Raw genomic sequence first — 72,089 nt, forward strand, 5'->3', positions numbered from 1 at the left:
ACACACCGCTATGCGCAGTTATGTGAAGGAGTCCCTGGAGAAGGGACATATTCGCCCATCGTCGTCACCATTGGGAGCAGGTTTCTTTTTTGTAGCCAAGAAGGATGGTTCGCTAAGACCGTGTATTGATTACCGCCTTCTTAATAAGATCACTGTTAAGTTTCAGTATCCCTTGCCATTGATTTCTGACTTGTTTGCTCGGATTAAGGGGGCTAGTTGGTTTACTAAGATTGATCTTCGTGGTACGTATAATCTGGTGAGAATCAGGCAAGGAGATGAATGGAAAACGGCATTTAATACGCCCAAGGGTCATTTTGAGTATCTGGTGATGCCGTTCGGACTTGCCAATGCTCCATCTGTTTTTCAGTCTTTTATGCATGACATTTTCCGTGAGTATCTGGATAAATTCTTGATTGTTTACTTGGATGACATTTTGATCTTCTCAGATGATTGGGAGTCTCATGTGAAGCAAGTCAGAATGGTTTTCCAGGTACTGCGTGCTAATTCCTTGTTCGTGAAGGGATCAAAGTGTCTCTTCGGTGTGCAGAAAGTTTCATTTTTGGGGTTCATCTTTTCCCCTTCTACTATCGAGATGGATCCGGTTAAGGTTCAGGCCATCCAGGATTGGACTCAACCGACATCTCTAAAAAGTCTGCAGAAATTCCTGGGCTTTGCTAATTTTTATCGTCGCTTCATCTGTAATTTTTCTAGCATTGCCAGACCATTGACCGATTTGACCAAGAAGGGTGCTGATTTGGTTAATTGGTCTTCTGCTGCCGTGGAAGCTTTTCAGGAGTTGAAGCGTCGTTTTTGCTGTGCCCCTGTGTTGTGTCAACCTGATGTTTCTCTTCCGTTCCAGGTCGAGGTTGATGCTTCTGAGATTGGTGCAGGGGCGGTTTTGTCACAGAGAGGTTCTGGTTGCTCAGTGTTCAAACCATGTGCTTTCTTTTCCAGGAAATTTTCTGCTACTGAGCGTAATTATGATGTGGGCAACCGAGAGTTGCTGGCCATGAAGTGGGCATTCGAGGAGTGGCGTCATTGGCTTGAGGGTGCTAAGCATCGTGTGGTGGTTTTGACTGATCATAAGAACCTTACTTATCTTGAGTCTGCCAATCGCTTGAATCCTAGACAGGCCCGTTGGTCGTTATTTTTTGCTCGTTTTGATTTTGTGATTTCATACCTTCCGGGCTCTAAAAATGTGAAGGCGGATGCTCTGTCTAGGAGTTTTGTGCCCGACTCTCCGGGGTTATCTGAGCCGGCGAGTATCCTCAAGGAAGGAGTCATTGTGTCTGCCATCTCCCCTGATTTGCGGAGAGTGTTGCAGAAATTTCAGGCTAATAAACCTGATCGTTGTCCGGCCGAGAAACTGTTCGTCCCTGATAGGTGGACTAGTAAAGTTATCTCTGAACTTCATTGTTCGGTGCTGGCCGGTCATCCAGGAATCTTTGGTACCAGGGAGTTGGTTGCTAGATCCTTCTGGTGGCCATCTCTGTCACGGGATGTGCGTGCTTTTGTGCAGTCCTGTGGAATTTGTGCTAGGGCTAAGCCCTGCTGTTCACGTGCCAGTGGGTTGCTTTTGCCCTTGCCGGTCCCGAAGAGGCCTTGGACACATATTTCGATGGATTTCATTTCTGACCTTCCCGTTTCTCAAAAAATGTCGGTCATTTGGGTGGTCTGTGATCGCTTTTCTAAAATGGTCCATCTGGTGCCCTTGGTTAAATTGCCTTCCTCCTCTGATTTGGTGCCTTTGTTCTTCCAGCATGTGGTTCGTTTACATGGCATTCCTGAGAATATTGTTTCTGACAGAGGTTCCCAGTTTGTCTCGAGGTTCTGGCGAGCTTTTTGTGGTAGGATGGGCATTGACCTATCTTTCTCCTCGGCCTTCCATCCTCAGACTAATGGCCAGACCGAACGAACCAATCAGACCTTGGAAACATATCTGAGATGTTTTGTTTCCGCTGACCAGGATGATTGGGTGTCATTTTTGCCGTTGGCTGAGTTCGCCCTTAATAATCGGGCCAGCTCGGCTACCTTGGTCTCTCCATTTTTCTGCAATTCTGGGTTCCATCCTCGTTTCTCTTCAGGACAGGTTGAGTCTTCGGACTGTCCTGGTGTGGATTCTGTGGTGGACAGGTTGCAGCAGATCTGGACTCAGGTAGTGGACAATTTGACCTTGTCCCAGGAGAAGGCTCAGCTTTTCGCTAATCGCAGACGCCGTGTGGGACCCCGACTTCGTGTTGGGGATCTGGTTTGGTTATCTTCTCGTCATATTCCTATGAAGGTTTCCTCTCCTAAATTTAAACCTCGTTTTATTGGTCCGTATAGGATTTCTGAGATTCTCAATCCGGTGTCTTTTCGTCTGATCCTCCCAGACTCCTTTTCCATACATAATGTATTCCATAGGTCGTTGTTGAGGAGATACGTGGCACCTATGGTTCCATCTGTGGAGCCTCCTGCCCCTGTTTTGGTGGAGGGGGAATTGGAGTATATTGTGGAGAAGATTTTGGATTCTCGTGTCTCTAGACGGAAACTCCAGTATCTGGTCAAATGGAAGGGTTATGCTCAGGAAGATAATTCCTGGGTTTTTGCCTCTGATGTCCATGCCCCAGATCTTGTTCGTGCCTTTCATGTGGCTCATCCTGGTCGGCCTGGGGGTTCTGGTGAGGGTTCGGTGACCCCTCCTCAAGGGGGGGTACTGTTGTGAATTCTGTGGCTGAGTTCACTTCTGTGGTCACAAGTGGTATTGCAGTCTCTGGGCTTCCTCCCTCAGGTGTTTTGGTGAGCTCGTTGGCTGCCTTGCTATTTAGCTCCACCTGAGTCTGTCTTCCTTGCTCCTTGTCAATGTTCCAGTGTTGGATCTGAGCTACTGCATCTTTCCTTGGGCCTGCTGCTCTGCTAGATAAGTGCTTCTAGTTTGTTTTCTGTTTTTTCTGTCCAGCTTGCTATTAACTTTTGCTGGAAGCTCTGAGAAGCAAAGGGGTGCACCGCCGTGCTGTTAGTTCGGCACGGTGGGTCTTTTTGCCCCTTTGCGTGGTTTTCGTTTAGGGTTTTTTGTAGACTGCATAGTTCTCTTTGCTATCCTCGCTCTGTCTAGAATATCGGGCCTCACTTTGCTGAATCTATTTCATTCCTACGTTTGTCTTTTCATCTTGCTAACAGTCATTATATGTGGGGGGCTGCCTATTCCTTTGGGGTATTTCTCTGAGGCAAGTCAGGCTTGTATTTCTATCTTCAGGCTAGTCAGCTCCTCAGGCAGTGCCGAGTTGCATAGGTAGTGATAGGCGCAATCCACTGCTGCTTATAGTTGTGTGAGGATAGATCAGGTACTGCAGTCTACAGAGATTCCACGTCTCAGAGCTCGTCCTATTGTTTTTGGTTATTGCCAGATCTCTGTATGTGCGCTGATTACTGCACGCTGTGTTGCCTGATTGCCAGCCATAACAGGTAAGCCCACCGGCATCAGGGGCTTATCTACAGCATTCCGTAATGCTGTAGATAAGCCCCCGATGTATCCTGAAAGAGGAGAAAAGGACGTTAGATTATACTCACCCAGGGGCGGTCCCGCTGCTGGTCCGGTCGGATGGGTGTCTCTGGTCCGCTGCGGTGCCTCCCATCTTCATTCCAAGACGTCCTCTTCTGATCTTCAGCCACGGCTCCGGCTCAGGCGTACTTTGTCTGCCCTGTTGAGGGCAGAGCAAAGTACTGCAGTGAGCAGGCGCCGGGCCTCTCTGGCCTTTCCGGCGCCTGCGCACATTCCACAGTCATTGATGATATGGGGCTGCATGTCAGGTAAAGGCATTGTGGAGATGGCTATCATTACATCTTCAATAAATGCACAAGTTTATATTTTGGACACTTTTCTTATCCCATCAATTGAAAGGATGTTTTGGGATGATGAAATCATTTTTCAAGATGATAATGCATCCTGCCGTAGAGCAAAAACTGTGCAAACATTCCTTGAAAAAAGACACATAAGGTCAATGTCATGGCCTGCAAATAGTCCGGATCTCAATCCAATTGAAAATCTTTGGTGGAAGTTGAAGAAAATGGTCCATGACAAGGCTCCAACCTGCAAAACTGATCTGGCAACAGCAATCAGAGAAAGTTGGAGCCAGATTGATGAAGAGTACTGATTGACGCTCATTAAGTCCATGCCTCAGAGACTGCAAGCTGTTATAAAACCCAGAGGTGGTGCAACAAAATACTAGTGATGTTAGAGTGTTTTTTTGTTTGTTTTTCATAATTCCATATTTTTTCCCCTATGCTTGGTTAAAAAAGGTAAACATTACTGACTACCAGATTTTTTGTTCTTGATTTCTTTTAGTGTTTCTTAAATGCAGAAAGTTGCCATTTGAAATTACTTTACTTTTGTGCCATGTCTGTGATCTGCTATTTTTCTACAAAATTAGACAACTGAATGAACATCCTCCAAGGCCGGTGATTACATAATTGTTGCCAGGGGTTGTATAATGCACAGCCCAGTCATACATGCAGTATAATGCACAGCCCATAGCCTTGCCCTTACATGTAGTATAATGCACAGCTCATAGTCATACATGTAGTATAATGCACAGCCCATAGCCATACATGCAGTATAATGCACAGCCCATAGCCTTACATGTAGTATAATGCACAGCTCATAGTCATACATGTAGTATAATGCACAGCTCATAGTCATACATGTAGTATAATGCATAGCCATACAGTAGTATAATACACAGCACAGTCATACATATATATATATATATATATATAATTGTCTAAGGATTTGTTTGTCTGTAGCCAAAATCCCGGCCGACCTCGACCAATCAGTGTTCATAAATAAACTACATACATATACTAGAATGAGAATAACATGGAGGACAGTCTGTGAGGGAGAGAATAACCTGAAGGACAGTCTGGGAGGGAGAGAATAACATGGAGGACAGTCTGTGAGGGAGAGAATAACATGGAGGACAGTCTGTGAGGGAGAGAATAACATGGAGGACAGTGTGTGAGGGAGAGAATAACATGAAGGACAGTCTGGGAGGGAGAGAATAACATGGAGGACAGTCTGTGAGGGCGAGAATAACATGGAGGACAGTCTGTGAGGGCGAGAATAACATGAAGGACAGTCTGTGAGGGAGAGAATAACATGGAGGACAGTCTGTGAGGGAGAGAATAACATGGAGGACAGTCTGTGAGGGAGAAAATAACATGGAGGTCAGTGTGTGAGGGAGAGAATAACAGAGGTCAGTCTGTGAGGGAGGGAATAACATGGAGGACAGTGTGTGAGGGAGAGAATTACAGAGGTCAGTCTGTAAGGGAGAGAATAACATGGAGGACAGTCTGTGAGGGAGAGAATAACATGGAGGACAGTGTGTAAGGGAGCGAATAAAAATTTTCCCCGTTTTGAAGTTTATCATATGGTAAAATAAATGGTGTCTTTGAAAACTATAAGTCATCCTGTAGAAAACAAGCTGTCATACAGCGATAGATGACTAATAAAATTTTTAACTCTTAAAATAAAGACAGGAGAAAAACCATGGCAGTGTGTCCAATGGGTTAAAACATAAATATAAGCACCAGTGCTTATATGAATACTAGATGTTGGCCCGATTCTAACGCTTTGGGTATCTACTATATAATCGTCTAATTCTGTCTGTTCGATTTAAATCCCGTGCCAATGACGCTGATTGGGCACGACCAATCAGCGAAGCAGGATTTAAATCCCGCACCAATGTTGCTGATTGGTCGTGCTGGCTGGGCGCGAGCAATCAGCGAAGCGGGATTTAAATCCCACGGCAATGTCGCTGATTGGTCGCACCGGCTGGACGCAAGCAATCAGCGAAGCGGTGGGACCTGAGCATCGCGAGCTGCAGAAAAATCTGCTGCGGAGGCGACGGAAGGTGAGAATATCACGATTTTTAATTTTTAAATTATTTTTAACATTATATCTTTTTACTATTGATGCTGCATAGGCAGCATCAATAGTAAAAAGTTCGTCACATAGGGTTAATATCAGCGTTAACAGACTGCACAGCCCATAGCCATACATGTTATATAATGCACAGCCCATAGCCATACATGTAGTATAATACACAGCCCACAGTCATACATGATGTATAATGCACAGCCCATAGCCAAACATGTAGTATAATGCACAGCCCACAGCCATACATGATGTATAATGCACAGCCCATAGCCATATAGTGGTATAATGCACAACCCATAGCCATACATGTAGTATAATACACAGCCCACAGTCATACAGTCTCTCATTTGGAGAGCCCCTGATGTGCCTAAACAGTGATAACCCACCATAAGTGACCCCATGTTGGAAACCACACCCCTCAAGAATTTTATCCAGTGAGAATTTTGTGAGCATTTTGAACCAACAGGTACGAATTTGATAAACATTAGGTCTGCATATTGAACATTTCGTCATGTGTTGAGGACAAGTGCTTGCTATTCGAGTTTGCATCGGGCGCTCGGTATGCACCAAATATCGCGGGTGCTCGAGTGACATGCTTGAGTGACATGCTCGAGTCCCTGTCCCACATGTTTCACAGTTGTTAAGACACCCAAAACAGATCAGCAATACTCCGTGCATACCCGAGCATCCGAAGCACTCAAGTAGCGAGCACTCAACACTAGCCGTCATATCGTCACTTTTTTTTACTTTTGAAAAAACCCTATTTCTAACTCCAACCCTAACACTAACACAACCCTAACCCAAACCATAACTACAAAGAATGGCAAAAATGTATGTAACTAAGGGGGTGACAAAGGGGGGGGTTTGATTTACTATTTTTAGTGGGTTTTGATCCCTGTGATAGACCCTATCACAGAGATCAAAATTAACCAATAGGAAAAATGTACTATTGGTTCCAGGTACCGTCTGGCAGATCTCAGCGGGCGCACTGCGCATTCACTAGCCATTTTCTTCCAGGAAGATGATGCGGAGGGCCAGGGAACAGAGCAGGAGGGCCAGGGGATGGCGGAAGTATCGGGGAGGCACAGGGGACCCAATATCTCTCTTTTCCAATATGCTAGATCATATCAGAGGAGAGAGATGAATTGTAAAATCAGGGTTTTTTTTTTTGGATCGCCGTTATTCGGCGAATAACGCCAATCATGTGACAGGGTACCGTAAAAACCGGCCACCCTCAATCAAATTTTATAGGCACCAACTGTCATCTGTCTTCTCTGAATACAGGTTTTACACACTAACTGAATGAAAGTAGTAGATAGAATGAAAGGAGAAGAAAAAAGAAATCAGATTTCTCTGATAAGATATATTGCAAAGTTGCTTAGCTTCATGTGCACTATTGATTTATGAACTAAAAAAAAAAAAAGTTCATATTGACGACAGGGAGATACAACAGCCACCCAAAACATTGCACCTCTGGGATCCAGCACCATAAATAACGCCACAGATTAGTAACATAGTAACATAGTTAGTAAGGCCGAAAAAAGACATTTGTCCATCCAGTTCAGCCTATTTTCCATCATAATAAATCCCCAGATCTACGTCCTTCTACAGAACCTAATAATTGTATGATACAATATTGTTCTGCTCCAGGAAGACATCCAGGCCTCTCTTGAACCCCTCGACTGAGTTCGCCATCACCACCTCCTCAGGCAAGCAGTTCCAGATTCTCACTGCCCTAACAGTAAAGAATCCTCTTCTATGTTGGTGGAAAAACCTTCTCTCCTCCAGACGCAAAGAATGCCCCCTTGTGCCCGTCACCTTCATTGGTATAAACAGATCCTCAGCGAGATATTTGTATTGTCCCCTTATATACTTATACATGGTTATTAGATCGCCCCTCAGTCGTCTTTTTTCTAGACTAAATAATCCTAATTTCGCTAATCTATCTGGGTATTGTAGTTCTCCCATCCCCTTTATTAATTTTGTTGCCCTCCTTTGTACTCTCTCTAGTTCCATTATATCCTTCCTGAGCACCGGTGCCCAAAACTGGACACAGTACTCCATGTGCGGTCTAACTAGGGATTTGTACAGAGGCAGTATAATGCTCTCATCATGTGTATCCAGACCTCTTTTAATGCACCCCATGATCCTGTTTGCCTTGGCAGCTGCTGCCTGGCACTGGCTGCTCCAGGTAAGTTTATCATTAACTAGGATCCCCAAGTCCTTCTCCCTGTCAGATTTACCCAGTGGTTTCCCGTTCAGTGTGTAATGGTGATATTGATTCCTTCTTCCCATGTGTATAACCTTACATTTATCATTGTTAAACCTCATCTGCCACCTTTCAGCCCAAGTTTCCAACTTATCCAGATCCATCTGTAGCAGAATACTATCTTCCCTTGTATTAACTGCTTTACATAGTTTTGTATCATCTGCAAATATCGATATTTTACTGTGTAAACCTTCTACCAGATCATTAATGAATATGTTGAAGAGAACAGGTCCCAATACCGACCCCTGCGGTACCCCACTGGTGACAGCGACCCAGTTAGAGGCTATACCATTTATAACCACCCTCTGCTTTCTATCACTAAGCCAGTTACTAACCCATTTACACACATTTTCCCCCAGACCAAGCATTCTCATTTTGTGTACCAACCTCTTGTGCGGCACGGTATCAAACGCTTTGGAAAAAATCGAGATATACCACGTCCAATGACTCACCGTGGTCCAGCCTATAGCTTACCTCTTCATAAAAACTGATTAGATAGGTTTGACAGGAGCGATTTCTCATAAACCCATGCTGATATGGAGTTAAACAGTTATTCTCATTGAGATAATCCAGAATAACATCCCTCAGAAACCCTTCAAATATTTTACCAACAATAGAGGTCAGACTTACTGGCCTATAATTTCCAGGTTCACTTTTAGAGCCCTTTTTGAATATTGGCACCACATTTGCTATGCGCCAGTCCTGCGGAACAGACTCCATCGCTATAGAATCCCTAAAAATAAGAAATAATGGTTTATCTATTACATTACTTAGTAGAGTTGAGCGACCTTGACCTTTTTAGAGTCGAGCCGGGTTTTGCGAAACCCGACTATGTCCAAAGTCGGGTCGAGTGAAATCGGCCGATTATGACGTAAAGTCGGGATCGACCGAAACACGAAACCCAATGCAAGTCAATGGGGCAGCATAGTCGGCAGTGAGTGGGGGCCAGGAAAACACCTAGAGTGCCCATTTTAATGTCAAAACCATCCATTCTTCTTAATGAAGCTTGTCAAGCGTAATTTACCTTAAAATAATTGGAAGGCATTTGAAATTGGGGGTCATTTGGCTAAAGTTGTGGGGGGTAGGGCTGGTTCAAGTAATTAGTGGGCCCAGTAAATCTGGACCACGTCACGGCAGTGGAGCAGGGAGAGGTAAGTATTTCAATTTTGCAAGTGCTGTGATCCTGAGCAAGCAGGGGGGGGCCCACTCGTTGGCATTGGCACTGGCACAGGGCCCCTCAAAGTACAGCGGTGTGTTTGCACGGCGGGGGCGCCTCCCACCGGCAGCAACACTTTTGCGTACTATGAGAGGCCCTGTGCCAGTGACGTCGCCAACTAGTATTCCTCCCCCCACCTGATGAAGGAACCTGCACTTTCATCTGCACCTTCCTCTTTGTCCCCGTGTAAGGTGGTATGGTATGCGGGAAGAGCAACCTGACTTTCAGCAGGGTCACAATGTTGTTGTGTAGCGTGCACGGGGAATGTTGCGTTATGGGTCAATGTACCAGCAGACTCATCTATCACTGGCTGGGCAATGGGCACGATGAAGTGGAAACACAGATATAGGCCCAAAGAAGAAAGTGGGCTAAATGCAGTTCAAAATTGGTAACACAGGAATAACCAGGGGGCATTGCAGTGGAGGACAACTGGAATGAGAGGCTGACACAGAGAGTAGGGCCAAATCAGTAAGTAGTCGAAATGCAGTTCAAAATTGGCAACCGTAGTAAACAGGCGGCACAGCTTTGTTCAGTGGAGGAGAACAGCAAGGAGTGGCAGACACCGATAGTAGGCCCCAACCCAACTAGTAGGCCAAATGCAGTCTAACATTAACAACTACTTAACGAGAGGCTGAAAATGGAATTTCAGGACAGGAAACCAGGAGAACAGCAAGGAGTGGCAGACACCGATAGTAGGCCCCAAACCAACTAGTACGCCAAATGCAGTTGTTCCATTTAACCACAATTTAATGAGAGCCTGAAGATAGAAGCTCAGGAAAGGCAACCTGGGGAACACCTTGGAGTGTAACACACCATCTCTCTCCACCCCATACCCATTTTGTAGGCCTAATGCTGTGTACTTTTCTACAACTACTAAACGAGAGTCGGAAGACCGAAGCAATGGCAAGGAAACCTGGGGAACACCTTGGAGTGTAACACACCATCTCTCTCCACCCCATACCCAATTTGTAGGCCTAATGCAGCCTACTTTCCGACACCTACTAAACGAGAGCATGAAGATCGAAGCTCAGGAAAGGCAACCTGGGGAACACCTTGGAGTGTAACACACCATCTCTCTCCACCCCATACCCATTTTTTAGGCCTAATGCAGTGTACTTTTCTACAACTACTAAACGAGAGTCGGAAGACCGAAGCAATGGCAAGGAAACCTGGGGAACACCTTGGAGTGTAACACACCATCTCTCTCCACCCCATTCCCCATTTTTTAGGCCTAATGCAGCCTACTTTCCGACACCTACTAAACGAGAGCATGAAGATCGAAGCTCAGGAAAGGCAACCTGGGGAACACCTTGGAGTGTAACACACCATCTCTCTCCACCCCATACCCATTTTGTAGGCCTAATGCTGTGTACTTTTCTACAACTACTAAACGAGAGTCGGAAGACCGAAGCAATGGCAAGGAAACCTGGGGAACACCTTGGAGTGTAACACACCATCTCTCTCCACCCCATACCCAATTTGTAGGCCTAATGCAGCCTACTTTCCGACACCTACTAAACGAGAGCATGAAGATCGAAGCTCAGGAAAGGCAACCTGGTGAAAACCTTGGAGTGTAACACAACCTGTCTCTACACCCCATACACAATTAGTAGGCCTAATGCAGCGTAGTTTCCAACAGCTACTAAACGAGAGCCGGAAGATCGAAGCTCAGGAAAGGCAACCTGGGGAACACCTTGGAGTGTAACACAACCTCTCTCTACACCACGGAAGGGCTGATTCTTAGGAAGGAAGGCTGTTGTAAATAAGCATTGCGCGTCCGAGGGTGATTATATTCTTATTCGGTATCTACTCACCCTCGGACGCGCCATGCTTCTTGATTTGTAATTAATGTTTATTTGCAATGTGCTTTTGACTTACTCAATTATTTTTTTAATTATTGATTTTATTAAATTAATAGTTTAACATCTTATTGGAAATAATTTAAAGGAGACGCGACAGGACAACACTCGGTGGATGCCATATCTGTGTTAACAACTCCAAAAAACTTTCAGTTAACTTCTTGCAGGAGAAAGAAATTGTAGCTGTTGGACCTTTGTAGTACAGTTCCAGATATTTGTTGTGTGTTTGTTTTGATTGTTAAAATGTCTGCATTTGAGATCTCAACACGATCTTATTTTTTATAATCAAATTAATTTTTTAAATATTTTATTAGGTTGGTTCAAGGGGTACACGGGCCGCAGTAGACAGGTCAGTGGAGGCCTAGTGGAAGGAGGGACCACAGACAGGCATCGAAGGCCTAAAATAATAACACATGGCTGTAGGCAATTTTAAATTGGTTCCAGGGGTACACGGGCAGCAGTGCCCTGGTCAGTGTAGTAGTAGTTGAAAGAATGGACCGCAGACAGGCATCGAAGGCCTAAAATAAAAAAATTGGGCTGGCTGTAGGCAATTTTAAATTGGTTCCAGGGGTACACGGGCAGCAGTGGTGTGGTCAGTGGAGGCCTAGTGGAAGGAGTGACCGCAGACAGGCATCGAAGGCCTAAAATATTAACACATGGCTGTAGTCAATTTTAAATTGGTTCCAGGGGTACTTGGGCAGCAGTGCCCTGGTCAGTGTAGTAGTAGTTGAACGAATGGACCGCAGACAGGCATCGAAGGCCTAAAATAAAAAAATTGGGCTGGCTGTAGGCAATTTTAAATTGGTTCCAGGGGTACACGGGCAGCAGTGGTGTGGTCAGTGGAGGCCTAGTGGAAGGAGTGACCGCAGACAGGCATCGAAGGCCTAAAATAATCACACATGGCTGTAGGCAATTTTAAATTGGTTCCAGGGGTACACGGGCAGCAGTGGTGTGGTCAGTGGAGGCCTAGTGGAAGGAGTGACCGCAGACAGGCATCGAAGGCCTAAAATAATAACACATGGCTGTAGGCAATTTTAAATTGGTTCCAGGGGTACACGGGCAGCAGTGGTGTGGTCAGTGGAGGCCTAGTGGAAGGAGTGACCGCAGACAGGCATCGAAGGCCTAAAATAATAACACATGGCTGTAGGCAATTTTAAATTGGTTCCAGGGGTACACGGGCAGCAGTGCCCTGGTCAGTGTAATAGTAGTTGAAAGAATGGACCGCAGACAGGCATCGAAGGCCTAAAATAAAAAAATTGGGCTGGCTGTAGGCAATTTTAAATTGGTTCCAGGGGTACACGGGCAGCAGTGGTGTGGTCAGTGGAGGCCTAGTGGAAGGAGTGACCGCAGACAGGCATCGAAGGCCTAAAATAATAACACATGGCTGTAGGCAATTTTAAATTGGTTCCAGGGTTACACGGGCAGCAGTGGTGTGGTCAGTGGAGGCCTAGTGGAAGGAGTGACCGCAGACAGGCATCGAAGGCCTAAAATAATCACACATGGCTGTAGGCACTTTTAAATTGGTTCCAGGGGTACACGGGCAGCAGTGGTCTGGTCAGTGGAAGTCTAGTGGAAGGAGTGACCGCAGACAGGCTTCCAAGGCCTAACATAACAAACTTGGGCTGGCTGTAGGCACTTTTAAATTGGTTCCAGGGGTACACGGGCAGCAGTGGTCTGGTCAGTGGAAGTCTAGTGGAAGGAGTGACGGCAGACAGTCTTCGAAGGCCTAACATAACAAAATTGGGCTGACTATAGGCACTTTTAAATTGGTTCCAGGGTAACACGGCCAGCAGTGGCCTGGTCAGTGTAGTAGTTGTAGAAAGAAGGGACCGCAGACAGGCTTCGAAGGCCTAACATAACAAAAATGTCAAAACAATGGTATTGTCAGTGCCAGGCATTGAAGGATGTCAGCGCCTAGACTACACATTGGTGAAGCTGTGAGAGATAATTTTGCTAGTGGTAGAGCACTGTTTGAGCTGGGGGGGGAACTGGCTTGTGGCCGGCGGTACAGGCACAGGGCCCCTCATATTACAACGGTGTGTCTGACGTTGGGTGCGCACCACCACCGCCAGAGACACTTTATTGTACTATGAGGGACCCAGTGGCAGTGCCGTCGACCAAAAGCGGCCACACCCACCTCTTCAGACAAACAGCACTCTCAAGGGTCCAAGCGCAAAGTGGCGATAGCACGGCCCCGTGTGGGGAGTTTGGCCATTTCGTGAGGTGGAAACATGTCGTATGCTGGACAATCAGGTGAAGAAAATTACGAGATTGGAAAAGTCATTCAGAATAGTCCACAGGCAAGACCTTTTCATAGGAAAGCTAGGTGTCAGCCGGGCAGGGTGGGGCAAAAGATTTTGAAATCCAGTTGTGGTTCATTTTAATGAAGGTTAGATCATCTACATTTTGGGTAGCCAGACGAGTCCTTTTTTCTGTTAGTATTGAACCTGCAGCACTGAATACTCTTTCTGATAGGACACTAGCTGCCGGGCAAGCAAGCTCCTGCAATGCATATTCTGCCAATTCTGGCCAGGTGTCTAATTTGGATGCCCAGTAATCAAATGGGAATGACGGTTGAGGGAGAACGTCGATAAGGGATGAAAAATAGTTTGTAACCATACTGGACAAATGTTGTCTCCTGTCACTTTGAATTGATGCTGCAGTACCTGTCCTGTCTGCGGTCATAGAAAAATCACTCCACAACCTGGTCAGAAAACCCCTCTGGCCAACGCCACCTCTGATTTCTGCCCCTCTAACACCTCTGGTCTGCTGGCCCCTGGAGCTCGTGTGAGAACGATCACGGGCGCTGTGTGCAGGGAATGCCAGAAGCAAACGGTCAACAAGAGTTGATTGTTTTGTTGCTAATATTAGTTCCAAGTTCTCATGTGGCATAATATTTTGCAATTTGCCTTTATAGCGAGGATCAAGGAGGCAGGCCAACCAGTAATCGTCATCGTTCATCATTTTTGTAATGCGTGTGTCCCTTTTGAGGATACGCAAGGCATAATCCGCCATGTGGGCCAAAGTTCCCGTTGTCAAATCTGCGGTTGTGCTTGGTTGAGGGGCAGTTGCAGGCAAATCTACGTCACTTGTGTCCCTCAAAAAACCAGAACCCGGCCTTGCCACGCCACCAATTTCCCGTGCCCCCGGGAAAGCTTCCTCATTAAAAATATACTCATCCCCATCATCCTCCTCATCCTCCACCTCCTCTTCGCCCGGTACCTCGTCATGTACACTGCCCTGACCAGACAATCGCTGACTGTCATCAAGGCTTTCCTCTTCCTCTGGTGCAGACGCCTGATCCTTTATGTGCGTCAAACTTTGCATCAGCAGACGCATTAGGGGGATGCTCATGCTTATTATGGCGTTGTCTGCACTAACCAGCCGTGTGCATTCCTCAAAACACTGAAGGACTTGACACATGTCTTGAATCTTCGACCACTGCACACCTGACAACTCCATGTCTGCCATCCTACTGCCTGCCCGTGTATGTGTATCCTCCCACAAAAACATAACAGCCCGCCTCTGTTCGCACAGTCTCTGAAGCATGTGCAGTGTTGAGTTCCACCTTGTTGCAACGTCTATGATTAGGCGATGCTGGGGAAGGTTCAAAGAACGCTGATAGGTCTGCATACGGCTGGAGTGTACAGGCGAACGGCGGATATGTGCGCAAAGTCCACGCACTTTGAGGAGCAGGTCGGATAACCCCGGATAACTTTTCAGGAAGCACTGCACCACCAGGTTTAAGGTGTGAGCCAGGCAAGGAATGTGTTTCAGTTGGGAAAGGGAGATGGCAGCCATGAAATTCCTTCCGTTATCACTCACTACCTTGCCTGCCTCAAGATCTACAGTGCCCAGCCACGACTGCGTTTCTTGCTGCAAGAACTCGGACAGAACTTCCGCGGTGTGTCTATTGTCGCCCAAACACTTCATAGCCAATACAGCCTGCTGACGTATGCCAGTAGCTGCCCCATAATGGGAGACCTGGTGTGCAACTGTGGCAGGTGCGGATGGAGTGTTTGTGCGACTGCGGTCTGTGGACGAGCTCTTGCTTCTGCAGGAGGACGAGGAGGAGGAGGAGGAGGAGGGGGTGCGAACGGCTACAGACAACTGTTTACTAGACCGTGGGCTAGGCAGAACTGTCCCAAACTTGCTGTCCCCTGTGGACCCTGAATCCACCACATTTACCCAGTGTGCCGTGATGGACACGTAACGTCCCTGGCCATGCCTACTGGTCCATGCATCTGTTGTCAGGTGCACCTTTGTGCTCACAGATTGCCTGAGTGCATGGACGATGCGCTCTTTAACATGCTGGTGGAGGGCTGGGATGGCTTTTCTGGAAAAAAAGTGTCGACTGGGTAGCTCGTAGCGTGGTACAGCGTAGTCCATCAGGTCTTTGAAAGCTTCGCTTTCAACTAACCGGTAGGGCATCATCTCTAACGAGATTAGTCTAGCTATGTGGGCGTTCAAACCCTGTGTACGCGGATGCGAGGCTAAGTACTTCCTTTTTCTAACCATAGTCTCATGTAGGGTGAGCTGGACTGGAGAGATGGAGATCGTGGAACTAGCGGGGGTGCCGGTGGACATGGCAGACTGAGAGACGGTGGGAGATGGTATTGTTGCCGCCAGTGCCCTAGATGCAGTGTTTCCTACTACGAAACTGGTGATTCCCTGACCCTGACTGCTTTGGCCTGGCAAAGATACCTGCACAGATACAGCAGGTGGTGCGCTAAATGGTGGTCCTACACTGCCGGAAGGGATGTTGCGTTGATGACTAGCTTCATTGGCCGAGGGTGCAACAACCTTAAGGGACGTTTGGTAGTTAGTCCAAGCTTTCAAATGCATGGTGGTTAAATGTCTATGCATGCAACTAGTATTGAGACTTTTCAGATTCTGACCTCTGCTTAAGGAAGTAGAACATTTTTGACAGATGACTTTGCGCTGATCAATTGGATGTTGTTTAAAAAAATGCCAGACTGCACTCTTTCTAGCATCGGATACCTTTTCAGGCATTGCAGACTGAGCTTTAACCGGATGGCCACGCTGTCCTCCACCAGGTTTTGGCTTTGCCACGCGTTTTGGGCAAGATACGGGCCCGGCAGATGGAACCTGTGGCGATGTTGATGCCTGCTGCGGCCCCTCCTCCTCCTCTGCTTCAGAACTGCTGCCGCCTGCACCCTGTTCCCCCAATGGCTGCCAATCGGGGTCAAGAACTGGGTCATCTAATAACTCTTCTTGTACCTCCTGCGCAACTTCATCTGTGTCACCGTGTCGTTCGGTGGTATAGCGTTCGTGATGGGGCAACATAGTCTCATCAGGGTCTGATTCTTGATCAGCACCCTGCGAGGGCAATGTTGTGGTCTGAGTCAAAGGACCAGCATAGTAGTCTGGCTGTGGCTGTGCGTCAGTGCACTCCATGTCAGATTCAATTTGTAATGGGCATGGACTGTTAACTGCTTCACTTTCTAAGCCAGGGACGGTATGTGTAAAGAGCTCCATGGAGTAACCCGTTGTGTCGCCTGCTGCATTCTTCTCTGTTGTTGTTTTTGCTGAAGAGGACAAGGAAGTGACTTGTCCCTGACCGTGAACATCCACTAACGACGCGCTGCTTTTACTTTTACCAGTTTCACGAGAGGAGGCAAAAGAGCTAGAGGCTGAGTCAGCAAGATAAGCCAAAACTTGCTCTTGCTGCTCTGGCTTTAAAAGCGGTTTTCCTAATCCCAGAAAAGGGAGCGTTCGAGGCCTTGTGTAGCCGGACGACGAACCTGGCTCCACAGCTCCAGACTTAGGTGCAATATTTTTTTCCCCACGACCACCTGATGCTCCACCACTACCACTACCCTCATTACCAGCTGACAATGAACGCCCCCGGCCACGACCTCTTCCACTAGACTTCCTCATTGTTTTAAAAACGTAACCAAACTAACGTTATTTGTTGCAGTCACACAACTTACACGGTGAGCTATAACTTCAGTATGATTTAGCTACCCCTTTACAGGTTGGTGAGACCACAGCGAAAATCAGGCCCAATGTTACACACTCTTTTTTTGGTGGCTGCAAATTAGAGAGATGCCCCACACGCAGGACTGTCACTGAAGCACAAATGTTAATATTAATGTCACACTATTATTTTTTTTTTATTTTTATTTTTTTCAGGAACACTTTAGAAACCCCCCCCAAAAAAAAACATTGATTTTTGCAGGGAGAATTTAGAAAACAAATGTAACAAACTATATGCTTTCTATGGGCCACTGAGTGAGAGATGACGCACACAGGAATCAGGAGTGGCACACAAGCCCAGAGGCCAATATTTTTCTACCAATGATTGATGGAGTTATTTTCTCTGGTAGATTTTGGAACACAAATCAAGGAAAAAAAATATAGGCTTTCTATGGACCACAATTGGAGAGAGAGAGAGAGAGAGAGAGAGATGGCACACCCAGGAGTCAAGACTGGCACACAAGCAGAAAGGCCAATATTAATCTCCCACTGTTTTTTTTTTTTTTTTTTTTTTTCAGGGAGACTTTAGAAAAAAAAATAATAAAAAAAATATGATTTTATCAGGAAGAATTTAGAAACCAAATAAAATAAAATGATTTTTTCAGGGAGAATTTATAAAACAAATAAAACCAAAAATAGGCGTTCTATGGCCCACTGACTGAGAGATGACGCACCCAGGAGTCAAGACTGGCACACAAGCAGAAAGGCCAATATTAATCTCCCACTGTTTTTTTTTTTTTTTTCAGGGAGACTTTAGAAAAAAAAATAATAAAAAAAATATGATTTTGTCAGGAAGAATTTAGAAACCAAATAAAATAAAATGATTTTTTCAGGGAGAATTTAGAAAACAAATAAAACCAAAAATAGGCGTTCTATGGCCCACTGACTAAGAGAGAGAGAGAGAGATGGAACGCTTAGTACTGGCACACAAGCCCAAAGGGCAATATTAATCTCCCTTTTTTTTTCCAGGGAGAATTTCTAAAACCCCCCCAAAAAAAAAAATAGGCTTTCTATGGCCCACTATTTGTGAGAGAGATGGGACGCTCAGGACTGGCACAGATGGCACGCTCAGGACTGGCACAGAAGCCCAGAGGCCAATATTAATCTCCCTTTTTTTCTGGGAGAATTTATAAAACCAAAAAAATATTTAAATAGGCTTTCTATGGCCCACTATTTGTGAGAGAGATGGCACGCTCAGGACTGGCACAGATGGCACGCTCACAACTGGCACACAAGCCCAGAGGCCAATATTAATCTCCCTTTTTTCAGGGAAAATTTATAAAACCAAAAAAAAAATGAAATAGGCTTTCTATGGCCCACTATTTGTGAGAGAGATGGCACGCTCAGGACTGGCACAGATGGCACGCTCACAACTGGCACACAAGCCCAGAGGCCAATATTAATCTCCCTTTTTTCAGGGAAAATTTATAAAACAAAAAAAAAAAATTAAATAGGCTTTCTATGGCCCACTATTTGTGAGAGAGATGGCACGCTCAGGACTGGCACAGATGGCACGCTCACAACTGGCACACAAGCCCAGAGGCCAATATTAATCTCCCTTTTTTTCAGGGAGAATTTATAAAACCAAAAAAAAAATTAAATAGGCTTTCTATGGCCCACTATTTGTGAGAGAGATGGCACGCTCAGGGCTGGCACAGATGGCACGCTCAGGACTGGCACACAAGCCCAGAGGCCAATATTAATCTCCCTTTTTTTCAGGGAGAATTTATAAAACCCCAAAAAAAATAAAATAGGCTTTCTATGGCCCACTATTTGTGAGAGAGATGGCACACTCAGGACTGGCACACAAGCCCAAAGGCCAATATTAATCTCCCACTGTATTTTTATCAGGGAGAATTTATACACCCCACAAAAAAAAATACAGAAAAATGAAAAGGCTTTCTATGGCCCACTATGTGAGAGAGATGGCACACACAGGGATGGCACTCTAGCAGAAATGCCAAATTGCCAATCTTAATCTCCCACCAAAAAAAAAAAAAAAAAAAACACAGGGAATGTCCTACAATTACTATCTCCCTGCCTGCAGTAATCTCAGCCAGGTATGGCAGGCAGCTACTATCTCCCTGCCTGCAGTAATCTCAGCCAGGTATGGCAGGCAGCTACTATCTCCCTGCCTGCAGTAATCTCAGCCAGGTATGGCAGGCAGCAATAAGGAGTGGACTGATGCACAAATGAAATAAAAAGTGTGGACAAACAAAAAAGATAGCTGTGCAGAAAGGAAGGAACAAGAGGATTTGTGCTTTGAAAAAAGCAGTTGGTTTGCACAGCGGCGTACACACAGCAATGCAGCTATCAGGGAGCCTTCTAGGGCAGCCCAATGAGCTACAGCGCTGAGGGGAAAAAAAAAAAAAAAAAACTTCCACTGTCCCTGCACACCGAGGGTGGTGTTGGACAGTGCAAATCGCTGCAGCACAAGCGGTTTTGTGGTTAATGGACCCTGCCTAACGCTATCCCTGCTTCTGACAAAGCGGCAGCAACCTCTCCCTAAGCTCAGATCAGCAGCAGTAAGATGGCGGTCGGCGGGAACGCCTCTTTATAGCCCCTGTGACGTCGCAGACAGCAAGCCAATCACTGCAATGCCCTTCTCTAAGATGGTGGGGACCAGGACCTATGTCATCACGCTGCCCACACTCTGCGTTTACCTTCATTGGCTGAGAAATGGCGCTTTTCGCGTCATTGAAACGCGACTTTGGCGCGAAAGTCGCGTACCGCATGGCCGACCCCGCACAGGGGTCGGATCGGGTTTCATGAAACCCCGACTTAGCCAAAAGTCGGCGACTTTTGAAAATGTTCGACCCGTTTCGCTCAACCCTATTACTTAGTTCTCTTAGTACTCGTGGGTGTATGCCATCCAGACCCGGAGATTTATCTATTTTAATCTTATTTAGCCGGTTTCGCACCTCTTCTTGGGTTAGATTGGTGACCCTTAGGCTGCGTGTCCACGTTCAGGATGGCCGGCGGTATCGCCGGAGCGGCTTAGCCGCTCTGCGTTAAGCCCCGCCCTCTTTCTGGGACGCGATGATGCCGGATGTGTTCATAGCACACATCCGGCATCATCGCTCCCCACTATAGCGCCCTGTGCTATATCTTGCGGCGACGCAGCGTCGCCGCAAGATATACGGACATGCTGCGATCTGAAAAGACGCGCAGCATGTCCGGAGTCGCAGGGCCGCTGCGTGCGTGTTACCACGCATAGTGGAGACGGGATTTCATTAAATCCCCTCCACTATGCTGTAACATCTGGACGCTGCGTGTCTGACGCTGCGGCTCTATGCAGCGTCAGACACGCAGCGTTTCGTGCACGTGGACACATACCCCTAGGGTATGTGTCCACGTTCAGGATTGCATCAGGATTTGGTCAGGATTTTTCATCAATATTTGTAAGCCAAAACCAGGAGTGGGAGATAAATACAGAAGTGGTGCATATGTTTCTATTATACTTTTCCTCTAATTGTTCCACTCCTGGTTTTGGCTTACAAATACTGATGAAAAATCCTGACCAAATCCTGATGCAATCCTGAACGTGGACACATACCCTTAATATAGGGTTTTCATTGTTTCTTGGGATTTCACCTAGCATTTCATTTTCCACCGTGAATACCGTGGAGAAGAAGGTGTTTAATATGTTAGCTTTTTCCTCGTCATCTACAACCATTCTTTCCTCACTTTTTTTTAATGGCCTACATTTTCAGTTTTTATTCTTTTACTATTGATATAGTTGAAGAACAGTTTGGGATTAGTTTTACCCTCCTTAGCAATGTGCTTCTCTGTTTCCTTTTTGGCAGCTTTAATTAGTTTTTTAGATAAAGTATTTTTCTCCCTATAGTTTTTTAGAGCTTCAATGGTGCCATCCTGCTTTAGTAGTGCAAATGCTTTCTTTTTACTGTTAATTGCCTGTCTTACTTCTTTGTTTAGCCACATTGGGTTTTTCCTATTTCTAGTCCTTTTATTCCCACAAGGTATAAACCGCTTACACTGCCTATTTAGGATGTTGTTAAACATTTTCCATTTATTATCTGTATTCTTATTTCTGAGGATATTGTCCCAGTCTACCAGATTAAGGGCATCTCTAAGCTGGTCAAACTTTGCCTTCCTAAAGTTCAGTGTTTTTGTGACTCCCTGACAAGTCCCCCTAGTGAAAGACAGGTGAAACTGCACAATATTGTGGTCGCTATTTCCTAAATGCCAAACCACCTGCAGATTTGTTATTCTGTCAGGTCTATTAGATAGTATTAGGTCTAAAAGTGCTGCTCCTCTGGTTGGATTCTGCACCAATTGTGAAAGATAATTTTTCTTGGTTATTAGCAGAAACCTGTTGCCTTTATGGGTTTCACAGGTTTCTGTTTCCCAGTTAATATCCGGGTAGTTAAAGTCCCCCATAACCAGGACCTCATTATGGGTTGCAGCTTCATCTATCTGCTTTAGAAGACTTTCCATGGTTTCCGTTATATTTGGGGGTTTGTAACAGACCCCAATGAGAATTTTGTTACCATTTTTCCCTCCATGAATTTCGACCCATATGGACTCGACATCCTCATTCCCTTCGCTAATATCCTCCCTTAAAGTGGACTTTAGACAAGACTTTACATAGAGACAAACGCCTCCTCCTCTCCGATTTTTACGATCCTTTCTAAACAGACTGTAACCCTGTAAGTTAACTGCCCAGTCATAGCTTTCATCTAACCATGTCTCGGTTATTCCCACTATGTCAAAGTTACCTGTAGATATTTCTGCTTCTAGTTCTTCCATCTTGTTTGTCAGGCTTCTGGCATTTGCAAGCATGCAGTTTAGAGGATTTTGTTTTGTTCCAATCTCCTCGCTGTGGATTGTTTTAGAAATGTTCTTACCTCCCTTCTGAGTATGTTTTCCTGGGTCTTCTTTGTTCAAGTCTAATGTTTTTCTTCCCGTCCCCTCTTCTTCTAGTTTAACGCCCTCCTGATGAGTGTAGCGAGTCTTCTGGCGAATGTGTGTTTCCCAGGTTTGTTGAGGTGTAGTCCGTCTCTGGCAAGGAGTCCATCGTACAAGTAATTCACACCGTGGTCCAGACATAAAGCTTAAAAGTAAAAAAAACAAACATTTCATACTTACCTTCCGCTGTCTGTCCTCCGGCGCTGTGCTTTCCTGCACTCACTGTGAGTACAGCGGCCGGAAAGCAGAGCGGTGACGTCACCGCTGTGCTTTCCGGCCGCTGTGCTCACAGCCAGTACAGAGAAGCACAGCGCCGGGGGACAGACACCGGAAGGTAAGTATGAAGCGTTTGTTTTTTTTACTTTTAGGATGGTAACCAGGGTAAACATCGGGTTACTAAGCGCGGCCCTGCGCTTAGTAACCCGGTTTACTCTGGTTACCGGCATCGTTGGTCGCTGGAGAGCTGTCTGACAGCTCTCCAGCGACCAAACAACAACGCTGCAGCGATCCGGATCGTTGTCTGGATCGCTGCAGCGTCGTTTAGTGTGAAGGTACCTTTACCCCTTTCTGACATTGGGCGTCCTTTTGATGTGGGCTCTGGCGCTGAGCCCACGTCTTTCCCGAAACATGTCATATGTTCAAAACAGATGACAAGCGCCTCTAACAGCCACGGGTGCAATTGTGATCCACCCGCAGAGGTTAACCTGTTAAAGGTCGCTGTCAATCTCTGACAGCGGCATTTTACACACACTTCCGGTAAGTGCGCCGGAAATCCCACCAATCGGTGACCCAGTCACGTGATCGCGGGTCACCGATGGGTTGGCGTGACAACCAGAGGTCTCTAGCAGACCTCTATGGTTATATAACGCCTATAAATATGAAACACCAACCAAAGATTTTTTGACTAAAATATAAATTTTATTATAAACAAACATAATCACAATATTAAAATCAAGGAAAGGACCACCAGGTGGCTAGAGTGCGGGTTATCATCAAAGAGTATGTCTAATGAATAATTAGATCAATGATTTAATAAAGGTTAAAGTATATTTTCTTACATTACACTGTTCACATTTAATACTATATATCACAAAGTGGAAGATAAAGTGAACGTTGTGCATATATCAAAATCAATATTAAGGTAAGTACCCAAATCAATAATACAGTGTCAATCAAAATAAAGTTAATCCAAATTAATCTGAATAGATCACTTAGAATCACATAGGAAACAGGGGAGTAGATTCAGACGAATAATAAGGTGCCTCTAAAGTGCCTCAAAAGTGTACCAAATAGATTATATTGCACTGTGTGTTCATAATTAAATGTAAAGTACATATATCGGGTAAGTACCCAGTTTAAAGTGAACGCTGTGCATGGGTAAGGAAATATATAAATAATGTACCCTCAAAAAAAATATATAGCAAAGTGCCATTAACAATGCATATAAATATAAAGGAAGGGAACAAAGACGAATGAATTCTAATGATTATAAAGTGCATCAAACATGATCGTGTGAAATGTTTCCATGAGCAAACATACCCAGATGGTAAGCCCGCACGGCCCAACGCGCGTTTCGCTTCAGCTTTGACGAGGGAGACTCCCTCGCCCGGTGGTCGGCGCTCATAGCAAGTGAGCATTTCTACTATATACAGGCGATCTGATAGTCTCCCATGGAGACTATTGAAGCATGCAAAAAGTAAACCAAAATAAAATTAATATAAGTTCAAGTCAGCCCCATTAAAAAAAAACCTTAAAATTAAACATACACATACTTGGTATCGCCGAGTTCAGAATCTTATCAAGATAAGAAAAAATGAACCCAATCGGTAAACGTCGTAACAACGTTACGCCAGAATTACGTTTTTCTGGTCACAGCTACATTGCAATAAAATGCAATAATGGGTGATCAAAAGATCATATCTACACCAAAATGGTATCAATAAAAACGACAGCTCAGCACGCAAAAAAATAAGCCCTCACCCAGCCCCATATCACAAAAAATTATCTTGGAAAATGGCGTTTTTTTTCTTCTTTCTTCCAAAGTTTGGATTTTTTTCTCTATTGCTTCATTGGGGGACACAGACCATGGGTGTATGCTGCTGCGACTAGGAGGCCGACGCTGTGCACAAAAAAGTTAGCTCCTCCCCTGCAGTGTACACCCCACCGACTGGCACTAGGATATTCAGTTTTAGCTTAGTGTCGGTAGGAGGTGGACACGGGTTTTTTTTTTTCACCACCTAAATAAAAAAAGAACCTAGACATGTTTGGTGTCTATGAACTCGTAGTGACCTGGAGAATCATATTGGCAGGTCAGTTTTAGCATTCAGTGATCATGGTGTATATAAAAAAAAAAAACAAACAAAAAAAACAAAACTGGAATTGCACTTTTTTTTGCAAATTTACCGAAATTAGAACTTTTTTCCACCATTTTCCAGTACACGATATGTTAAAACCAATGGTGTTGTTCAAAAGTACAACTTGTCCTGCAAAAAACAAGCCATCACATGGCCATTTTGACTGAAAAAAAAGTTACGGCTCTGGGAAGAAGGGGAGAAAAAAAAAACGAAAAACGCATAAATGAAAATCGCTCCTGTCATGAAGGGGTTAAACAGCAGTGATCAGAGCTCAGCTCCTGAGTCTGCTGTATACATGCACAGAACATGGTGTGTGCCTGTCGGGAAGGAGGTTAAAGGGGTGGCACAGGTTAGCTTTGTAAATGTAGTGGGTACATCACGGACACTTCCCCATACACTAGGTAAGGTTCTGTGTCTGAGCACTTACCTGTTATCTTACAATTCAATTAGTAAAATGTGCTTTCATTTCCAGAGATTGACGACACTTTTTTTTTCCGTTTTTTTCAAGATTTTTATTTCACACACACAGTAGCATTACTATTGCATTATGAAAACATTGGAAATACACCAGTTGCTGACTATAAAGCAGCATCATTGCTTGAACAGATCTGTACATTGACACTGTATACTCCAATACCAATCATGCACAGTACAATGCAGAATTAACACTCCCCCACCCTCATAAAAAAATATATAAAATTAAAAAAAAAGTTTGTGGAACAACAACTGTACAGCAGTTGCAACTCACCAAAACGATCTTCGCAAACAAACATTTACAGGACAAGCCTTCATTGAAAAACAACACTTTTATATACAGACATATTGGCACAATGTTACAGCCACCTTCATACGTACAGGTTATATTCATATAAAAAAAACAAACAAAAACAACACATTTTGGCACCACTAGCAGAAAAAGCTAATGTGATTAAGTGACGATTGCATTCATAAAGCAGCAGCACATTAACGCAGCCATGGCACGGTATGGTTTGTGTACCCGGTGAGGAGCTGGCTCACCAGATAAATGCACAATTAATGCAATAAGGCACTGCAGAGGTTAACCCTGGAGACACACTAGCCTAGGGTTGGCTTTACTAAAGGTTAGGAAGGTCCAGATTACACAACCCTAGATTTGTGGCCAATATCTCACTCTTATTTTTGCAAAGTGGGTAAGAAAAAAATATCTAAAAAGGGAAAAAATATTTGATTCTTGTTTTGAGAAAGGGAACACAAAAAAAACAAACAAAACAGAAATACGGCAGGGTACAGGGTTAACAGTCCCTAAAAGATCTGTTCACCTTCGGCAACTTGTAGGGAGGGTAAAAAAAATAAAATAAAATCATCCTGGACCTGCACACTCACTTTGTTTAAAAAAAAAATGGTTCCAAGAAAGAAAAAGAAAGTTCCCCCATCCCTTACCCTCATAGGAAAAGTAAGGGTCTGACTGCTGACTACCTCATGCAAAACTTTGTGGCCCCATGAGGCATCTTGTGTGCATGCCAGTGATAATTTGGTCCCATACCATTAGTGCTTTCTGGGATTATTGGGGAATACCTCATTAATAGGGCATTTAATGGCACAATACTATTTATTTCTTTTTACCTCGCTCAGATTTTTGCAAAAATCCATAAAGGAAATCCCTCCATAAATGACCTCATTCACATGATGGCATTTTCCACTATTGACTTACAAATACAAAATGAAGCCTACTGCCATATAACATAATAGTACATGGCAGATACAACCATACAGCAGACGCATTATTTAATCAGTATTACAGACCCACGTCCTCGCCTGCCCATTATACCTTATGCTGCGGATAGCTGGGAGGGTGAGGGGTCACGGAGACCACCAGGCAGGTCAGAAATGGCATCTGTAATAGCAATAAAAAAAAAAAAAATGTCTGCACTAGAATCGCTATTTCTAACAGGCAACATATTAGAGATCTATCCTACTGTATGTTCCGTCATTTGGCCGTGTCCAGGAACTATTCTGATGCTTATGAGTCGATGACACACACAAAAGAATATACAGAACCTTTACTTTTGTAAAAAGACTATGCACATGACCAAATGTAATATATATAGATTTATATTATTTTTTTGCCAGACTAACATACGGATTGTGCAGGTTAAAAAAAACAAACAAACAAACAAAAAAAAAAACGAAACCCTCAAATATTCGACTTTGCAACGTGCCACGATACTGACAGTCATTGTGACGTTTGAACAAAGTACAGGCCGTCTCTCACCATTGTGCAGTTCCTATGTATGGAGCAGCCTTCATAATACCAAACCTCTTAGAAAGACACAAGTTCTACAGATTTCTTTCATGCAAAGTAAAATTTACTTCAAGAAAAAAAAAAAAAAATACCAAAAAAATATAAATATAATGTTGAAGAAAAAATATCATCACACTTTGTAGCAAATTTTATTTAAGGTGACTGTAGAAAACAAATGTTGCATATATAATATATATATACACATATATAATATATATATATACACATATACACATATATATATATATATATATATATATATATATATATATATATATATATATATATCACACACACACAATCACATATACAAAAGGTCATTGTACCATAAGCCTTATTACACCCACACTGGACAGTGACGGTCATCACAAGTCCAGGATTAACGTACAGCCCAGCATTTTATATACAGCGGTACCGACAGATGGCAAAATCCTAAACAAAAAAAACAAACAACTATATAAAACTTGGGGTGGGGAGATTAGCAGCTTTTACTACTGAATCATTAGAGCAGCTTTATCTAATAATGTGTTTTTACCCCATATAATGGCCATTTTATTACGCATGCCATATGAAAGGGCAGGAACCCAAACATAGGGTACTTTTACAGGTCTTAAAGGTCTAAGGGAGTAGAAAAACATGGCTGCCTTCTTCCAGAAACCGCACCACACCGATCCATGGGCAGTATCTGGAACAGCAGCTGGCATTGCAGAACAGGGCCCGACCAGCAGGTTTCCTGACCGGAGCGTAGGGCTGCATAGGCATAGGTGTGGCAATTAGTTTGCCACTGGTCGGCCTGGGTTTCTCACAGTCGTGTGAACCTTGGCCCAAGTCTGATGATATTCGCCATAAAACATCTAAACCTGTAAGTTTAAGAACTTGCCAAAGCTACCGTTTGTTTTATTACACTTGAAGTGGGGCTAAATAAATAGGCTTCCCTAATGATTAGATGAAGGGTGCGGGTATATATCTGCACCCTGCCTAATTTCTGTTATTTAGGGCCTATAGTAAACTGTTGGTTCTCCAGAAGAAGGGGTGATGCTTCCCTATAACCCATTATTCTGGAGAATGAACAGTTTCCTTTCCATATTGTATCATATGTCCTACATCTATATTATATTTACTAGGCCTCATTTATAAAATGACAAAAAGAAAAGCTGGTCTTTAGCAACCCGTCCAAGGCCATCTTGCATTTCTATGGATAAACTAAAGCCGTCCTGTGACCGGTTGCTTTGTGCATTAAGAACAGTTTTCCCCTTACATCCTTTTGATAAATGAGGCCCCTCTGTAAGTAGTGGTCAGTATTTTTATTGCACAGGTCTTGTACGATAATATTCGGCCTCAAAGAGACAGTCGCAATAGTCAAAGCATTAGTGCTCAGTACAAGAAATCCCAATCAATAGAAGCGTGAGACAAGCGACTTATACGGAGAGAAAAGCGAAGTGATGGATTGCATAAATGCCCGATGAGTAGATAGAAAAAGGGTTGCTGTTAAATTCCCGCCACCTTTACTGTAAATTAAATAACATTCTTAGTCTGAAAATTGTACAATTTTGTCAAACAATAAATAAAAGATCCAGATCCAAACAAACAAAAAAATACTTCAAAAATCTGGTTTTGGATAAATACCTGGAACAAGCAGGCAAAAACGACATTATACTGTACACACATTACAACCCTCCACGCCATGGTGCAAGAGTCCTGTAACAAACCATCAGGCTGGAGGCAGGAAGTATATACATACAAATAGGAAATGTAAAAAAGAAATATGACACAGGTTTTAAAGAGAGGGAGACCAGAGTTTTTCCTCCATAGTCTTTCAATAATGGTGGTTGGGGACAGTTGTGTCCGGTGCCGCTCACTTGGGAGACAGGTCATCCAGTGATATGAATGAAGAGCAGGAGTTGGAGCAGGCGGCGGGAGAGTCGCTCACACAGCCTTCCTTAGCTGCAGAGTCAGACGAAGAACCGATACTGCTGCTGCTGTCAAGGTCCAAGGAAAGGCTGCAAGAGTCACAAACACATACTGTAAGTCTAAAAGCCTGCAGTCAGCACCCCCAGTGTACACCACACATCAGACCCTCACGGGACAAGACAACACCCTTTCGGCCTCAGTAGAGAAGATATAACCTTTTATTTTAGCTGTATGGAATAGTGCATTCCCCATTACATACAAGGGCATCCCTTTAATAAAGTATATGGTGCGTTATAGGGAGCCTATGGGTTTATGATGCTGTCACATGCACTGGGAGAAGCTGGTCCATAGCCTCTTCAGAGATCTGTGGCCGCTGGATGGGAACTCTTGAGAACCACCTCTCCTACCATCAACATCCGATGCTTTTTTTTTTCTGCTGAGCCATAGATGCTGGCGGGTAAGAGGTCGTTCTCAGAGCTGCTGCTCAGCGGCCAATGATGACTGAAAAAGCCAATGCATCGGGTCCTGCGGATCGATCAGCACCATTACTAGACACAATAAGTCGACATTGTCGACCAGAAGTTGTGCCGTTAAATGAATGAAGATGTATGTAATGCAAGTTAGTTCCAGAGGTACAAGCTGGGAACCCTTCTTTTTTTACATCCATAATTCCTTAATTGGAAATATGAACAAAAGGTTGTCCTTACAAAGCAACTAGGCTAATAATGCATCTATACAAGCCACTGAAAATGAAAAAAGGTAGAATTTTTTTTTAAAAAAGTGCTAGGAATGGTCATCTTTGGTGCAAGTAAGCCATCAGTCTATATGAGTGTTTTATGTCCTGCAGGGACAAAGGGCGATCTCTGCACAGTCTGCTCATTCTTCTAAATCTAGCTGTATGCCATAGTTCCCTCTACACTCCAAAACACAAGCTTCCATTTGATCAGACCTAGACTTTGGGTGGTTTTGAGCTGAGAACTTAAAATGTGTAAAAAGCAAAAGCTGTCTATGTAATTGTTATAATATCACTCTGCAGAATGGTTAAAAAATGTCTGTACTTACCAACTATAATCTGACAGATGGGTGAGGTCTGGAGAAAGCATGTTGGTTGTTCCTTGAAACAGTCTCTTTGGTTGATTTTCTATTTCCATTTCAACTGGTAGAAAGAAGAACAAACAACAGTAAGAAAAACGTTTAAAAAATGGAATTTCAGTCACGTAAGTTTCATCAACAAATCTGCCTTGTATGAATATACGCTTGGTATATAGTGCGGCGTAGTAAGAGGAAACCGTATAGATTTATTGTACAGAAGTGTCCCCCCAATAACACAAATGACAGCAGTGTAGGAGTAATATACTACCACTCAGTCTGCACTGCACAACTGGCAGCCCTGATAACTCCTGATGTACTTTCTCTAGCATGCCTCGGATACACCGATGTACTACACAGCACACAGTAACCTCCGTCATGCACGTATGGCCAGTGTTCTCCAAGCTGCAGATGTCAGGGGATGATGGGAGTTGTAGTACTGCAACAGCTGGACAGCCACAGATTGGGGAACACAGATACAGTCTACCATGCACCCAAACACAATATAATACCTTTCCTCTTTATAGGGCCGAGGACACTGGGACGTATACAGTTAGGACTCTGACTTCTCCTGCTGGAGAGAAGAACATACAAAACTATTAAGGGAAAAAAAAAAAAAAAAAAAAAAAAAAAACACACAACAGATCTATGATTATAAGGATAAACCTAGGCTAGAATACACTATATATACACTATAGCATTAGCACGGAGACCAAGAACAGATATATATTCAGTTAGAGATCAGAGATGGTGTATGATGACTGTCCTTTAACCCCTTAGTGACACAGCCAATTTTGTACATAATTTAATTTTTACAATTCTGACCACTGTCACTTTATGAAGTCATAGCGCTGGAATGCTTCAACGTATCCCACTGATTCTGAGACTGATTTTTTTCATAACATATTCTACTTCATGTTAGTGATAAAATTTCTTTGATATGACAAAAAAACAAAACGGAAATTTGGCAAAAATTTTGAAACTTAATTTTTGTGCCCTTAGATCAGAGTCAAGTCACCCAAAATAGTTAATAAATAATATTTCCCACATGTCTGCTTTACATCAGCACAATTTTGGAAACAATTTTTTTGTTAGGATGCTATAAGGGTTAAAAGTTGACCAGCAATTTCTCATTTTTCCAACAACATTTACAAAACCTTTTTTTTGTTTTAGGGACCACCTCACATATTTGAAGCGAGTTTGGGGGGGGGGGTGTCAATGTGATAGAAAATACCCAAAAGTGGCACCATTCTAAAAACTGCACTCCCCAAGGTGCTCAAAATCACATTCAAGAAGTTTATTAACCCTTCAGGTGCTTCACGAGAACTAAAGCAATGTGGAAGGAAAAAAAAAAAAAAAAATGAACATTTTACCTTTTTCACAAAAAATTTACTTTAGACCCACACTTTTTTATTTTCACAAGGGTAATAGGAGAAAATGGACCACAAAATTTGTTGTGCAATTTATCCTGAGTACGCTGATACCCCGAATGTGGGGGAAAGCCACTGCTTGGGTGCATGGCAGGGCTCAAAAGGGAGTGAGCACCATTTGAGTTTTTGGACATAAAATTGTCTGGAATCATCAGTGGGCACCATATCGCGTTTGGAGACCCCCTGATGTACCTTAACAGTGGACACCCCCCCCCTCCCTCCAATTCTAACTCCAACCCTGGCCCCCAACCCCAGTATGCTAGATCATATCAGAGGAGATAGAAATAAAAGGGAAATCTGACCTTTTTTCGGTCGTTAAAAGGAATATCGGCGATCGTTAATGAGTTAAAACGGACAGATTTTATGCTAGCAGAAATATCATTATAGGCAGCCCCATGTAAACAGGGAATGAGCCGCTGACAATATAACACTGTACAGGGACAGAGCGATATTATTATTATAGTCTGTTCTAGTACCAGCAGTTTTTGGCACATAAAGCAAAAAGGCAAACACGAGTGTAATCGACTTATTAACAAGTCTTGGTCGCTAGGTGTCAGCCATACTTCTGACTTCCCCCATACACAGGAACACGTGGGTGTGGGATCGGCCGCTGAAATTACAGCAGAACCCTTCTGCCTCATTCTCTGGAAAAGTCACAGACAGAAAACCCTGCTGGCAACTTATCTTCAAAGTGATTAAAAGACGATAAAGACTGAACACAAACAGCAAGTCGTTTTGACATTGCAGTGCATATGTTAATTCTTTTACGCTTCTTCAGGTAAAATCTGCCATAAAATAAGACCATGTGCACATACATATCCTTAGGCTGCTTTAATTTCAAACAATCAGTTTCTTCTCAAGAGACAATCTGCTGCCAGAGCTGCCTGGCAGCTGCTTTATTATATTGGCACTCAGACCATCCTCATGGAGTCTGCTTCTAACCATTTGTGCATCTTTTTGCCAAGCATGTGTAGGATTGTGTATGGGGCATTCTCTAAACTCAAGTAACAATTTCCCAGTTTCTGTACTTTTAATAACGCACAAGATTTATGCTACTTACGTGGTGGTAAAGCGCCTTGTTGGGCTGGGGATTGGGCTCGGAGGTAAGCCATTACTGCTCACAAACATTCGCAGAGATGGAGAAAAACATTGCTGTTGGTGGAAAGGAACAATCATTTTAGGACTAATAGGTAGATATTATCAGACGTACAGGCTACATGTTGTACATAGGAAGATTTAGGCATTTTTAAAAATGTCCTGTCAGCCAGCGTTGGTATTTTAAGCAGGGCTGTGGAGTCGGATTCGTGGAGTCGAGTCGGAGCCCATTTTGGTGGAGTCGGTGTAAAATAGACCGACTCAGACTCCTAAAATATACAGTGATCAAATAAATAAAGGGAACACTAAAATCCCACATCCTAGATATCGCTGAATGAAATATTCCAGTTGTAAATATTTATTCATTACATAGTGGAATGTGTTGAGAACAATAAAACCTAAAAATGATCAACGTAAAGCACAACTAATATCCCACGGAGGTATGGAGATGGAATGATGCTCAAAATCAAAGTAGAAAAGGAAGTTACAGGCTGATCCAACTTCAGTGGAAATGCCTCAAGACAAGGAAATGATGCTCAGTAGTGTGTGTGGCCTCCACGTGCCTGTATGATCTCCCTACAATGCCTGGGCATGCTCCTGATGAGGCAGCAGATGGTCTCCTAAAGGGATCTCCTCCCAGACCTGAACTAAAGCATCTGCCAACTCCTGGACAGTTTGTTGTGCAACGTGACGTTGGTTGATGCTGCGAGACATGATGTCCCAGATGTGCTCAACCGGATTAAGGTTTGGGGCATAGCTTCAATGCCTTCATCTTGCAGGAACTGATAACACACTCCAGCCACATGAGGGCTGGCACTGTCCTACATTATGAGGAACCCTGGGCCAACCGCACCAGCATATGGCCTCACAAGGGGTCTGAGGATCTCATCTCAGTACCTAATGGCAGTCAGGCTACCTCTGGCAAGCACATGGAGGGCTGTGCGGCCCTCCAAAGAAATGCCACCCCACACCATTACTGACCCACTGCCAAACCGCTCATGCTGAAGGATGTTGCAGGCATCAGATCGCTCTCCATAGCATCTCCAGACTCTGTCACGTTAGTCACATGTGCTCAGTGTGAACCTGCTTTCATCTGTGAAGAGCACAGGGTGCCAGTGGCGAATTTGCCAATCGTAGTGTTCTGTGGCAAATGCCAAGCGTCCTGCATGGTGATGGGCTGTGAGCACAACCCCCATCTGTGAACGTTGGGCACTCAGACCATCCTCATGGAGTCTGCTTCTAACCATTTGTGCAGACACATGCAGATTTGGGCCTGCTGGAGGTCATTTTGCAGGGCTCTGGCAGTGCTCCTCCTGTTCCTCCTTGCACAAAGGCTGAGATAGCAGTCCTGCTGCTGGGTTGTTGCCCTCCTACGGCCCCCTCCACGTCTCCTGGTGTACTGGCCTGTCTCCTGGTAGCGCCTCCAGCCTCTGGACACTACGCTGACAGACACAGCAAACCTTCTTGCCACAGCTCGCATTGATGTGCCATCCTGGATGAGCTGCATTACCTGAGCCACTTGTGTGGGTTGTAGAGTCCGTCTCATGCTACCACGAGTGTGAAAGCACAACCAACATTCAAAAGTGACCAAAACATCAGCCAGAAAGCATTGGTACTGAGATGTGGTCTGTGGTCCCCACCTGCAGAACCACTCCTTTACTGATTGTGCCTTGATCATTTCCAATAATTTCCATCTGTTGTCTATTCCATTTGCACAACAGCATGTGAAATTGATTGTCAATCAGTGTTGCTTCCTAAGTGGACAGTTTGATTTCACAGAAGTTTATTTGGAGTTATATTCTGTTGGTTAAGTGTTCCCTTTATTTTTTTGAGAAGTGTATAATAAATTGGGCACAGTAGTTCAATGCAGTTTGTGGGGAATATTTTTTTCAGAATAATTTGGGAAAGTTATGAAATGTCCTATAAATGTCTGTCCTATTCCTGATCTTAGGTCTAGACTTTTAGCTGAGATGAATCTGTGCTGCAGTTTATGTCCATGATAAGTAGTGAAGCTCCTCCTCTACAGATAAGGGGAAAAAAATAAACACACAGGGACTGTTCTCTAGCCTTAAAATAATTAGGTCAGATTTGAGGTCATCTATAAAGGAAGATCTGATGGCGGCGATACTATTTTTCAGAACAAATTCATAGACTGCACAAATGCTATTCAGTACGTTTTTGTTGAAAACTGTTTTTTCCCCACTTACTGCAGAGTGTATAATAAATTGTAAATATGCAAAAAAAAAAAATAAATTTTATTCTAACGTTGTATTCCAATAAATATATTTTATGTTCTATCTCAATGGCTTGATTATTGTATCATAATAAAGATTAAAAGTCTGATGTTACCATTTTACTACAGTAAACTTATCTCAAACTTAAACATGAGCCATGTATGAGGGAGTCGGTGTCATGGGAATTGAGGAGTTGGAGTCGGAGGTTTGACTTACTGATGCCACAGCCCTGATTTTAAGTGCATAAAGCAAATGTTTAAAGGAAGCACAGAGAAACCAGCAGTCCTGATTGCTCCTTAGCGATAGAGTGCATGAATGGAGAAGGTTTCTCATTTCTTCAAATGACACTAAACAGTCCTCAACATGCACAAAGCCAAACGAAAATTACACAGCAACAGCACTACCCATCACAAATGTATGGACAACATAAGAAGTCACAAGCATTTAACTATCTACAATAAAAACACAAAATATCTAAAATACCTTTCCGATTCCTCTGGTAGGTGAGGGGGCCGGTGACACTGGTACAAAGTCAATACGCTTTGGAGAGGAATATTTATCCAGTTTATCAAGATCATTGTCACTCTGTAGAGAAAAAAAAAAAGACTTCAGAATAAGCCGTCATGTGTTGCACATCTGGGATAACACTGTCCCACTTGCATTTTTTGACTTGTTTGCCCTCTGCATGCTCCATCTCTGCTTGTCTCTGAGTAAGTGGGGGGACCCTAGCTGCTGATATACACAAAGAAGAGGAGGTCCGGCTAACTGTATAGATCTATACAGCACATCGTCAGAACTTAGAGGCAGCATGGAAGACATTATACTGAGCTGTGCTGCTGTGAGTCTAGCACTAGGGTGTGTTAAAACGCTTACTAGAAAGCAACCATTTTTCTGTACTATGACTGATATTGCAGCTCAGGTCCATTTATCAAAGCAGCTTTGTGCTGCAATACCATACATATCCAATATATAAGACTGGCACTACTTGTGAAAAGACCAGTACTGAATAACCCCTAGAAAAAAAAAAAAATATATATATAAACAATAATTAATAGAATTTAGTTTGATAAGCATCTTACCAGGCTGAAGCTCTCCTCCCAGGACAGGCTCATCTGCATCGCACTCTGGACCTCTCTAAATAAAAATATAGGGAAAATGAGCACCATAGAAAATTCTGCCATGTTGGACTGTGATGTACAATTGTCCAGACTAAATCACATTTTAGTCAAGTGAAAAAGCTTATAATTTGGCAGAAAGAAACTACTACAAGTATCCTAAAATGTCATGTTACACGCAGGAGGCATTAGATACCTCGTATGTGCATGCCTGGCTTACACCTAAAACAGTCTGCCTTCCATCTATCCAGAAACCAGAAAAGAAGGAACGTAGGGCACAACTGGCTCTTCCTTGTCTGTACAAGTACCACACGGGATTAGAAAAACAAAAACTAAGGCAAACATACAAATGCACATATTACTCATGTATGCGCATAGGGACAGAAATTAAGCCATTTGTAAATGAGTGAACCAGATACATCCTCGTATATGTGTATTTGTTAACCAGACTAATGTATGGCGACCCATCGATAAAAATGCATGGAAAACCAAAAGACGTACAAAAAAAAAAAAAAAAAAAAGAACGAAATATAGGCCAAATATGATAAAGTGGAAATATATAAGAACTTTATTGATCAAGCAACTGGTACACAGAAGAAAAGCAACCATAAAAATAAAGAAAAAAGCGGACGCTTATCCAAGTAGGATTCATGAATTATATTATCAGTAACCATAAAATGGAATATCAAATTTTATTCATCAGAAGAAACTACTGCGTACCAGAAACACACTTTTAAATTGTATACTGTGCACGTATGGTTACAACAATTAATATCACATATACAAAAGTAACAAAGGTATCCATGCACTCCTGCACTCTATAAATCCCATGTACACATCACATGCATGCACTTTTCCCTATGGATACTACAGTATCTATTATGCCATTACGTTCTCATCAACATATTTCAATGACGTTTTTGTATATGTGATGTTCATTGTTGCAACCAAAGGTGCACGCTATACAATCAGTGCGTTTCTTGTACCCAGCATTTTCTTTTGATATATCAAATTTGATATTCCATGATTCTTGATTACCGTATATAATTCGTGTTTCCTACTTAGATGAGCACCTGATTTTCTTCTGGCTGCATTTCTCCTGCGTACCAAATGGGTAGCACAAAAAAAAAAAAAAAAAAAAGGATAGGCTGTGCCCCAAATGCCTTTGTATCCTAGAAATGTCTGATCAGCCCACTGATGTAATGATCTTACTAATTTGACAACCCCTTTTGGCTAAATGAGGCTACCCTCTTCAGACAAGCTGCTCTCAATGTATCCTACTAAGACGAGAAGTTTATATGCCAACTACTGCAATGAGCCCAAATCTAAATTATAGATCCAGAAATGTCCATATGGATGGACCACTGATTTCAAGGGAGCTTGTTGAATGACTCATTCCCTTCACAGAAATCATCATTAGGCATCCACAACTAGCTAATCATATTTCACCTACGAAACAGAAAAAAAAAGAGTTGTCCAAAGGAAACAAGGTGAAAATACCTAAAAGGACACACTCACCGCTCACGTGCAGTCTCACGGTCCATCAGGTCCACGCCTTCCTCCTTTAAAAAAAAGAAACATTTTTTTGTTAGAATTGGTTTTATAACAAAAAGTGATCAAAATCTGTTCCTGTCCATTGTATGTATTTATACTTTAGAATATAAATTTTAATCTAAGTGCTACTTATATATGGAAGTTCGGGATCAACTAAACCTTAGTTCAATGTTCGGTTTGGGTACCAGAACTCTACCTGAACCCCACAGAACACAATTATGAGAGGAACTTTGGTGTTGTAAAATAGTCGTAGCATGTACTAGGGGTCCATCTCTCACCCCTCCTGAACTTCACCTGGGACTCCAAACATTAACACGGACGTCCAGGAGAAGTCCCTGTTCGGAGTCCAGCAGGGGACACCAAGTATCCAGTACGAACCCCAAACTTTACAGTTTGTGTTTGCTCATCTCTACTCATAAGGGGACTAAATAAATACTATTAAAAAAAACTATTTGAAAAAATAAAATAAAAATTGAAAATTATCCTGCCCCTTTCACACTGCCATTGAAAATAAAGAAATATTACTCCAGCGGTAGCTTTATGCATTTGTGACATTAAACATTCCAAACTGACACCATGGCATGCAAACAGGTTAAGGGTTGTTTTAATCCTCTCCTACAAATAACAGGTTGGCACCTTCATTAACGATATGCAAATGTCAATAATTCTCACCCTTTTAATCTGATACAATCTGCTGCTTGGAATGCGGATAGGAGAAGATGAAGGGATCTGCAAGAAGAGAGGACAGACATCGTAATATGTAAACATTCTTACTTAAAAATGTAAGGTCCCCATATTCATTAGACTTAACGTCAGTCAATTCCAAATATTGGTGTTCATAAAACATGTGAATGAAGGCTCCTGACAGACGATAGTTGGGCAATAGTTAAAGAGAACGTATCAACAGGGTTTCCCAATGTAAAGAATCAATATTATCCAAACTGAAATAATTATACAAAAAGAAAATTGGAGGGTCGTGAGAAATAAAAATAGCCCACCAACGTGAATGGGAAAAACTCCTAACATTGAATATATATCCTACAAAAAGATCATGGAGTCAAGGATCCACCAATTAGAATAAGCAGTTAAATTTATTAGATATTGTAAAATTAGTAAGATAATGTAGTAAATACACTGACGGGAGTAAAAAAAAAAAACGTATAAGTCACCTAAACGGTAAAGAGGTCATAACAAGCTTAGCCATGGCTCCACAACCCCTGGGCACCAGCACGAGGTCCAAACACAGGGAGCAATGGGTAAGCTGGATGGTTTCAGAAACTGGCTATGTGTTTTGCTGATTGTTCTTTGTCAGATCATAGGTGACATACTGTAGGTACTAGATTATCTCCATCCATGCTAACCCCCTTCACTTTGTGTGTGGACCCCAACCCCCCTTTTCTGTACCAGAGTCTTGATTTCTGATTTTGTCACTACGTATATCAGTCTGCTACTAATTTTGTAATATCTAATACATTTCACTGATTACCATTTTCCCAATATAAGTAGAGCCAGCACCTCATCGCCATCTTTTACAGCATTCTTGTATGCTGTTTGTATGTGCCAAAAAGACCTTTTATTATACTCAGACTGCGTGGTCTGGTCTGATGGACAACACTGGTCTTGATCGGGTGCCTCCTCTATTCTTTCAATCGCCGTCCTACTTCATGACTCGTCCTACGTCATCCACACCGTATCCCAATCTCGCTCCTACACAGGCGCACTTCTCTAGCCTGCCGAGGATAGAGCAAAGCACTATAGCGAGCATGTAACGGATTTACTTCCGGGTCATCGGCGCTCTTTGCCTTTTCCCCGCACATGCGCACTACAGTGCTTTGCTCCATCCTCGGCATGGTAGAGAAGTGTACCTGCACAGGAGCGAGATTGGGACACGTCACCCATATGAACCAGAAAAGGAGAATGGGATCTCGTAAGGAGAGAGGAGGCGCTGGACCAAGACCAGAAAACCAAATGGACCGGACTGAGATGTAGGTGACAATAATAAAAGCTCTTTATTGTGATAAGTTTTCGTGATTTTTTTTTTTTTAAATGCAAGTAACATCTTAATAGGTGTAGAAAATCAGCAACATCAAAGACTCAACAAAAGCCTATTGTGGGAACGTAGCCAGTTTACTGATTTTTTTTTCACCAAAATAAAAGCAGCATTGTACGAACAGTGCCAACAAAGTGAAATATTTCTGAATCTCATGCACACACTCCTTACTTTTGACATTGAAGAATGTAAGCCGTTTCTAATCTGCAGCATGTCAACTCTTTACGCTCTTTTCACCCATTCAAAAAAACACATGTATTTTAGGCAGTGTTTTTCCTAAGGGTACCGTCACACTGAAACGACGCTGCAGCGATACGACAACGATGTCGAATGCTGCAGCATCGCTGTTTGGTCGCTGGAGAGCTGTCACAGAGACAGCTCTCCAGCGACCAACGATCCCGAAGTCACCTGGTAACCAGGGTAAACATCGGGTTACTAAGCGCAGGTTACCTGGTTACCATCGTAAAAGTAAAAAAAAAAAAACAAACACTACATACTTCCCTTCAGCTGTCTGTCCCCGGCGCTCTGCTTTCCTGCACTGACTGTGAGCACAGCGGCCTGAAAGCAGAGCGGTGACGTCAACGCTGTGCTTTCCGGCTGGCCGGCGCTGACACAGGATGCAGGAGGAGTGCAGAGAAGCACAGCGCCGGGGACAGACAGCAGAAGGTAAGTATGTAGTGTTTGTTTTTTAACGTTTATGCTGGTAACCAGGGTAAACATCGGGTTACTAAGCGCGGCCCTGCGCTTAGTAACCCGATGTTTACCCTGGTTACCAGTGAAGACATCGCTGGATCGGTGTCACACACGCCGATTCAGCGATGTCAGCGGGAGATCCAGCGACGAAAGAAAGTTTCAAACGATCTGCTACGACGTACGATTCTCAGCGGGGTCCCTGATCGCAGGAGTGTGTCAGACACAGCGAGATCGTAAGGATATCGCTGGAACGTCACGAATCGTGCCGTCGTAGCGATCAAAATGCCACTGTGTGACGGTACCCTAACACTCCACAATTCGCAGCAGGATTCTGCAAACACTGAATGTGTGCACATCCCCAAGATAAACCACTGCCAAGAATTTACCAATCAATGATCTAGGGGTACTGCCGTCTGTCCTTCTGTCTGTCACGGATATTCATTGGTCGTGGCCTCTGTCTATCATGGAAATCCAAGTCGCTGATTGGTCGTGGCTGTTTTGCGGCGACCAATCAGCGACGGCCACAGACCGGAAGAAAATGGCCGCTCCTTAATCCCTGCAGTCAGTGGCCGGCGCCCGCTCCATACTCCTTGCTCCCCGCAGTGTCCCCGGCGCCCGCTCCATACTCCCCGCAGTGTCCTCGGCGCCCGCTCCGTACTCCCCGCAGTGTCCTCGGCGCCCGCTACGTACTCCCCGCAGTGTCCTCGGCGCCAGCTCCGTATTTCCCGCAGTGTGCCCGGCGCCCGCTCCATACTCCCCTCCGGTCACCGCTAACACAGGATTAATGCCGGCAGTAACGGACCGCATTATGCCGCGGGTAACGCACTCCGTTACCGCCGCTATTAACCCTGTGTGTCCCCAACCTTTTACTATTGATGTTGCCTATGCGGCATCAATAGTAAAAAAAGTAATGTTAAAAAAAATAAAAACAAAAAAAAACCTGCTATATTCACCCTCCGTTGTCCGCTGAGGCGCTCGCGCCTGCCGCCATCTTCCTTTCCCAGCGATGCTTTGCAAAATTACCAAGAAGACCTAGTGGTCTCGCGAGACCGCTAAGTCATCTGGGTAATTTCGCAAAGCATCCTGGGAACGGAAGATGGCGGCAGCCGTGCGCCCATCGACACAGCGCCGTTGGATCCCAGGAGGCCGAGAGACAGGACGCTGAGGAGCAGCGACCAGAATGGTGAGTATATTCAACTACAAGGGGCCCTGGGATCGTTAGGCGAGTATGTTTATTTTTTAACCTGTGACATACGTGGCTGGGCAATATACTACGTGGGCTGGGCAATATACTACGTGGGCTGGGCAATATACTACGTGGCCATGCATATTCTAGAATACCCGATGCGTTAGAATCGGGCCACCATCTAGTCATTTTATAAACACACAAAATATGCAAAATAAAAAATGTACGGTATGTATTTTACACAGTATTTTCTGCAACCACAAAATAAAATACATGCTTTCTTAATATTTTTTTTTTACATGCATAATTTAGGCATTTATTCCTGCATACATTTAAATGGGTGAAAAGCGCTGCAAAACGTCTGAAAAAAATTGACATGAAGCAGATTAGAAACTGCTTGAAATCTGCAAGGAAAAAATAAGCACCATGTGTATGAAGTTTCAGAGATCTCATTCGCTCTGCTGGTACTACAAACTACAGCAGAATTTCTCCTGCAAATACTCAAAGTGTGCACATAACCTAATGCTGCAAAATCGTTAAGTGTAAATGCTCCAACAGGTATACATAAAGCTAGGGTGATCGGAAGAGAAGACCAGCAGCCAGTCCAAAAGTCACAGTCCGTACTCCGATCAGGATATGCCTACGCCTGAATATGGTATTTTATGACCAGCACCTTTCTTAAATTTTTATCAATGTAGTTAATCTTATGAGCAGCGATTATTTCTACCCATGGAAATGTTACAAAGTTTATTTGCCTTAAAACAATTTCCTGTGTCCCCCAAAGAAGCGAGAGAGAAAAGTTATCGCCTATCCACATACAGTACATGAGTGATAACATGCTGATCACTGAAGGCCCGACTGTTGGGGACGCAAAACGATCAGCAATACATGGAATATTTATCCCTAACTGGTAAGGCCTCTTTCACACTTCAGTCTTCTGGCGTCAGTCAAAATCCGTCCTCGCGACGGATCCGTCAAAAATAGTGACTAACAGAAACAACGGTTCCGTTTTTTCGACGGATCCGTATAGCGTCCAAAGCACTGCAAACATTGTACGTGGAAACATACCCTTAATGGTTGGTAGGGGATCAAATACTTATTTCTCACTGTAATATGCAAATAAATTTGTATAATTTATACAGTGTGATTTTCTGAATTTTATTTTTGATATTCTATCTCTCGATGTTAAAATTAACCTACCCTTAAAATTATATTCTGTTCATGTCTTTGTCAGTGGGCAAACTTACGAAATCAGCAATAAATAAAATATACTTTACACATGGCCATGTGATTACTTCACTATAGTTTGGTCTTACCACAGACTGGCGATGTACGACAGTGGTGCTGTTCCTGCGCGCTCTGGATCCATATGGCTGAAATGCTTGAGTGTGATCACTGGGAAAGAAGAAAAAAAAAAAAATACACGTTTAATACAAGTTTAATCTATAAATCTGTTCTGTGCAGCAGAAGTCAATCTATTGTTCCCCGTTATCAGCCTGGGGTCAAATTAACTGTGCTGCTCTTTAACGTAATTAATGGTTAAACTAAAATTGAAAGCCCAGAAAGGCTCCCCAAGATTGCCACTTTATCTCATTGCCAAGTACATTTCTGTAGGTGAAGGAGATCTGCAGCTTTCCTCATTTACCAATACTTATGTAATGCCACCAACTGGTTTTTTTGGCAATTGTGTTTCATTGAAAAATGTTGCACTGTTTGGCATTGACAGACACTTTGTTTTCCTGAACATTTAACTGATGTGGTCTGTGGTCATAAATCAGCTAAGGAAAAAAAAAAAAAAAAAAAAAAAAAAGGATATATATATATATATATATATATATATATATATATATATATATATATATATATATATATATATATATATATATATACACACTTTTCGTTCAGACTTTAGAAGGCGCTCGCTGACAGGATCTTAGTTAAATCATTCTGCAGCTAGCAATAGAACAACACAGTGGATATAGAAGGCAAACTGCAAAGTTTTTAATAAAATCCAATTGCAAAAATAATTTTACAGCTCAATTACATAAATTTAAGAAAAAGAGAGCTCATGGATCATTCCTTAAGGTACTCTTCCTCCCACACATGTCTAGTGTAGCAGAGATATGTTCTGCAGATGTGACAAAGTGCCCGCGAGAAACCAGATTTTCAGTACAAACAGTAGGATTGAGCATACTGATATCCGAGCCTGAGCCCTCACTTACCGAAACTCTTTGGCCTGGACAGAGTTGGATGCCCCCCAATAACTCATTATGCAGTCAGCAGGTCCTACTAGCAACCAGTGGGCTCAGCAGAAGCTCATAAATGTGTCTGGCCAGCTCTGGGGTCCCAAAAAAAGATGGGACAAAAAAGGTAAACCCCTCCCATATACCTTCCATCCAATGCTTTACTGCAGAATACTGGGGGAGGGGTGCAGCTGCAGGTTATGGACACCTCTTTTAGGAAAGAGGCAGAACAACCAACATTTGGGAGGATGTGAACTCTACAAGCATCCAGATCCAATATTTGTAAGGAGAACCATTTTATAGGATTAAGAAAAGGAATAAAAAAAACTTTAAACCAGCAGCACGAATGTACGTCCGGCGCCACAAATCTATTACAAATGTACGACCCCTTTAAACAGAGCTGTCAGGACATCAATATTTGCCCCAATATTCAGAAGTGCCAGTGCTTATATCAGTGCTCTCAAAACTACAATTCCCAGCAGCCCTGACACCTGCACACTGTAAGGCTGGCTGGGAATTGTAGTGTTGGAACAGCTGGAGTCCACAAGCTCCAGATGAGCAATGTAATAGTGACCACTACACGCCGGCCACAGGTAGTCATAGACCTCCCAGTATGTGCCCCCCGCAACCCCAGACACCACCCTGCAGCCTCACTCCGTGCCCCTCCACACAGCCCCAGCCTCCCTCCGTGCCCCCCCCCCACAGCCCCAGCCTCCCTCCGTGCCCCCCCACACACAGCCCCAGCCTCCCTCCGTGCCCCCCCACACACAGCCCCAGCCTCCCTCCGTGCCCCCCACACACACAGCCCCAGCCTCCCTCCGTGCCCCCCACACACACACACAGCCCCAGCCTCCCTCCGTGCCCCCCACACACACACACAGCCCCAGCCTCCCTCCGTGCCCCCCCACACACAGCCCCAGCCTCCCTCCGTGCCCCCCCCACACACAGCCCCAGCCTCCCTCCGTGCCCCCCCCACACACAGCCCCAGCCTCCCTCCGTGCCCCCCCCCCACACACACACAGCCCCAGCCTCCCTCCGTGCCCCCCACACACACAGCCCCAGCCTCCCTCCGTGCCCCCACACACACACACACAGCCCCAGCCTCCCTCCGTGCCCCCCCACACACAGCCCCAGCCTCCCTCCGTGCCCCCCCACACACAGCCCCAGCCTCCCTCCGTGCCCCCCCCACACACAGCCCCAGCCTCCCTCCGTGCCCCCCCCACACACACACACAGCCCCAGCCTCCCTCCGTGCCCCCCCCACACACAGCCCCAGCCTCCCTCCGTGCCCCCCCCACACACACACACAGCCCCAGCCTCCCTCCGTGCCCCCCACACACACAGCCCCAGCCTCCCTCCGTGCCCCCCACACACACAGCCCCAGCCTCCCTCCGTGCCCCCCACACACACACACACAACCCCAGCCTCCCTCCGTGCCCCCCCACACAGCCCCAGCCTCCCTCCGTGCCCCCCACACACACAGCCCCAGCCTCCCTCCGTGCCCCCCACACACACACACACAACCCCAGCCTCCCTCCGTGCCCCCCACACACAGCCCCAGCCTCCCTCCGTGCCCCCCCCCCACACACACACACACACAGCCCGAGCCTCCCTCCTTGCCGCCCCAGCGCCCCTCTGAACTCCCCCTCACCTCAGCCCGTTAATATGGGGGGCGCTGTTGGACCTCCTCAGGCCTCCGTCCGCTGGGATCTCCACCACGTCCAGCTCCATCTTCTCCTGAGCCATGATGTCGGCGGGTCCGTCTCTCCCTCAATGGCTCATTCCCGCCTCAGGCCGCAATGTCTCCGGTGCTCAGGGCTCCATGCTGGCCGTGCAGGAGGCGAGCTGTCCGCCGCTTCCCCGCTCCCGGCTACTGCAGTGTGTGAGGCCGAGTCCCCGGGACACCTCAGGCCCAGTACAATCACCAGAGCCCTGCCAGACACGGCTGCCGCCTGCACATGCGTAGTAATGCCCGACTCCAGACTGACGGAGACTGAGTGAGTGAGAGACTGCGCTGTACCGCCCCTCACCTCACTATATACCCCTGTACTGTACCCCCTCACCTCACTATATACCCCTGTACTGTACCCCCTCACCTCACTATACACCCCTGTACTGTACACTGCGCCCCCTCACCTCACTATATACCCCTGTACTGTACCCCCTCACCTCACTATATACCCCTGTACTGTACACTGCGCCCCCTCACCTCACTATATACCCCTGTACTGTACACTGTACCCCCTCACCTCACTATATACCCCTGTACTGTACCCCCTCACCTCACTATATACCCCTGTACTGTCACTGCGCCCCCTCACCTCACTATATACCCCTGTACTGTACACTGCGCCCCCTCACCTCACTATATACCCCTGTACTGTACCCCCTCACCTCACTATATACCCCTGTACTGTACACTGCGCCCCCTCACCTCACTATATACCCCTGTACTGTACACTGCGCCCCTCACCTCACTATATACCCCTGTACTGTACACTGCGCCCCCTCACCTCACTATATACCCCTGTACTGTACCCCCTCACCTCACTATATACCCCTGTACTGTACACTGCGCCCCCTCACCTCACTATATACCCCTGTACTGTACCCCCTCACCTCACTATATACCCCTGTACTGTACACTGCGCCCCCTCACCTCACTATATACCCCTGTACTGTACACTGCACCCCCTCACCTCACTATATACCCCTGTACTGTACACTGCACCCCCCTCACCTCACTATATACCCCTGTACTGTACACTGCACCCCCTCACCTCACTATACACCCCTGTACTGTACACTGCACCCCCTCACCTCACTATACACCCCTGTACTGTACACTGCACCCCCTCACCTCACTATACACCCCTGTACTGTACACTGCACCCCCTCACCTCACTATATACCCCTGTACTGTACACTGCACCCCCTCACCTCACTATATACCCCTGTACTGTACACTGCGCCCCTCACCTCACTATATACCCCTGTACTGTACACTGCGCCCCTCACCTCACTATATACCCCTGTACTGTACACTGCGCCCCCTCACCTCACTATATACCCCTGTACTGTACACTGCGCCCCCTCACCTCACTATATACCCCTGTACTGTACACTGCGCCCCCTCACCTCACTATATACCCCTGTACTGTACACTGCGCCCCCTCACCTCACTATATACCCCTGTACTGTACACTGCGCCCCCTCACCTCACTATATACCCCTGTACTGTGCACTGCACCCCCTCACCTCACTATATACCCCTGTACTGTACACTGCGCCCCCTCACCTCACTATACACCCCTGTACTGTACACTGCGCCCCCTCACCTCACTATACACCCCTGTACTGTACACTGCGCCCCCTCACCTCACTATATACCCCTGTACTGTGTACTGCACCCCCTCACCTCACTATATACCCCTGTACTGTACACTGCGCCCCTCACCTCACTATATACCCCTGTACTGTACACTGTACCCCCTCACCTCACTATATACCCATGTACTGTACACTGCGCCCCCTCACCTCACTATACACCCCTGTACTGTACACTGCGCCCCCTCACCTCACTATACACCCCTGTACTGTACACTGCACCCCCTCACCTCACTATATACCTCTGTCCTGTACACTGCGCCCCCTCACCTCACTATATACCCCTGTACTGTACACTGCGCCCCTCACCTCACTATATACCCCTGTACTGTACACTGCGCCCCCTCACCTCACTATATACCCCTGTACTGTACACTGCGCCCCCTCACCTCACTATACACCCCTGTACTGTACACTGCGCCCCCTCACCTCACTATATACCCCTGTACTGTACACTGCGCCCCCTCACCTCACTATATACCCCTGTACTGTACACTGCGCCCCTCACCTCACTATATACCCCTGTACTGTACACTGCGCCCCCTCACCTCACTATATACCCCTGTACTGTACACTGCGCCCCCTCACCTCACTATACACCCCTGTACTGTACACTGCGCCCCCTCACCTCACTATACACCCCTGTACTGTACACTGCGCCCCCTCACCTCACTATATACCCCTGTACTGTGCACTGCACCCCCTCACTTCACTATATACCCCTGTACTGTACACTGCGCCCCTCACCTCACTATATACCCCTGTACTGTACACTGTACCCCCTCACCTCACTATATACCCCTGTACTGTGCACTGCACCCCCTCACCTCACTATATACCCCTGTACTGTACACTGCGCCCCTCACCTCACTATATACCCCTGTACTGTACACTGTACCCCCTCACCTCACTATATACCCCTGTACTGTACACTGCGCCCCTCACCTCACTATATACCCCTGTACTGTACACTGCGCCCCCTCACCTCAGTATATACCCATGTACTGTACACTGCGCCCCATCACCTCACTATATACCCCTGTACTGTACCCCCTCACCTCACTATATACCCCTGTACTGTACACTGCGCCCCCTCACCTCACTATATACCCCTGTACTGTACACTGCGCCCCTCACCTCACTATATACCCCTGTACTGTACACTGCGCCCCCTCACCTCACTATATACCCCTGTACTGTACCCCCTCACCTCACTATATACCCCTGTACTGTACACTGCGCCCCCTCACCTCACTATATACCCCTGTACTGTACCCCCTCACCTCACTATATACCCCTGTACTGTACACTGCGCCCCCTCACCTCACTATATACCCCTGTACTGTACCCCCTCACCTCACTATATACCCCTGTACTGTACACTGCGCCCCCTCACCTCACTATATACCCCTGTACTGTACCCCCTCACCTCACTATATACCCCTGTACTGTACACTGCGCCCCCTCACCTCACTATATACCCCTGTACTGTACACTGCACCCCCTCACCTCACTATATACCCCTGTACTGTACACTGCACCCCCCTCACCTCACTATATACCCCTGTACTGTACACTGCGCCCCCTCACCTCACTATACACCCCTGTACTGTACACTGCGCCCCCTCACCTCACTATACACCCCTGTACTGTACACTGCGCCCCCTCACCTCACTATATACCCCTGTACTGTGCACTGCACCCCCTCACTTCACTATATACCCCTGTACTGTACACTGCGCCCCTCACCTCACTATATACCCCTGTACTGTACACTGTACCCCCTCACCTCACTATATACCCCTGTACTGTGCACTGCACCCCCTCACCTCACTATATACCCCTGTACTGTACACTGCGCCCCTCACCTCACTATATACCCCTGTACTGTACACTGTACCCCCTCACCTCACTATATACCCCTGTACTGTACACTGCGCCCCTCACCTCACTATATACCCCTGTACTGTACACTGCGCCCCCTCACCTCAGTATATACCCATGTACTGTACACTGCGCCCCCTCACCTCACTATATACCCCTGTACTGTACCCCCTCACCTCACTATATACCCCTGTACTGTACACTGCGCCCCCTCACCTCACTATATACCCCTGTACTGTACACTGCGCCCCTCACCTCACTATATACCCCTGTACTGTACACTGCGCCCCCTCACCTCACTATATACCCCTGTACTGTACCCCCTCACCTCACTATATACCCCTGTACTGTACACTGCGCCCCCTCACCTCACTATATACCCCTGTACTGTACCCCCTCACCTCACTATATACCCCTGTACTGTACACTGCGCCCCCTCACCTCACTATATACCCCTGTACTGTACACTGCACCCCCTCACCTCACTATATACCCCTGTACTGTACACTGCACCCCCCTCACCTCACTATATACCCCTGTACTGTACACTGCACCCCCTCACCTCACTATACACCCCTGTACTGTACACTGCACCCCCTCACCTCACTATACACCCCTGTACTGTACACTGCACCCCCTCACCTCACTATACACCCCTGTACTGTACACTGCACCCCCTCACCTCACTATATACCCCTGTACTGTACACTGCACCCCCTCACCTCACTATATACCCCTGTACTGTACACTGCGCCCCTCACCTCACTATATACCCCTGTACTGTACACTGCGCCCCCTCACCTCACTATATACCCCTGTACTGTACACTGCGCCCCCTCACCTCACTATATACCCCTGTACTGTACACTGCGCCCCCTCACCTCACTATATACCCCTGTACTGTACACTGCGCCCCCTCACCTCACTATACACCCCTGTACTGTACACTGCGCCCCCTCACCTCACTATACACCCCTGTACTGTACACTGCGCCCCCTCACCTCACTATATACCCCTGTACTGTGCACTGCACCCCCTCACTTCACTATATACCCCTGTACTGTACACTGCGCCCCTCACCTCACTATATACCCCTGTACTGTACACTGTACCCCCTCACCTCACTATATACCCCTGTACTGTGCACTGCACCCCCTCACCTCACTATATACCCCTGTACTGTACACTGCGCCCCTCACCTCACTATATACCCCTGTACTGTACACTGTACCCCCTCACCTCACTATATACCCCTGTACTGTACACTGCGCCCCTCACCTCACTATATACCCCTGTACTGTACACTGCGCCCCCTCACCTCAGTATATACCCATGTACTGTACACTGCGCCCCCTCACCTCACTATATACCCCTGTACTGTACCCCCTCACCTCACTATATACCCCTGTACTGTACACTGCGCCCCCTCACCTCACTATATACCCCTGTACTGTACACTGCGCCCCTCACCTCACTATATACCCCTGTACTGTACACTGCGCCCCCTCACCTCACTATATACCCCTGTACTGTACCCCCTCACCTCACTATATACCCCTGTACTGTACACTGCGCCCCCTCACCTCACTATATACCCCTGTACTGTACCCCCTCACCTCACTATATACCCCTGTACTGTACACTGCGCCCCCTCACCTCACTATATACCCCTGTACTGTACACTGCACCCCCTCACCTCACTATATACCCCTGTACTGTACACTGCACCCCCCTCACCTCACTATATACCCCTGTACTGTACACTGCACCCCCTCACCTCACTATACACCCCTGTACTGTACATTGCACCCCCTCACCTCACTATACACCCCTGTACTGTACACTGCACCCCCTCACCTCACTATACACCCCTGTACTGTACACTGCACCCCCTCACCTCACTATATACCCCTGTACTGTACACTGCACCCCCTCACCTCACTATATACCCCTGTACTGTACACTGCGCCCCTCACCTCACTATATACCCCTGTACTGTACACTGCGCCCCCTCACCTCACTATATACCCCTGTACTGTACACTGCGCCCCCTCACCTCACTATATACCCCTGTACTGTACACTGCGCCCCCTCACCTCACTATATACCCCTGTACTGTACACTGCGCCCCCTCACCTCACTATATACCCCTGTACTGTACACTGCGCCCCCTCACCTCACTATATACCCCTGTACTGTACACTGCGCCCCCTCACCTCACTATATACCCCTGTACTGTGCACTGCACCTCCTCACCTCACTATATACCCCTGTACTGTACACTGCGCCCCCTCACCTCACTATACACCCCTGTACTGTACACTGCGCCCCCTCACCTCACTATACACCCCTGTACTGTACACTGCGCCCCCTCACCTCACTATATACCCCTGTACTGTGCACTGCGCCCCCTCACCTCACTATATACCCCTGTACTGTGTACTGCACCCCCTCACCTCACTATATACCCCTGTACTGTACACTGCGCCCCTCACCTCACTATATACCCCTGTACTGTACACTGCACCCCCTCACCTCACTATATACCCCTGTACTGTACACTGCGCCCCCTCACCTCACTATACACCCCTGTACTGTACACTGCGCCCCCTCACCTCACTATACACCCCTGTACTGTACACTGCACCCCCTCACCTCACTATATACCTCTGTCCTGTACACTGCGCCCCCTCACCTCACTATATACCCCTGTACTGTACACTGCGCCCCTCACCTCACTATATACCCCTGTACTGTACACTGCGCCCCCTCACCTCACTTTACACCCCTGTACTGTACACTGCGCCCCCTCACCTCACTATACACCCCTGTACTGTACACTGCGCCCCCTCACCTCACTATATACCCCTGTACTGTACACTGCGCCCCCTCACCTCACTATATACCCCTGTACTGTACACTGCGCCCCTCACCTCACTATATACCCCTGTACTGTACACTGCGCCCCCTCACCTCACTATATACCCCTGTACTGTACACTGCGCCCCCTCACCTCACTATACACCCCTGTACTGTACACTGCGCCCCCTCACCTCACTATACACCCCTGTACTGTACACTGCGCCCCCTCACCTCACTATATACCCCTGTACTGTGCACTGCACCCCCTCACTTCACTATATACCCCTGTACTGTACACTGCGCCCCTCACCTCACTATATACCCCTGTACTGTACACTGTACCCCCTCACCTCACTATATACCCCTGTACTGTGCACTGCACCCCCTCACCTCACTATATACCCCTGTACTGTACACTGCGCCCCTCACCTCACTATATACCCCTGTACTGTACACTGTACCCCCTCACCTCACTATATACCCCTGTACTGTACACTGCACCCCCTCACCTCACTATATACCCCTGTACTGTACACTGCACCCCCTCACCTCACTATATACCCCTGTACTGTACACTGCGCCCCTCACCTCACTATATACCCCTGTACTGTACACTGCGCCCCTCACCTCACTTCATAACCCCTGTACTGTACCCCCTCACCTCACTATATACCCCTGTACTGTACCCCCTCACCTCACTATATACCCCTGTACTGTACCCCCTCACCTCACTATATACCCCTGTACTGTACCCCCTCACCTCACTATATACCCCTGTACTGTACCCCCTCACCTCACTATATACCCCTGTACTGTACCCCCTCACCTCACTATATACCCCTGTACTGTACACTGCACCCCCCTCACCTCACTATATACCCCTGTACTGTACCCCCCTCACCTCACTATATACCCCTGTACTGTACCCCCTCACCTCACTATACACCCCTGTACTGTACACTGCACCCCCATCACCTCACTATATACCCCTGTACTGTACACTGTGCCCCCTCACCTCACTATATACCCCTGTACTGTACACTGTACCCCCTCACCTCACTATACACCCCTGTACTGTACACTGCGCCCCCTCACCTCACTATATACCCCTGTACTGTACACTGCGCCCCCTCACCTCACTATACACCCCTGTACTGTACAATGCACCCCCCTCACCTCACTATATACCCCTGTACTGTACACTGTGCCCCCTCACCTCACTATATACCCCTGTACTGTACACTGTACCCCCTCACCTCACTATATACCCCTGTACTGTCACTGCACCCCCTCACCTCACTATATACCCCTGTACTGTACACTGTGCCCCCTCACCTCACTATACACCCCTGTACTGTACACTGCGCCCCCTCACCTCACTATATACCCCTGTACTGTACACTGCGCCCCCTCACCTCACTATATACCCCTGTACTGTACACTGCGCCCCCTCACCTCACTATATACCCCTGTACTGTACACTGCACCCCCCTCACCTCACTATATACCCCTGTACTGTACACTGCGCCCCCTCACCTCACTATATACCCCTGTACTGTACACTGCGCCCCCTCACCTCACTATATACCCCTGTACTGTACACTGGGCTCCCTCACCTCACTATATACCCCTGTACTGTCACTGCACCCCCTCACCTCACTATATACCCCTGTACTGTACACTGCGCCCCCTCACCTCACTATATACCCCTGTACTGTACACTGCGCCCCCTCACCTCACTATATACCCCTGTACTGTACACTGGGCTCCCTCACCTCACTATATACCCCTGTACTGTCACTGCACCCCCTCACCTCACTATATATCCCTGTACTGTACACTGCGCCCCCTCACCTCACTATATACCCCTGTACTGTACACTGCGCCCCCTCACCTCACTATATATCCCTGTACTGTACACTGCGCCCCCTCACCTCACTATATACCCCTGTACTGTCACTGCGCCCCCTCACCTCACTATATACCCCTGTACTGTACACTGCGCCCCCTCACCTCACTATATACCCCTGTACTGTACACTGCGCCCCCTCACCTCACTATATACCCCTGTACTGTACACTGGGCTCCCTCACCTCACTATATACCCCTGTACTGTCACTGCGCCCCCTCACCTCACTATATACCCCTGTACTGTACACTGCGCCCCCTCACCTCACTATATACCCCTGTACTGTCACTGCGCCCCCTCACCTCACTATATACTCCTGTACTGTACACTGCGCCCCCTCACCTCACTATATACCCCTGTACTGTACACTGCGCCCTCTCACCTCACTATATACCCCTGTACTGTACACTGCGCCCCCTCACCTCATTATATACCCCTGTACTGTACACTGCGCCCCCTCACCTCACTATATACCCATGTACTGTACACTGCGCCCCCTCACCTCACTATATATCCCTGTACTGTACACTGCGCCCCCTCACCTCACTATATACCCCTGTACTGTACACTGCGCCCCCTCACCTCACTATATACCCCTGTACTGTCACTGCGCCCCCTCACCTCACTATATACCCCTGTACTATACACTGCGCCCCCTCACCTCACTATATACCCCTGTACTGTACACTGCGCCCCCTCACCTCACTATATACCCCTGTACTGTACACTGCGCCCCCTCACCTCAGTATATACCCATGTACTGTACACTGCGCCCCCTCACCTCACTATATACCCCTGTACTGTACACTGCGCCCCCTCACCTCACTATATACCCCTGTACTGTACACTGCGCCCCCTCACCTCACTATATACCCCTGTACTGTACACTGCGCCCCTCACCTCACTATATACCCCTGTACTGTACACTGCGCCCCTCACCTCACTATATACCCCTGTACTGTACACTGTACCCCCTCACCTCACTATATACCCCTGTACTGTGCACTGCACCCCCTCACCTCACTATATACCCCTGTACTGTACACTGCGCCCCTCACCTCACTATATACCCCTGTACTGTACACTGTACCCCCTCACCTCACTATATACCCCTGTACTGTGCACTGCACCCCCTCACCTCACTATATACCCCTGTACTGTACACTGCGCCCCCTCACCTCACTATATACCCCTGTACTGTACACTGCGCCCCCCCACCTCACTATATACCCCTGTACTGTACACTGCGCCCCCTCACCTCACTATATACCCCTGTACTGTACACTGCACCCCCTCACCTCACTATATACCCCTGTACTGTACACTGCACCCCCTCACCTCACTATATACCCCTGTACTGTACACTGCACCCCCTCACCTCACTATATACCCCTGTACTGTACACTGCACCCCCTCACCTCACTATATACCCCTGTACTGTACACTGCACCCCCTCACCTCACTATATACCCCTGTACTGTCACTGCGCCCCCTCACCTCACTATATACCCCTGTACTGTACACTGCACCCCCTCACCTCACTATATACCCCTGTACTGTACACTGCACCCCCTCACCTCACTATATACCCCTGTACTGTACACTGCGCCCCCTCACCTCACTATATACCCCTGTACTGTACACTGCGCCCCCTCACCTCACTATATACCCCTGTACTGTCACTGCGCCCCCTCACCTCACTATATACCCCTGTACTATACACTGCGCCCCCTCACCTCACTATATACCCCTGTACTGTACACTGCGCCCCCTCACCTCACTATATACCCCTGTACTGTACACTGCGCCCCCTCACCTCAGTATATACCCATGTACTGTACACTGCGCCCCCTCACCTCACTATATACCCCTGTACTGTACACTGCGCCCCCTCACCTCAGTATATACCCATGTACTGTACACTGCGCCCCCTCACCTCACTATATACCCCTGTACTGTACACTGCGCCCCTCACCTCACTATACACCCCTGTACTGTACACTGCGCCCCTCACCTCACTATATACCCCTGTACTGTACACTGCACCCCCTCACCTCACTATATACCCCTGTACTGTGCACTGCACCCCCTCACCTCACTATATACCCCTGTACTGTACACTGCGCCCCTCACCTCACTATATACCCCTGTACTGTACACTGTACCCCCTCACCTCACTATATACCCCTGTACTGTGCACTGCACCCCCTCACCTCACTTTATACCCCTGTACTGTACACTGCGCCCCCTCACCTCACTATATACCCCTGTACTGTACACTGCGCCCCCCCACCTCACTATATACCCCTGTACTGTACACTGCGCCCCCTCACCTCACTATATACCCCTGTACTGTACACTGCACCCCCTCACCTCACTATATACCCCTGTACTGTACACTGCACCCCCTCACCTCACTATATACCCCTGTACTGTACACTGCACCCCCTCACCTCACTATATACCCCTGTACTGTACACTGCACCCCCTCACCTCACTATATACCCCTGTACTGTACACTGCACCCCCTCACCTCACTATATACACCTGTACTGTACACTGCACCCCCTCACCTCACTATATACCCCTGTACTGTACACTGCGCCCCCTCACCTCACTATATACACCTGTACTGTACACTGCACCCCCTCACCTCACTATATACCCCTGTACTGTACACTGCACCCCCTCACCTCACTATATACACCTGTACTGTACACTGCACCCCCACACCTCACTATATACCCCTGTACTGTATACTGCAACCCCTCACCTCACTATATACCCCTGTACTGTACACTGCGCCCCCTCACCTCACTATATACACCTGTACTGTGCACTGCACCCCCTCACCTCACTATATACCCCTGTACTGTACCCACTCACCTCACTGTATACCCCTGTACTGTACACTGCACCCCCTCACCACTATATACCCCTTTACTGTACACTGTACCCCCTCACCTCACTCTATACCCCTGTGCTGTAAACTGTACCCCCACACCTCACTATACCCCTGTACTGTAAACTATACCCCCCACACATCACTATATACCCCTGTACTGTACACTGTACTCCCCACACTTCACTATATACCCCTGTACTGTAAATATTATGTCATGTCTCTGCTCTTTTTGCGTATATATTTGTGATTCTTCAAATCATAGTGATAAAATTGGGAGGGACCTCAAGGGTCATTGTGTCCAATCACCCTGCTCAATGCATCGCAGGATTCACTAAACCATCTCAGACAGATGTCTGTCCAGTCTGTGCTTGAAGACTTCCATTTGAAGGAGCACTCACCACCTCTTGTGGCAACCTATTACACCCTCACGGTCATAATTCTTTTTTCTAATATCTAATCTGTATATTTTCCTTTTTACTTTTATTCCGTTGCTTCTCTTGTGTCGATGTGAAAATGAGAATAATAATAATAATCTTCATTTAGCGCTAACATATTCCGCAGCGCTTTACATTTTGCACACATTATCATCACTGTCCCTGATGGGGCTCACAATCTAAATTCCCTATCAGTATGTCTGTGGGAGGAAACCGGAGTGCCCAGAGGAAACCCACGCAAACACGGAGACAACATACAAACTCTCTGCAGATGTTGTCCTTGGTGGGGTTTGAACCCAGGACTCCAGCGCTGCAAGGCTGCTGTGCTAACCACTGCACCACTGTGGATAATAATAAATATTATTATTAACTGGCTAATATGGTACCAAGGTTGAGAAAACTTCTTGTACACCAAAAAGAATCTGATGGTAAAAATGAATATACTGACCAAACGCCGATGAAAATTGGTAGTTTTTTTTTTTCATAATAGAAAGGTCAGTGTTATTAGGATGAGCACTAACTTGTATGTAATGTGTAGGAGCACTGTATTTCTTATGGGCATCTCCAATGCCGCAGTCCAGTCCAACGAAGTATGAAATGTGTAGATGGCGACATCGCAAATCTTATATTCAGTGCTTATTCTAAACCATGTGCATTTTTGCTCTGTTACAACATTGTCTCCAAGTCATAAAGCAGTTTTTGAGCATAAATCTCCTGTTGCTTAACTGCTAAACATTGCTAAACTTCTGCACCCAGTCTGTGTATACCCCCACTAATAACAGTCTGCTCAGCATAAAATGGACACCTTTGTACAGAGGTTTCCCCAGAGTTTCATCCATATGAATCACAGATAGCTTCATCTCTAGAGGTTACAGGATCAACACCAGATTCTTTGTCACCTTTAGACAATAATGGCCGCACATCCTCACTATTTAAACACATTAGCATCTACATTCAGGAGTGATTTCTTTCACCATTAGGGCTACCCCTATGTTTACAGTAAAAACAGTCCATAAAATCACACAAGAGCAGCCCTGATTGCCATCTAGATGCAAATGACATATTCAATGCAAAAAAACCATAATCTCCTCACTAGAATGGCAGGAAATAGACAGTCACCACCATGAGTTTTCCTATTAATTATGTTCACATTTACGTAAAACTAATCACAGGTCATGACGCTGAAAATAATGCAGTTTTTGCATTAGTGTATTATTGTATTCTTCCCTATGAACTAGAAAAAAAATCATTTTAAAGTCCTAACCTAGCTGAATCATCAGGTCATCCGTTTCCTCCCCTCCTCCATCTGCTGGTAACAGTTTAAGTAGCACAGAAGACCAATATAGTGAACAAAGATCCTCAAAAAACGTAATGAGTTAAAATTAATTATTTTTATTACCAATACAATTTAAACAAACATAATAACAACATAATAATAAAGGAGATGGCAACAGATACTGTACAGAGAATGAAAATTAAGAGAATTAATTATAAATGCATGCAAGTATTGTTGAGTGTAAAGTGCATAAAAAGTAGGTAAACACCTATTGAAAGCAATGTTTTATATAGCAGCAGTTGTTATAAAAAGGTGACATGTACCATGACAGACATCTCAGAAGTGTCATAATATGTAAGGTAAAAAAAAAAAACATGTTTTAAAGGTGCTAAGTGCTTGAGATAATGCAGAGTGATGCTGGAATAAAGGCCCCTTCACATTTAGCGACGCTGCAGCGATACCGACAACGATCCGGATCGCTGCAGCGTCGCTGTTTGGTCGCTGGAGAGCTGTCACACAGACCGCTCTCCAGTGACCAACGATGCCGGTAACCAGGGTAAACATCGGGTAACTAAGCGCAGGGCCGCGCTTAGTAACCCGATGTTTACCCTGGTTACCATCGTAAAAGTAAAAAAAAACAAACAGTACATACTTACCTACAGCTGTCTGTCCTCCAGCGCTGCGCTCTGCTTCTCTGCTCTCCTCCTGTACTGTCTGGGAGCCGGAAAGCAGAGCGGTGACGTCACCGCTCTGCTTTCCGGCTCACAGCCAGTACAGGAGGAGTGCAGAGCACAGCGCTGGAGGACAGACAGCTGTAGGTAAGTATCTAGTGTTTGTTTTTTTTTAGTTTTAGCATGGTAACCAGGGTAAACATCGGGTTACTAAGTGCGGCCCTGCGCTTAGTAACCCGATGTTTACCCTGGTTACCAGTGAAGACATCGCTGGATCGGTGTCACACACGCCGATCCAGCGATGTCTCCAGGGAGTCCAGCGACGAAATAAAGTTCTGGACTTTATTCAGCGACCAACGATCTCCCAGCAGGGGCCTGATCGTTGGTCGCTGTCACACATAACGATTTAATTAACGATATCGTTGCTACGTCACAAATAGCAACGATATCGTTAACAATATCGTTATGTGTGAAGGTACCTTTAGGCTACTTTCACACTTGCGTTTTTAGCAATCTGTCGCAATCCGTCGTTTTAGGAAAAAAAGATCTTTCAAATGTGCTCGCAGGATGTGTTTTTTCCCATAGACTTGTATTAGCGACGGATGGCCACACGTCGCGTCCGTCGTGCAACGGATCCGTCGTGTTTTGGCGGACCGTCGGCACGAAAAAACGTTCAAGTGAACTTTTTTTGTCCGTCGCGTCCGCCATTTAAACTCCGCCCCCTCATCCCCGGACTTTAGACTGGGCAGTGGATACGATGAAAAACTGCATCCGCTGCCCATGTCGTGCATAAATTTCACAACGTGCGTCGGTACGTCGGCCCGACGCATAGCGACGGACCCATACCGACGCTAGTGTGAAAGTAGCCTAAGTCGCAAGCCTGTGCTGTAGATCAGACAGAGCGGATATCAGGAGTAGAGCTATAATAGCATTGATCCGAACCATCTGTCTGCAGACAGGCCAGGGAGAAGAGTGGTTACAAAAAAGACATTTTTAACAAAGCTTAAATTGGGGTTACCGATAGATATTTACCCAGAGTTGAACTTGCTACAGTGGACCCCTTTACGCGCGGTTTGGCTGTTCTTCCTCAGAAGGGGTGCCATCTTCGTTATTATGTTTTATTGTATTGGTAATAAAAATAATTAATTTTAACTCATTTTGTTTTTGGAGGATCTTTGTTCTCTATATTGGTCTTCTGTTGTCACGGTCCTCCATGTTATTACTTAGGGCACAATAGGCCTTTAAGTAGCACAGTCTGTAGGGACAAAAAAGGTCTTGAGCCCTTTAAAAGTTCAAAGTCCGTCAATCCAGGAGGAGGTGCGCAAAAGAAACAGAGAGGGAAAACTCAAAAACTTTTTGGCGGTTCGGGTAATATTCAGGGGTTCCCCGCCCACTTCAGGGCTTCCTGCCTTTAGGAAAGCCAAACAGTCCCTTTTAAAGGGAACCTCTCAGCTTTTCACCTTGGACCAAGTGGTTTAAGTTAAAAAATTGGAGACATGTCCGATTTTGATCCAAGTGTCGAATCAAAATCAGCAATACAAGTCTATGGGTCCGTGAAAAATATTGGACAACACTTGGATGACATGTGAATGTGGTGCGATTTTCACGAACTGTCAGAATGGGGGAAGAGACTTTTTTTCTCCACATTTGAGAAAAACTGATGCCACTCTGATCAAACTCTGATCAGAATAATAGGACTGTTTTTCTTGGTTGGAGGGAAAATGGTAATGTAACCCTTAATCTTATTAACATGTACATTCAGCTGAAGTGTATTGCACGGTACAAATCCATCAGATCCATGCAACGCAATACACGATGCCGGCCAATCAGAGGCCAGCATATGACGTCGAATTGCACATGTACATGACCGGGGAGCTTGGCAGTGCCGTCATGCGTTCCCATTATACGCCGAAATCAACTGCCAGCTTCAGAAGCGGACGTCACGCAGTGTGGGAGCACTCAGAAGGTGAGTAAGAGAGTTTATTGATTTTTGTCCTGTGTATTCAACAAAAGTGGGGCCATATACCAGAATATGGGCCATGTACCAGGATGGGGACATACAAGTGTGTGAAAAAGTGTTTGCCCCTTTCCTAATTTCCTATTTTTTTGCATGTTTGTCACACTTAAATGTTTCAGATCACCAAACAAATTAAAATATTAGACATTGATAACACAAGTAATCACAAAATGCAGTTTTATAAATGAAGATCTTTATTATTAAGGGGAAAAAAAACGAACCTACAGGGCCCTGTGTGAAAAAGTGATTGCTCCCCTTCCCCTTTAAAACATAAGTTAACTACTTTATTACATCTTTGGGAAGCAGAGTTCAAATTCCCTAGCCACTGATTACTGCCACACCTGTTCTCAATCAAGAGATCACTTAAATAGGACCTGCCTGACATAGTGATGTAGACCAAAAGCTCTAGACTAATTGAGATCTATCAGTCTGGAAAATGTTATAAAGCCATTTCTAAAGCTTTGGGACTCCAGCGTACCACAGTGAGAGCCATTATCCACAAATGGCGAAAACATGGAACAGTGGTGAACCCTCCCAGGAGTGGCCGGCCAACCAAAATTACCCCATATGTGTAATGGCCACTCATCCAAGAAGTCACAAAAAAAAAACAAGATCCAAAGAACTTCAGGCCTCTCTTGCCTCAGTTAAAGTCAGTGTTTATGAACGAGACTAGGCAAAAATGGCCTGCATGGCAGAGTTCCAAGATAAAAAAAAACCACTGCTGCGGTTTTGCTGCACTGTGGCCCATCAGACTCTTGTTACACCACTGAGGCTAAGCCTATGTGTAAAGTAACAACAGGCCATATAAATTACATAAGAAAAGCCCTGACTGCCTAGATGCAAATGACATATTCAATCCAGCAGAAACAAAAACAGACATCATCCCATCACTAGAATGTAACATTGGCAGAAAATAGACAGTCACCATGAGTCTGACTATATAATAGTATTCATTATGTTCTTACATACATAAGACTGATATGAAGTCACGTTTTTTTCTTTAGGAACTAGAAAGGCTATGTACACCTTGTAATTTTGTGGTGCATTGCATGTCTTTTATGTTTTCATACACTTTTGCATGCACAAGCTGTTCTTTCCCAGGGCTGCCATCAGAGCATTACTGTCCTTACTGATGTATGGGGCCCAGTGACCAGCAGTACAGAGGGGGGGGGCCCAGGGCCTGCCTCTTATGCTTCTGCTCACCGGGCCCCATCGTGTGCTAAAATGCTGTGCGCTGTAGCGCACACGTTGGTGCTGGGGACTGGGAGCGTTCTCAGAGCTGTGCACGGCCATCTAACCTTGACAGCTGCGCAGCTCCAGCTCCCTCTGTCTTCTCTGGACTTGCGGTCAGGTGACAGCGCGTACACGATGACGCCATCGCGTATGTGCCGACTTGTATGAGGAAGCCAGAAGCAGAGCTGCGCCTGCAGGGGATCGTCTGTGAGGTAAAGGTACCGTTACACTAAACGACTTACCAACGATCACGACCAGCGATACGACCTGGCCGTGATCGTTGGTAAGTCGTTGTGTGGTCGCTGGGGAGCTGTCACACAGACAGCTCTCTCCAGCGACCAACGATCCGGGGAAAGACTTTGGCATCGTTGAAACTGTCTTCAACGATGCCGAAGTCCCCGGGTAACCAGGGTAAACATCGGGTTACTAAGTGCAGGGCCGCGCTAGGTAACCCGATATTTACCCTGGTTACCATTGTAAAAGTTTAAAAAAAAAACAAAAACCAGTACATACTCATATTCCGATGTGTCATGTCCCCCGCCGTCAGCTTCCCTGCACTGACTGTGTCAGCGCCGGCCGTAAAGCAGAGCACAGCGGTGACGTCACCGCTGTGCTCTGCTTTATGGCCGGCGGCGCTGACAGTCAGTGCAGGGAAGCTGACGGCGGGGGACGTGACAGACATCGGAATGTGAGTATGTACTGTTTTTTTTTTTTTTTACTTTTACAGTGGTAACCAGGGTAAATATCGGGTTACTAAGCGCGGCCCTGCACTTAGTAACCCGATATTTACCCTGGTTACAAGTGAACACATCGCTGGATCGCTGTCACACACGCTGATCCAGCGATGACAGCGGGTGATCAGCGACCAAAAAATGGTCCTGATCATTCCCCAACGACCAACGATCTCCCAGCAGGGACCTGATCGTTGGTCGCTGTCACACATAACGAGATCGTTAGCGGGATCGTTGCTACGTCACAAAAAGTGTGACGTTGCAACGATATCGTTAACGATATCGTTATGTGTGAAGGTACCTTAATAAGTATTTTGTTTTTCTTTGTACAATTAATTAAATGGGTGAGGGGAGGACGGGGAACTGCGCATTATGAAGTGTGTCCGAAGAGGGGGACTGCATATGATGTAGTGTCTGATGAAGTGGGGGAGAGAGGGACTGCACATGATGAAGTGAGGGGGAGGGTGACTGCAAATGGTGAAGTGGGAGAGTGAGGGGGGCTGGAAATGATGACGTAAGGGGGATGGGGACTGGAAATGAAGCTGGGGAGGAGGACTACAAATGATGAAGTGAGGGGCGATGGAGGACTGCAAATGATGAAGTGACAGGGATGGGGGACTGCAAATGATGAAGTGAAGGGAGAACGGGGGACAAAATGAATTGAGGGTGAGGGACGGGGGACAGCAATTGAATTTAGGTGGGCAGAGCAAATGATTAATTGAGGGTGGGGAGAGCAAATAATTATGAATTTTGATGGTGGGGAGAGTAAATGATGTATTGAATGTGGGGAAAGCAGTTGATAATGAGTAGATGGTGGGAGAGAGAGAAGACATGACAATGAATTGAGGCGGAAGGGGCATGTAAACATAATGAATCGAGGGAGCAGGAGGTACAGAGTGTGATTGGTAATGAATTGTGGAGAGTACAGGTGCTAATCTACTATAGAATTGTCTAAGGGTCACTTCCGTCTGTCTGTCTGTCACGGATATTCATTAGTCGCGGCCTCTGTCTGTCATGGAATCCAAGTCACTGATTGGTCGTGGCAAAACGCCCACGGACCATTGCCACGACCAATCAGCGACGTGCACAGTCCGGAAGAAAATGGCCGCTCTTTACTCCCCGCAGTCAGTCCCCGCACCGTACTCCCCTCCCGGTCACCGCTCACACAGGGTTAATGCCGGCGGTAACGGGCCGCGTTATGCCGCGGGTAACTCATTCCGTTACCGCCGCTATTAACCCTGTGTGTCCCCAACTTTTTACTATTGATGCTGCTTATGCGGCATCAATAGTAAAAAATGTAATGTTAATAATAATAATAATAATAAAAAAAACAAAAACCTGCTATACACACCCTCCGTTGTCCGCTGAGCCGCTCGCGCCGGCCGCCATCTTCCATTCCCAGCGATGCATTGCGAAATTACCAAGAAGACTTAGCGGTCTCGAGACACCGCTAAGTCATCTGGGTAATTTCGCAATGTATCCGGTGAACGGAAGATGGCGGCAGCCGCGCGCATATCGCCGGAGCTTCGGTGGATCCCAGGAGGTGAGTATATAACTATTTTTTATTTTAATTATTTTTTTAACAGGGATATGGTGCCTACACTGCTGTATACTATGTGGGCTGTGTTAGATACCGCGTGACTGCTATATGCTACATAGGCAGTGTTATATACTCCGTGGGCAGTGTTATATATACTCTGTGGGCTGTGCTATATATTACGTGGCCACTGTATATACTGCGTGGGCAGTGTTATATACTACGTGGCTCTGTGCTGTATACTATGTGACTGGGCAATATACTACGTGGCTCTGTGCTGTACACTACGTTACTGGGCAATATACTACGTGGCTGGGCAATATACTACGTGACTGGGCAATATACTACGTGGCTGGGCAATATACTACGTGGCTGGGCAATATACTACGTGGCTGGGCAATATACTACGTAACTGGGCAATATACTACGTGGACATGCATATTCTAGAATACCCGATGCGTTAGAATCGGGCCACCATCTAGTTCAGGGGTGTCAAACTGCATTCCTCGAGGGCCTCAGACCATGCGTGTTTTCAAGATTTCCTTTGCATTACACAAGGTGCTGGAATCATTCTGTGCAGGTGATTAAATTATCACCTGTGCAATAGAAGGAAATCCTGAAAACATGACCTGTTTGCGGCCCTCGAGGAATGCAGTTTGACACCCCTGATCTAGTTAATTTATATATTAGGTGGGGAAAGTGGCTATGTATAGTTGGTGGATTATAATTTATATTTGTATTGGTGGGTTGCATAATAACCAATTATATATTAATGGTGGGTGCACGTCTCTATTCAGCTGTGTAGTGTACAAGAAAGAGAAAAAGTGGGAAGATGCTCTTGAAGCGGGACTCTAGGCAACTATGTGTTATTTTATGCAGAGACGAGTCCTGGCTGGAAGAAGTGATGACGGTCTGCGCTGCATGAAAAAGAAAAGCAAAGATGAACTTTAGCTAATGGTGTCACTGGTGAGTCAGTGTGTTACCTGTACACTGACACTATACTCTGTATACTATGCACAGAACTCCTATGTACAATGCCACTGGTGATCACTGTATTACCTGTACACTGACTCTATATACAAAGCTCATGTGTATAATGTCACTGGTGATCACTATGTTACCTGTACACTGACTCTATATACAAAGCTCATGTGTATAATGTCACTGGTGATCATTGTATTACCTGTACACTATATTCACTATATACAGAGCACCTGTGCACAGTGTCACTAGTGATCCCTGTATTACCTGTACACTGACACTATATACAGAGCTCCTGTGTATAATGCCACTGGTTATCACTGTACACTGACACTATATACAGAGCTCATGTATATAATGTCACTGGTGATCACTGTATTACTTGTACACTGACACTATATACAGAGATCCTGTGTAAAATGTCACTGGTGATCACTGCATTACTTGTACACTTACACTATATACAGAGCTCCTGTGTATAATGTCACTGGTGATCACTGTATTACCTGTACACTGACAGTAAATACAGAGATCCAGTGTATAATGGCTTAGGCTATGTGCACACGTTGCAGATTATTTGCGGTTTTCTAGCGTTTTTGCGCTATAAAAACGCTATAAAACCGCAAATAATCTGCATACATTAAGCATCCTATCATTTTTAATGAAATCCGCAATTTCTGTGCACATGATGTGCGTTTTTCCGCATGAAAAACGCATTGCGGAAAAATAATGAACCTGCTCATTAATTTTGCGTTTTTTTCGCGGTTTTCCCACTGTCTAATGCATTGGGAAATGTCCGGAAAAAAACGCGTCAAAACCGCGCAAAAACACGCAAAAAACGCATGCGGATTTCATGCGGAAATCTGCCAGAAATGTCCGGATTTTCACAGGAATTTTCTGCATGAATTCCTGAACGTGTGCACATAGCCTTAGTATTGTTTTTTTGTGTTTTTATTAATAATCAGTATTATCGTATTTGGTCACTATGTGGTGGTAATATGTGATCTGGTTATGGTGTGGCAGTATTTGTTCCTTGTATGTGGTATTATTCAGTCGCTATGTGATGGTTATATACTGTATGGTCTGGTCATGGTGTGGCTTATATGTGGTTTGGTCATGTGAAGTGGCTAAAAGAAAGAACATATTAGTTCTTTGAACATCTTTGTTTGGAAAGTTTGTCCTTGGTAAAAACGTTTCAGCTTTGCTGTCCTTAATGTGCACATACTCTTGGGTGTTTATTTTATTGGGGAGGGAGGGTGTTTTTATTATCTAGAATTTTTAGTATAATTTAAATTTAACAGTGTCTAATTTGGCACAGATTCCATCAGGATCCATTTTAAAGACATGCCCATGTTTTTCCTATCAAGAAAACATAAAAAAAAAAATCTGTTCGAACAGCAAAGAACATAGAGATTTTTCAAACATTTTTGAGGTTATGAGTTACAATCAAGTCCTCAAAAACTGTGTGAACAAAGCCTTTAACAGTTACAGCCATTTTACTATTTGTTACATCGATAGTGCACATGAAAATAAGCAACTGTGTAATATATTTTATCAGAGAGACCTGCTTCTTTCTCCTCCAGGACTGATCAAAATTCTCAATTTACAAATAAAATCTGTATTCTGTAAAGACAGATTGCTACAATTCTGAGAGGAGGTCACAGGTGCTACTGATAAAGATCCCATGAAGAAGAGCAAGGAGCTCGAGGAAGAGCGCGTCCTTCCCCCTCCTCCTGTCTACAGAGAATGACATCAGTAATAAATGTCATCTATCTCAGTAATATAACAATCTATTAAAGACAGATTTTATTGCAGAATTTGAGTCTAAGGCTAGGGTCACATTGCGTTAGTGCAATCCGTTTAGCGCTAGCGGATTGCGCTAACGCAATGTTTTTAACGGGGGCGCGTCCCGGGGTCGCGGTAACGTCCCAGCTCGCGCAGATCCCCGATCTGCGAGAGCGGGGAACGGACCGCGGGCGTGCCTCGGACGCTGCAAGCAGCCAGGAAACACCATGTTCGGCACGCGCTAGTGCTGCGCTTTCCCATTGCCGTGAATGGGCACGCTAACGGACGCATTGCACGGCATTAATTTCGCCGTGCAACGCTGTCCGTTAGCGTGTTCCCATTAACGCAATGGGAACCTAGCCTTAGGGGTAAGGTTTCTCCTTGTCGAGAGTGACAAGCCATGTCTAGTGAGGAGACTTATAAGCCATGCATACTCCTTGGCATGTATGGCTTAAAATCTCTTCAATCTGACATGCCAAGCTTGACTTGTCACTCTCCACAAGGAGAAATGTTACCCTTTTGACCCCAGTCTAGAGCCTCTAACCCAGCAAATCTCATACATTGCACTGATGAGGGGCAACACCCTGAAACATTGCGTCTTCAAACCGAGATTCTGATTTGGCTTTTATCCCAAGTCATTTTGCAAGGCTCGTTTAAGAGTTGATGCTGACTTTTACGATTGCTGCTTCCATTAGGTGGCACTAGAGTTCTAGTCCTCTTACTCTCTGAAGACACCGCAGAACTGAGAATTTTAAAAATGATCAGTCCTGGAGGAGAAAGACACAGAGCTCTCTGATAAGATATATTACAAAGTTGCTTATTTTCACTTGTGTTATTAATTTATCAAATAAAAATTAAAGTGGCAGTGACACTTTAAGGTGGGTTTGCAATGGCCGATTTGCAATCTAAACGACTGCTCATTGACTACATATTTTCACTGTTTAATCCCTCGTTTAGATATGCAGACCGCATCTCCCATGAGCTCAAAGGGATTAGTAATTAATTGTTCTACGCTCATACACTGCCATTGTCATCAGTAGCATCTGCCAAGAATTTATTCTTTTTTTATTTTAAGACAGCTGAAAGATTATTTTGCTCATTCATTGGGTGTTGGGTAACCTATTTATACTGCAAGAACAAAGATGGTCCAAGGCACCAGACTTTCTCCAAGGGATCTCTTTATTTTTAATGATCTGGCAACACTTTGGGGAGAAATGTAAGAATCTCTGATGAAAATATGGAACTTAAGGGCCACATACCCCCATAGACATTAGATCGTGGTCTGGCTCCACCAAAGTTAGTAGGTACAGCCAGGGGTGGATTAAGGGTAGCCAGGGCCCCGGGCTGTTCAGACACTGTGGGCCCCCCCGATCACGTGACGGGGGTCATGATATACCCGAACCAGATTATTCCAGAAAAATGGCCGGGCCCTACTCTACTGTAACCTATTAAATATTTGTTAAAATCTGCAATACAATTTAGGTATATTTTGACCAATAATATCACATACAAGAAACAAATATCACCGCACCATGACCAGACCACAAATTACAACCACAGTGATCGAATAATATCACATACAAGGAACAAATACCGCCGCACCATGTCAAGACCACATATTACCACCACTTGGTGACCAAATAGCACATACAAGGGACAAATAGCACACCACCATTTCCAGACCACATATTACCACCACATAGTGGCTGAATACTACAATACTGATCAGTAATAAAAAAACAAAACACAATACTCTATTATTGGTAAAATATTTGAAGGGTTTCTGAGGGATGTTATTCTGGATTATCTCAATGAGAATAACTGTTTAACTCCATATCAGCATGTGTTTATGAGAAATCGCTCCTGTCAAACCAATCTAATCAGTTTTTATGAAGAGGTAAGCTATAGGCTGGACCACGGTGAGTCATTGGACGTGGTATATCTCGATTTTTCCAAAGCGTTTGATACCGTGCCGCACAAGAGGTTGGTACACAAAATGAGAATGCTTGGTCTGGGGGAAAATGTGTGTAAATGGGTTAGTAACTGGCTTAGTGATAGAAAGCAGAGGGTGGTTATAAATGGTATAGTCTCTAACTGGGTCGCTGTGACCAGTGGGGTACCGCAGGGGTCGGTATTGGGACCTGTTCTCTTCAACATATTCATTAATGATCTGGTAGAAGGTTTACACAGTAAAATATCGATATTTGCAGATGATACAAAACTATGTAAAGCAGTTAATACAAGAGAAGATAGTATTCTGCTACAGATGCATCTGGATAAGTTGGAAACTTGGGCTGAAAGGTGGCAGATGAGGTTTAACCATGATAAATGTAAGGTTATACACATGGGAAGAAGGAATCAATATCACCATTACACACTGAACGGGAAACATCTGGGTAAATCTGACAGGGAGAAGGACTTGGGGATCCTAGTTAATGATAAACTTACCTGGAGCAGCCAGTGCCAGGCAGCAGCTGCCAAGGCAAACAGGATCATGGGGTGCATTAAAAGAGGTCTGGATACACATGATGAGAGCATTATACTGCCTCTGTACAAATCCCTAGTTAGACCGCACATGGAGTACTGTGTCCAGTTTTGGGCACCGGTGCTCAGGAAGGATATAATGGAACTAGAGAGAGTACAAAGGAGGGCAACAAAATTAATAAAGGGGATGGGAGATCTACAATACCCAGATATATTAGCGAAATTAGGATTATTTAGTCTAGAAAAAAGACGACTGAGGGGCAATCTAATAACCATGTATAAGTATATAAGGGGACAATACAAATATCTCGCTGAGGATCTGTTTATACCAAGGAAGGTGACGGGCACAAGGGGGCATTCTTTGCGTCTGGAGGAGAGGTTTTTCCACAAACATAGAAGAGAATTGTTTATTGTTAGGGCAGTGAGAATCTGGAATTGCTTGCCTGAGGAGGTGGTGATGGCGAACTCAGTCGAGGGGTTCAAGAGAGGCCTGGATGTCTTCCTGGAGCAGAACAATATTGTATCATACAATTATTAGGTTCTGTAGAAGGACGTAGATCTGGGGATTTATTATGATGGAATATAGGCTGAACTGGATGGACAAATGTCTTTTTTCGGCCTTACTATGTTACTATCACCATAAGTGCCAGTATTCAAAGGAGATCCGTACCTAGTATGCAGTGTCTGTGTAGAGGTAATACAGAGATCACTGGTGACATTATACACAGGAGCTCTGTATATAATGTATAGGTAATACAGTGATCACTGGTGACATTGTACACAGGACCTCTGTATATAGTATACAGTGTATAGGTAACACTGACTCACCAGTGACGTCTCTAGGTGAAGTCCTTCATCTTTCATCCAGCACAGACCGCCATCATTTCTTCCAGCCAGGACTCGTTTCTGCAGGAAATAACACAGTAATCTCGAGCTCCGCTTGCAGAACACATTACTTAATTTTTCACAACTTCTACATTACAACACGAAGAAAAAGAGGCAATATAGTATCACTCTGCACAGTAACAGGACCGCCCCATTTAAAACAGTATACTAAAAAAATAAAATTAATACATCACTGCAGTAATAATATCCCTTAATTAGACCCTATGGTAATATTCCCCACCCTGGCCCCGTTTATCTCATTCCTGGCTCCAGCCATATGTTCTCGCATCCTGCCCTCATGAGTATCTATTCTATCCCATATGATCTCCACATCCTGCCCCATCTGTCTCCATCCTGCCCCATGATACAATCCTGCCCCATGTCTTTCATTCTGCCCCGTGTCTCCATTCTGCCCATGCCTCCAGTCCTGCCCCCAGTGTGTCCAGCAATCTGCCCCAGTGTGTCCAGCATATTACCCCATGTGTCCAGCATATTGCCCCAGTGTGCCCAGCAATCTGCCCCAGTATGTCCAATTGTCCAGCATTGCCCCCAGTGTGTCCAGCAATCTACCCCAGTGTCCAGCATTGCCCCAGTGTGTCCAGCAATCTGCCCCAGTGTCCAGCAATCTGCTCCAGTGTCCAGCATATTATCCCCAGTGTGTCCAGCATATTGCCCCAGTGTGTCCAGCATTGCCCCCAGTGTGTCCAGCAATCTGCCCCAGTGTGTCCAGCATATTACCCCCAGTGTCCAGCAATCTGCCCAAGTATGTCCAGCAATCTGCCCCAGTATGTCCAGCAATCTGCCCCAGTATGTCCAATTGTCCAGCATTGCCCCCAGTATGTTCAGCAATCTGCCCCAGTGTCCAGCATTGCCCCAGTGTGTCCAGCAATCTGCCCCAGTGTCTCCAGCATTGCCCAGTGTCCAGCAATCTGCCTCAGTGTGTCCAGCATATTACCCCGTGTCCTCCATCATTGCCCCAGTGTGTCCAGCAATCTGCCCCAGTGTGTCCTCCAGTATTTCCTGTTTGTCCAGCAATCTGCCCCAGTGTGTCCAGAAATCTGCCCCAGTGTCTCCAGCATTGCCCCAGTGTGTCCAGCAATCTGCCTCAGTGTGTCCAGCATATTACCCCCAGTGTGTCCAGCAATTTGCCCCAGTGTGTCCTCCAGCATTGCCCCAGTGTGTCCAGCAATCTGCCTCAGTGTGTCCAGCAATCTGTCCCAGTATGTCCAGCATTGCCCCAGTGTCTCCAGCATTGCCCCCAGGTGTGTCCAGCAATCTGCCCCAGTGTCTCCAGCATTGCCCCAGTGTCTCCAGCAATCTGCCCCAGTGTCTACAGCATTGCCCCAGTGTCTACAGCAATCTGCCCCAGTGTCTACAGCATTGCCCCAGTGTCTTCAGCATTGCCCCCAGTGTGTCCAGCAATCTGCCCCAGTGTCTCCAGCATTGCCCCAGTGTCTACAGCAATCTGCCCGTGTCTCCAGCATTGCCCCAGTGTCTCCAGCATTGCCCCCAGTGTGTCCAGCAATCTGCCCCAGTGTGTCCAGCATTGCCCCAGTGTCTCCAGCATTGCCCCAGTGTCTCCAGCAATCTGCCCCAGTGTCTGCAGCATTGCCCCAGTGTCTCCAGCAATCTGCCCCAGTGTGTCCAGCATTGCCCCAGTGTCCCCAGCATTGCCCCCAGTGTGTCC

At 45.8% G+C, this 72,089-nt stretch overlaps 1 protein-coding gene and 1 non-coding gene across 3 annotated transcripts; both read right to left on the reverse strand.

The window, feature by feature from the left end:
* Nucleotides 1-28,304: 28,304 nt before the first annotated feature.
* On the reverse strand, nucleotides 28,305-45,391 carry LOC138661946 (PABIR family member 2-like). Of its 2 annotated transcripts, none has more exons than XM_069746969.1 (10): nucleotides 45,073-45,391; nucleotides 42,496-42,574; nucleotides 37,923-37,979; nucleotides 37,215-37,258; nucleotides 35,661-35,715; nucleotides 35,065-35,166; nucleotides 32,313-32,404; nucleotides 30,335-30,396; nucleotides 29,796-29,889; nucleotides 28,305-28,822 (listed from the first exon to the last, which is right to left on the reverse strand). In XM_069746969.1, exons 1-10 carry the CDS (start codon nucleotides 45,165-45,167, stop codon nucleotides 28,678-28,680), a joined length of 825 nt encoding a protein of 274 aa, XP_069603070.1. In that variant the 5' UTR covers nucleotides 45,168-45,391; the 3' UTR covers nucleotides 28,305-28,677. The 2 variants fall into 2 exon arrangements, with proteins under 2 accessions (XP_069603070.1, XP_069603071.1); XM_069746970.1 differs by having other exon boundaries at nucleotides 28,539-28,822; nucleotides 30,335-30,393; nucleotides 45,073-45,309.
* On the reverse strand, nucleotides 30,072-30,206 carry LOC138668351 (small nucleolar RNA U109). The gene has a single exon (XR_011319177.1). It is a non-coding gene; the product is annotated as a small nucleolar RNA U109 (small nucleolar RNA).
* Nucleotides 45,392-72,089: the final 26,698 nt, after the last annotated feature.

This window comes from Ranitomeya imitator, chromosome 2 (genome assembly GCF_032444005.1).
Source record: "Ranitomeya imitator isolate aRanImi1 chromosome 2, aRanImi1.pri, whole genome shotgun sequence".
Classification (NCBI taxonomy): Eukaryota; Metazoa; Chordata; class Amphibia; order Anura; family Dendrobatidae; genus Ranitomeya; species Ranitomeya imitator.

Excerpts from the sequence above, each read along its gene's own strand:
- LOC138661946 (XM_069746969.1), bottom strand. The coding sequence starts at position 45,167 with ATGGCTCAGGAGAAGATGGAGCTGGACGTGGTGGAGATCCCAGCGGAC. Across the intron at positions 42,575-45,072 it reads CCCCATATTAACGGGCTGAG|TGATCACACTCAAGCATTTC; the intron begins GTGAGGGGGAGT and ends CTTCTTTCCCAG. Across the intron at positions 28,823-29,795 it reads CATCTGTCAGATTATAGTTG|CCTTTCCTTGGACCTTGACA; the intron begins GTAAGTACAGAC and ends TGACTCTTGCAG.